The 72089-nt window shown below is 34.5% G+C and overlaps 1 pseudogene; it reads left to right on the top strand.

The window, feature by feature from the left end:
- The first annotated feature begins 997 nt into the window (after nucleotides 1-997).
- Nucleotides 998-1615, top strand: LOC141488094 (ras-related protein Rab-1A pseudogene; annotated as a pseudogene).
- Nucleotides 1616-72089: the final 70474 nt, after the last annotated feature.

Genomic DNA, 72089 nt, shown 5'->3' with positions numbered 1-72089 from the left:
CCTGTTTAAGTGCCCTACCAATCAAAATTCCAAAAAATTCCTTTAATGAGTTAGAAAAAATTCTAAGTAAATTCATATGGAGAGATAAAAAGTCAAGAATTTCCAGGAGTATAATGATAAAAAAAAACTGCAAAAGAAAGGGGCTTAGCCTTACCTGATCTAAAATTATATTATAAAGAATCAGTCATTGGGGTGGCTAGGTGGAGCAGTGGATAGAGCACTGGCCTTGGAGTCAGGAGTACCTGGGTTCAAATCCGGTCTCAGACATTAAATAATTACCTAGCCATGTGTCCTTGGGCAAGCCACTTAACCCCATTGCCATGAAAAAATCTAAAAAAAACAACAAAAAAAAAGAATCAGGCATCAAAACTGTTTGGTATAGGCTACGAAACAGAGTGGTGGACCAGTGAAATAGACTAGTTCCAAAAGCATGAACTGATTATAGTAATGTGCTATTTAATAAGCCCTAAGAGTTCAGCTATTGGGATAAAAACCCCCTCTTTGATAAAAACTGCTGGGAAAATTCAAAGTTAGTATGGAAGAAACTTAGATTAGACCAACACCTCACACCCTTTAGCAAGATAAGATCCAAATGATTACAGGATTTAGACCAAAAAAACCCAATATGATAAGCAAATTAGAAGACTAAGGCCTAGTTTACCTGTCAGATCTATGGAAAGGGGAGCACTTTATTACCAAAGAAGAGTTGGAGAACATCATCAAAAATCAACTAGATGATTTCAATTAAATTAAATTAAAAAGCTTTTGCACAGATAAAACCACAATAATCAAGATCAAAAGAAATGTAGTAGGAGAGGTGGTAGTGGCAGCTGCAGTGGATTGTCCTCACTGGGAGCAGAGCAGGGAAGACATTTTCTTTCTGGGATGGAATTTTTCCTTTCTTTTCCTAGGTTCCGGGCGCAGCAAATCAAGGCAGTGGTGGGAAAGTAGGGGCAGTTCCCAGGGTGGAGGTGGCAGCAGGGGCGGCTGTAGTGACATGTCCAGCATGAATCCAGAATATGATTATTTATTCAAGTTACTGCTGATTGGAGATTCTGGTGCTGGCAAATCTTGCCTTCTCCTTAGTTTTGTAGATGATACCTATACAGAAAGCTACATCAGCACAATTGGTGTGGATTTTAAAATAAGAACTATAGAGTTAGATGGAAAAACAATTAAACTCCAAATATGGGACACAGCATGCCAAGAGAGATTTCAAACAACCACTTCCAGTTATTTCAGAGGAGCCCATGGCATCATAGTAGTGTATGATGTGGCAGACCAGGAGTCCTTCAATAATGTAAAACAGTGGCTGCAGGAAATAGATCCTTATGCCAGTGAAAATGTCAACAAGTTATTGGTAGGGAACAAATGTGATCTGACCACAAAGAAAGTAGTAGACTACACAACAGCAAAGGAATTTGCAGATTCTCTTGGAATTTCATTTTTGTAAACCAGTGCAAAGAATGAAACAAAGGTAGAACAGTCTTTCATTACAATGGCAGCTGAGATTAAAAATCGAATGGGACCTCGAGCAACAGCTGGAGGTACAGAGAAATACAATGTTAAAATTCAGAGCACTCCAGTCAAGCAGTCTAGAGGAGGTTGCTGCTAAAATTTGCCTCCCTTCTTTTCTCACAACCATGAATTTGAAATCCGAACCCAAGTGCAAAAAATTCAAAAAAACAAAACAAAAAAAACCCAAAACAAAAAAAACAAAAACAAAATTGCCTGAATTGCAATGTATGTAGTTGTAGTACAACAGATTCTTACCGTTTCCACAAAGGTCAGAGATTGTAAATGGTCAACTGACTTTTTTTTAATTCCCTTGACTCAAGACAGCTAACTTAATTTTCATAAATGTTTAAACCTTTGTGTGCTGGTTTATAAAATAATGTGTGTAATCCTTGTTGCTTTCCTGATACCAGACTGTTTCCCGTGGTTGGTTAGAACATATTTTGTTTTGATGTTTATATTGGCATGTTTAGGTGTCCAGTTTGGTCTTCTGAAAATGAAGTTCAGTCATTTGTATCAAACAGCAGAAACAATATCTGTCACTTTCCATGCATAAAAGTTTAGTGAGATTTATATGTAAGATCTGATTTGCTAGTTCTTTCTTGTAGAGTTATAAATGGAAAGATTATACTATCTTGATTACTAGTTTCTTCATACTCCACATATAATTTGAGGCTGCAGAATATTGTAATTTGTTGCACAATATGTAACAAAAACTGAAGAAATGTTTAATAAATATTGTACTTATTGGAAGTAAAAAAAAAGAAATGTTGTAAATAGGGAAACAACTAATGATTCTGACAAAGGACTCATTTCTCAAATATGTAGAGATCCAAGTCATATATGTAAAACAAAAAGTCATTCCCAAATTGACAAATTATCAAAGGATATGCAAAGGCAATTGACAGATGAGGAGAGAGAACAAAGGAATCCATAGCCATATGAAAAATTGCTCTAAATCATCAATTATTACAGAAATTCAAATTAAAGCTTCTCTGAGGTACCACCTCACACCTCTCAAGGTGACCATTATGACCAAAAAGAATGATCATTGTTGGAAGACTTGTGGGAAATCTGGGACACTATTACACTGTTGGTGGAGCTGTGAACTCATCCAACCTTTCTGGAGAGAAATTTGGAACTACACCCAAAGGGCTCCAAAAATGAGCATACCCTTTGATACAGCAATACCACTACTGGGTCTATACCCTGAAGAGATGATTAAAAAAGGCTCAAAACATTACTTGTACAAAAATATGTATTTCAGCCCTGTTTGCGGTGGCAAAGAATTGGAAATCCAGTAAATGTCCTTCAATTGGGGAATGGCTTAGCAAATTGTGGTATATGTATGTCATGGAACACTAATTTTCCATTAGAAACCAGGAGGGATGGGATTTCAGGGAAGCCTGGAGGAATTTGCATGAACTGATGCTGAGTGAGATGAGCAGAATCAGAAAAATACTGTATACTCTAACAGCAATATGGGGGTGATGTTCAACCTTGAAGGAATTGCTCATTCCATCAGTGCAAGAATCCAGAACAATTTATGGCTGTCTGCAAAGGAGAGTGCCATCTGTATCCAGATAAAGAGCCTTGGAGTTTGAACAAATTTCAAGGACTATTCCTGTTAAATTAGAAAAAAAAGCAGATATCTTATTGTCTGATCTTGTTATCTCTTAGACTTTTTGTCTCTTCCTTAAGGATATGATTTCTCTCTCATCACAAACAATTTTATTCTGTTTTTTTCAGTATTATTTTTTTATTAAATATATTATTTGAGTTTTACAATTTTCTCCCAATCATGCTTCCCTCCCCTCACCCCCACCCTACAGATAGCACTCAGTCAGTCTTTATTTTGTTTCCATGTTGCACCTTGATCCAAATTGGGTGTGATGAGAGAGAAATCATATCCTTAAAGAGAACAGAATTCTTAGAGGTAACCAGATCAGACAATAAGATATCTGGTTTGTTTTTTCCCCAAATTAAAGGGAAAAGTCCTTGTACTTTGTTCAAACTGCACAGCTCCTTATCTGGATAAAGATGGTACTCTCCTTTGCAGACAGCCCCAAATTATTCCCAATTGTTGCACTGATGGAATGCACAAGTCCTTCAAGGTTGAACATCACTCCCATGTTGCTGTTAGGGTGTACAGTGTTTTTCTGGTTCTGCTCATCTCACTCGGCATCAGTTCATGCAAATCCCTCCAGGTTTCTCTGAAATCCCATCCCTCCTGGTTTCTAATAGAACAATAGTGTTCCATGATGTACATATACCACAGTTTGCTAAGCCATTCCCCAATTGAAGGACATTTACTGGATTTCCAATTCTTTGCCGCTACAAACAGGGCTGCTATAAATATTTTTGTGCAAATAATGTTTTTACCCTTTTTCCTCATCTCTTCAGGGTATAGAGCCAGTAGTGGTATTGCTGGGTCAAAGGGTATGTACATTTTTGTTGCCCTTTGGGCATAGTTCCAAATAGCTCTCCAGAAGGGTTGGATGAGTTCACAGCTCCACCAACAGTGTAATAGTGTTCCAGATTTCCCACATCCATTCCAACAATGATCATTATCCTTCCTGGTCATTCTGAACAATCTGAGAGGTGTGAGGTGGTACCTCAGAGAAGCTTTAATTTGCATTTCTCTAATAATTAATGATTTAGAGCATTTTTTATATGGCTATGGATTGCTTTGATCTCCTCATCTGTAAATTGCCTTTGCATATAAATTGACCATTTGTCAATTGGGGAATGGCTTTTTGTTTTAAAAATATGACTCAGTTCTCTTTATATTTTAGAAATGAGTCCTTTGTCAGAATCATTAATTGTAAAGATTGTTTCCCAATTTACTACTTTTCTTTTGTTCTTGATTACATTGGTTTTATCTGTGCAAAAGCTTTTTAATTTAATGTAATTGAAATCCTCTAATTGTTTTTTTAGTGATGTTCTCCAACTCTTCCTTAGTCATAAACTGTTCCCCTTTCCATAGATCTGACAGGTAGACTCCTCCTTGATCTTCTAATTTGCTTATAGTATTGTTTTTTTATGTCTATGTCCTATAGCCATTTGGATCTTATCTTGGTAATGGGTGTGAGGTGTTGGTCTAATCTAAGTTTTTTCCATACTAACTTCCAATTATCCCAGTAGTTTTTATCAAAGAGGGAGTTTTTATCCCAGTGGCCAGACTCTTTGGTTTTATCAAACAGCAGATTACTATACTCCTCTCCTGCTTTTACACCTAGTCTATTCCACTGGTCCACCACTCTATTTTTTTAGCCAATACCAAAAAGTTTTGATGACTGATGCTTTATAATATAATTTGAGATTGGATAGTGCTAAGCCACCTTTGTTTGCATTTTTTTTCATTAAGCTCCTGGCAATTCATGACTTTTTATTTCTCCATATCAATATACTTACAATTTTTCTAACTCATTAAAGTAATTTTTTTGGAATTTTGATTGGTAGGGCACTAAACAGATAATTTAGTTTTGGTAGAATTGTCATTTTTTTTATATTAACTCACCCAATCCATGAGCAGTTGAAATTTGCCCAGTTATTTAAATCTGATTTAAGTTATGTGAGAAGTGTTTTAGAATTGTTTTCAGAGTGTCTCTTGGCAAATAGACTCCCAAATATTTTATATTGTCTGAGGTTACTTTGAATGGGATTTCTCTTTCTTACTCTTCCTGCTGCTTCTTGCTAGATAGATATAGAAATGTTGAGGATTTATGGGGGTTTATTTTATAACCTGCAACTTTGAAAAAATTGCTAGTTGTTTGCAGTAGTTTTTTAGATGATTTCTTGGGATTCTCTAGGTAGACCATCATGTCATCTGCAAAGAGTGAGAGTTTTGTCTCTTCCTTCCCAATTCTAATTCCTTCAATTTCTTTTTCTTCTCTAATTGCTGCTGCTAACATTTCTAATACAATATTGAATAGTAGTGGTGATAATGGGCACCCTTGTTTAACCCCTGATCTTACTGGGAATGCCTCTAGGTTCTCCCCATTGAGTATAATGCTTGTTGATGGTTTCAGATAGATATTGCTAATTATTTTAAGGAACAGTCCATTTATTCCTACACTCTCTAGTGTTTTGAATAGGAATGGATGCTGTATTTTTTTCAAAAGCTTTTTCAGCATCTATTGATATGATCATATGATTTCTGATAGGTTTGTTGTTGATATAATTGAGTATACTAACAGTTTTCCTAATATTGAACCAACCCTGCATTCCTGGAATAAATCCTACTTGATCATAATGTATTATCCTAATAATGACTTTTAGTCATTTTGCTAAGATTTTATTCAGGATTTTTGCATCTATATTCATCAGGCAAATAGGTCTATAATTTTCTTTCTCTGTTTTAACTCTTCCTGGTTTAGGTAACAGTACCATATTGGTTTCATAGAAAGAGTTAGGTAGCGTTCCATCTGTCCCTATTTTCCCAAAGAGTTTACATAGGATTGGAACCAATTGTTCCTTAAATGTTTAGTAGAATTCACTTGTGAATCCATCCGGCCCTGGAGATTTCTTTTAGGGAGTTCAATAATGGCTTGTTGAATTTCTTTTTCTGAGATAGGGTTGTTTAGGTATTTAATCTCTTCTTCATTTAACGTGGGCAACTTATATTTTTGTAAATATTCATCCATTTCACTTAGATTATCAAAATTATTGGGATAGAGTTGGGGAAAATAATTTCAAATTATTACTTTAATTTCATCCTCATTGGTGGTGAGTTCACCTTTTTCATTTATAATACTAGCAATTTGATTTTGTTCTTTCTTTTTTTTAATCAAATTGACCAGAGGTTTATCAATTTTATTTGTTTTTTCATAATACCAACTTTTGGTTTTATCTATTAATTCAATAGGTTTTTTTTGCTTTTGCTTTGATTAATTTCTCCTTTAATTTTTTAAAATTTCTAATTTTGTATTTGGGGATTTTTGATTTGTTCTTTCTCTAATTTTTTAGTTGCATGTTTAGGTCATTTATTTACTCGTTCTACAATTTATTCATATAAACATTTAGAGCTATAATATATCCCAGGAGAGTTGCTTTGGATGAATCCCATAGGTTTTGGTATGTTGTTTCATTTTCCTCATTATCTAGGATAAAATGCTTAATTCTTTCTATAATTTGTTTTTTGGTCCACTCATTTTTTAAAATGAGGTTATTCAGTTTCCAATTTGCTCTGGGTCTATATCTCCTTGGCCCAGTATTGCATATGAGTTTCATTGCATTGTGATCTGAGAAAGATGTATTCACTATTTCTGGCTTTCTGCAGTTGATCATTAGGTTTTTATGTCCTAGTACATGGTCAATTTTTGTATAAGTTCCTTGTACTGCAGAGAAAAAGGTATATTCCTCTATCCCCATTCAGTTTCCTCCATAAGTCTACCATATCTAATTTTTCTAACAATCTATTTACCTCCCTAATTTCTTTCTTGTTTGTTTTATGATTTGATTTATCTAGATCTGATAGCGGGATGTTGAGTTCTCCTACTAGTAGAGTTTTGCTGTCTATGTCTTCCTGTAATTCTTTCAGCTTCTCCTCTAACAATTTGGGTGCTGTCCCACTGGGTGCATATACATTCAATATTGAAATGACTTTATTGTCTATGGTTCCTTTTAGGAGGATAAACTTTCCTTCCTTATCTCTTTTAATGCTATCTATTTTTGTTGCTGCTTTGTCTGAGATAAGGATTGCTACACCTGCTTTTTTTTATTTCAGCTGAAGCAAAATATATTTTGCTCCAACCTTTTACCTTTACTCTATATGCATCTCTCTGCTTCAATTGAGTTTCTTGTAAGCATCATATTATAGGATTCTGGTTTTTAATCCACTCTGCTATTTGCTTACATTTTAAGGGAGAGTTCATCCCATTCACATTCAAGGTTATGATTACTAATTCTTTATTGCCCTCTGTGCTATCTTCCCTCTGTTTTTATTTTTCCCCCTTTCCCCCCTTTTATTCATATTCCCCAGTATTTTGTTTTTGAATACCACCCCCTTCAGTATGTTTGCTCTCCTATATCACACCCTCCACTTTCTTTCCCCTTTCCCTTTTTTCCCTTTTCCCTTTGCTTCCTTTTGTTATTTCCCCTTATTTCCCCCACTCCCCTTCCTCTTCTCCATCCCCCCTCCCCTTGTCCCTTTTTAATACTTGAAAGGTTAGATGTTTTATAAGTTAACTGAGTATGTGTAGGTTGACTTTAAGCCAAGTCTGATGAGAAGAAGATTCAGGTGTTTCTCCCCTGCTCCCTTCTTCCCCTCTATTACCATAGGTTTTTCTGTACCTCTTAGAATAATGAGATTTGTCCTGTTCAATCCCCTCCCTCCTCCCATCTCTTTCCTGTCCCCTTTTTAGGGAGGTAGTATATTTTTTTAGATCATTCTATCTAGGTCATAGAAAATTCTGAGTGTCTGTCCCTTCTATTTCAGTATATTCTATTGGATAGAGTCAAAATTCCTGAGAGTTATTAGAGTCTTTCTCCCAAGTGGGGTTAAAGCCAGTTACATCCCATTAGATAGCAGTCTCATGGATACGTGCTGGATGTCCATAATTTCTGGCTAGGTGTATTCTCTCTGTTAGAGTTACATTTCTTAGGATTTATGAGAGTCCCCCCCCATGCTGGAATATAGCCAGTTTCAACTTACTGGATTGCATTTCTTTCCTTTTACTGCCCCCCCCCCTTTTTGTCCCTTTCATGTGTCTCTTGAACATCCTGTTTGATATCCAAATTTTCTTTAGCTCTGGTCTTTTTATCAGAAATTTTTGGAACTCTTCCATTTTGTTAAATGTCCATCTTTTTCCCTGGAAGAGAAGGCTCAGCTTTGCAGGAAAGTAGATTCCTGGCTGCATTCCCAGCTCCCGTGCTCTTAGAAATATCTCGTTCCAAGCGCTTCGATCCCTTTAAGTTGATGCAGCCAGGTCCTGCGTGATCCTTACAGTTGCTCCTTGATATTTAACTTGCTTCTTTCTGGCTGCTTGCAGGATTTTCTCTTTTATCTGGTAGTTCTGCAGTTTGGCCACAACATTACTTGGTGTTTTCATTTTAGGATCTTTTTCTGGTGAGGATTGATGTACTCTTTCAATAACTACTTTGCCCTCCGATTCCATGATATCAGGGCAGTTTTCCATCACTAGATCCTGTAATATTAAGTCCAGGCTTTTTTTTTTCTCTTCAATGTTTTCAGGAAGTCCTATAATTTTCAGGTTGCCCCTCCTCGATCTTTTCTCGAGGTCAGTAGTTTTGTTGATGAGGTATTTTACATTTGCTTCTATTTTTTCTATTTTTTGATTTTGTTTAACTGACTCTTGCTGTCTCATGGAGTCATTAGTTTCTGTAGACTCCATTCTTTTTTTGGAGGAGGAGTTTTCTTCATTAACCTTTTGCAACTCCTTTTCCAATTTGTCAATTCTACTTTTGAAAGAGCTTTCCATTTGACCAATTGAGGTTTTGAGAGAATTAATTTCTTTTTGCATTTGCTCATTTGAGGAACTGAGACTTTATTCTCCTATTGTGTTTGTCCAATTGTACTTTCTATGGTTTTCGTTTTCTTGTTTCAAGGTATTAATTATCTCTCCCAAATTTTTAAGCTCCTTCCTTATTTCTTCAAGGAAGTCTTTATGTGCTGGAGACCAGATTGTATTATCCTCAGAGGTTCCAGGTCTCTCTGAGTTGGGGTCTTTCCCTTCCAGGAATTTTTCTATGGATCCACCTTTCCACTGACCCTTCTTCATTATGCTAAGACCTTGAGTTGGGGGCTGGTTCACCTGGGCTTGGGATAGCTATAGGCTTTACTGATTGCAGTTTCTCTGGCTTGCCAGTAGGAGGTGCTGGTTGCCCTCTCTGGAGTGTCTGTGACCTTGGTTGGGAGGCCTTCTCCCTTTGCCCAAATGGAGGAGTTGGAAGTATTGAATTCTTTTGCCTTCAATTCATGGTGGGCTTTACCCTGGCCTGAGGTCATTCCTCAGCTTGGCTGGTTCTTCTGCTCACACACCTGGGCCTGAGGCAGAATTAGTTTGCATTTGTTTGGGAGGAAGCCTCTGTGCAATGGAGGTGTGGACTCAGAGTTTCTCAGACTTGCGGAGCCCAGGGATGTCTGCAGCTCTCCTGCACCAGACCTCTCCCTGCAGCCCCTTCCCCAAGCTCCAGGGGGGGCAGGACCAACACCAGTGCCTCTGCTTCCCCGCAGTCCCAAGGCCCCTTCGTACAGCCCTACCACTGATCCAGCAGGTCCGGCTCTCGGGCCCTCAGACTCCTGGTTTCAATTCAGATGTTCATTTGGCTGATCCCAGGCTGATCTTCCCTCGGAGCCCAGATTCACCTGCTGGTACTCAGCCAAGGCTGCTGTGGGAGACAAATCCTGAGGTAGATTTTCCTCTCCTGGCTTTTCTTCCTGGGTTTCCTGGTTTGGAATTCTTTTAAGAGCTTTGTTTCATGTGATAGATGGGGAAAAGATCAGGAGACTTTAGAACTGTGCCTGTCTTCTCTCCGCCATCTTGGCCAGAAAACACAAACAATTTTGATCAATGTACAACATGGAAACAAAGTAAAAGTTGACATATCGCTTTCTGTGGGTGGCATGGGGGAGTGAATTAAGATTGGTGGGAAAATTGTAAAACTCAAATAATATATTTAATTTAAAAAAAAGACCACATGGTCTTGAACATCTGAGAGCAATTAATAAAATATACAAATAAAATTTAAAAATTGGATGATGGGATACTTCTGGGGCAGAGCAAAGTTACCATTATGAAACTAACATGTTCCCAGAGCTTTTCCCTATAAAAATAAATGAAATTTTTATTCTGACATTCAAACTCCAAATCCCATCAATACAAAGAGAAGATTCAAAGAAGTTGTCAATTTTAGGCATTATGGAGGATCTTCAGTGAAGATTTGTCTCTTTGGGGTAATAGTGAAAGTAAAGTCAATTGGTCAGGATAGCAGGAAAGCCAGCAGAAGGCTTTTATCCATAGTGCAATGCAGGTTCTGACAGCTTAACAAAAGAAGAGGTCCTGGCAGCATCTGGATATTAAGCCTTCAGGGAAGATTGCACCCTCAAAAAATGTCTGAACACTGAGAACATCAGGGTAAAAGAAAGGACTGGGTCAGAAACAAACTACTGTTAAGTCAAAACCTGCATATAAAGGAGGGAAAAAACTCTGTAAAGGTAAGTCCTAGCTTGCAGAGGTATTATCTTGGATAATGGCAAACCAGGAATCAGAACCTAGCCCCAGCAAAAAAGCTAAAAGTGTGTTTATGAGAGAATCTGGTTTACAGACAAAGATGACAGCACTGTGATATCTGAAGAAGAAATCAGTGAAAAATCACTGGGGAAGTATCAAAACAGTCTATAAATTGGACTCAGAAATGAAAACTCATCAAAAAAGAATTTAAAATGAAAGGATAAAGGAAGATGGAAAATGGAAAAAAATAAATGAAAGTCCCACAGGATAATTATGAAGAACTGATCAAAAAAATCAATTCCATTATGAATAAAAATCCTAAAAATTAGAATTGAACAAATAGAAACCAATGAATCTACAAGACTACATGATTCCATCAAACAAAATCAAAAGACTGAAAAAATTGAAGAAAATATAAACTACCTTTTAGGGTAAACAAATAACCTGAAAAAATAGATCCAGAAGAGACAACCTGCAAATCATTGGACTACCAGAAAGCCTGGATCAGGAAAAGAACCTGAAAAACATGATGCAGGAAATTATAAGGGAAAACTTTCCAAACCTACTAGAACAATATACAAGATACAATATGCAATAATATACAACAATACAAGATAGTAATATAACTATTGAGAAATTCCAGGATAAAACCTCCAAGGACTATAATAACCAAATTCCAGAACTCTCAAATAAAGGAGAGTATATTGCAAGCAGCAAAAAACCCAACAATTCAAATATAAAGTAAATGGAATCAGACTCAAACAGGACCTATCAACCTCAGCACTGAAGGATTAAAAGACTTGGAATAGCATATTTCAGAAAACAAAGGACCTGGGATTACAACCCAAAATGCACTATCATGCAATATTGAGCATATACTATCAGCAGAAAAGATAGAGGACTTCCAGAATTTCCTGATACAAAGACCAGAACTGAATAGAGAATTCTGTGGCCAAATACACAACTCAAGAGCTGCATAAAACGGGTAAAGGAAAAAGGGAAGGAAAAAAACAAAACAAAAAAAAAATGTTGCTCAAGACTATCAAATTTGTATACAATCCTAAAAGGAAAATATGATACTTCTAATTCTTTAACATTTTACTTCTGAAAAGGACAATTAAAGGGTAGAATATTGTTGTAGAGAATGAACCTAAAGAATATGGGTATAATTGGGTTTTATCTCTCAATTGAAGAGATCCAAGATGATATCACTATGTTTGAGACAAAAAGTCCTGAAGAAAATCCAGGGTATTAACTTTAACCTTATGTGTGGTCTTATCCTTTGACTCATTTTAATAACAATGTGCTTAGCACCTTGCTTAAAGAAGGCATCATAAACTATTAGAATCTTAGCCAATGTCACTGTTATTTACAATCATTTTGTGAGGTTCTCAGGTGAGACCTCCAGCAGTTAGATACCTTTAAGATTCTTGTAGTTAATTAGATAAAGGTTTGACTTAAGGGGTATTTCATTTAATAAAGAGTTAAGTAGCCTAGGTGGGGAGGGGTGAAAAAGTGGGAGAAAGAATAGGTCTTACTTCACTTAAAGTGTTAAGTAACTTGGGTGGGGAGGAGGGGAAGTAAAGGGTGAAAGCAAATAGGTCTAGGGAGGAGGGGCACACATAGGTCAAGAAATGATATGTCTTTGGATGATACTTTGCCTCATGAGGATGATGGTGTGTACTTGAAAGATACTTTAAAAGGAGTTAAGGTAAATATGATTATAATTATAATTTGAAGCAATATGAGGCAATGCTGCTTATCACGCAATCAAATAATCAAACTGTGATTGGTAACACTGGTTAATAATATTAGTGTGATAATTAATCCCAAGGGAAGAGACACAACGATTTATAATTTTCCAGGGAAAGAAGAAAGAATGTGAATGCTGAATAAATTCTATTCAATAGATTTAGTCCAGTGAGGTAATAAAATACATTCCCATTTGGTTTTAAAAATCTAACTTAATTTACATGGAAGGGAGGACTGGGAAATGGAAATATAAGGGATGCTAATCTCAGCTAATGTAAAATTAAAAATCAATTTTATTAAAAGAGATTAAAAAAAGATACTACATCTTCTTAAAAGGCACCATTGCTAACGAAGCCATATCTTTACTAAACATGTATGAACCTAGTGGTATAGCATCCAAATTTTTAGATGAAAAGCTCCATGAATTACAAGAATACCCAAACATCAAAACTTTAAAAATGGGAAACCTCTATCTTCCTTTTTCAGAATTAGAGAAATCTAATATCAAAATAAGCAAGAAGGAATTTAAGAAAGTGAATGAAATCTTGGAACACCTAGATATGATAGATCTCTGAAGAAAATTTAATGGGGATAGAAAGTATTATAACTTTTTCTTGATTGTACATGATACCTTCACCATAATTGACCATGTATTAGGGCAAAAAACAAACAAAAAACCCTTATAATCAAATACAAAAAGACAGAAATAATAAATTCACCCTTCTCAAAACATGCTGCAATTCAAAACTACATGTAATAAAGGGTCAGAGAAAGATAAACAAAAAAAACTAAGTGGGAATTAAATAACTTTAACTTACATAAAATAAAACTAGACATCAAGTCAAAATTCATGGGATACAGCAAAGGTAGTTTTGAGAGGAAAACTTTATATCTTTAAATTCCTATATGAAGAAAATAGAAAGAGGAAATAATTGAATTAGGTATGCAACTTAAAAAGTTAGAAAAATACAAATTAAACACCCCCAAATATATACCAAATTACAAATTCTGAAATTCATAGGAGATACTAATGAAAATGAAAGCAAGAAAAACATTGATCTCATAGATAAGAGTTGGTTTTATGAAAAAGTCAATAAAATAGACAAAATTTTAGTTGATCTGCTTTAAAAAAATAGAAAAAAGATAGCCAAATAATCAGCATCAAAAAATGAAAAGGATTGAACTAACCACCAACAAAGAGGAAATTAAAGAGATAATTCAAGTTTCTTTGACAAATTGTATGCCAATAAATTGGATGACTTGAATGAAATAGATGAATATATACAAAAATACAAACTACCCATATTAACAGAAGAGTAAAAATTACTTAAGTAACCCCATTTCAGTAAAAGAAATTGAAGAAACCATAAATAAACTCCCTATGTAAAGCTCTCCAGGTCCGGATGGACTTACAAATAATGAATTCTACCAAACATTTAAGGAACAATTAATTCTCATTCTACTTAAACTATTTTAAAATATAGGAGAGGAAGGACTTCTGCCAAACTCTTTTTATGGCACCAACATGGTGCTGATACCTAAACCAGGAAAAACTAAAGAAGACAAAGAAAATTGTAGACAAATCTCCCTTTTGAATATTGATGCAAAAATCTTAAATAAAATTTTAGCAGTGAGACTAAAGCAAATTATTACCAGGATAATACAGCATGATCAGGTTGTATTTGTACCAGGCAGACAGTGATTGTTTCACATTTAGAAAATATTCATCCTAATTAAGCATATCAATATCAAAATCAACTGAAATAATATCATTATCTCAAAAAATGCTGGAAAAGCTTTTGAAAAAATAAACCATCCATTCCTATTAAAAATACTAGAAAGCTTAGGGATGAAGGGGGTTCTCCTTAAAATAATAAATAATATCTATATAAAACCAATAACAAATATTATATGTAATGGGAATAAACTCAGAGATTTTCCAATAAAATCAAGGTTGAATCAAAGATTCACATTATCACTATAGATATTCAATATGGCTAGATATACTAGCAGTAGCAATGAGAGAAGAAAAAGAAATTGAAGGAATCAAAATTTGCAATGAGGAAGAAAACTTTCATTCTTTGCAGATGATATGATGATATGCCTATAGAATCTGAGAAAATCATTTGATATACTCCTTTAAAAATTAACAAATTCCCCAAAGTTTCAGGATATAAAATAAACCCACATAACTGACCTAAATTTCTATATATGAACAACATCCAAAAACAAGACAAAGAGACATTCCATTTAAAATAACTGTATACAACATTAAATACATGGGAATCTGCCTCCCAAGACAAACACAGAAACTGCACAGTTACAAAGCATTCCTCACCCAAATAAAGTCAAATCTAGTTAACTGGAAAAATGCTAAATGCTCATAGTTAGAAGGAACTAATATAATAAAAATGACTATTTTACTCAAAATAAATTACTTATTCCATGCCAATAGAAAGAGATGGCAAAATATCTACTTTACTGAGCAGAAAAAATAGTAAATACATTCAACCTGAGCAACAAAAGGGCCAGAATATCAAAGGAACTGACTGGGGGGGGGGGTGGAATGTAAAGGAAGGAAGCCTAGCTCTACCAGATCTAAAATTATACCATAAAACAGTAGTCATCAAAAGTATCTGGTACTGTTTAATAAATAGGGTAACATTCTATTTACCTCCTTAACTTCCTTCTTGTTTATTAATGCTTTAACTTATCTGTCTGCTTGCCAGATTTTCTCTTTTATCTGATCATTCTGAAATTTGTCAACAATTTTCCTTGGTGTTTTCATTTTGTGATCACTTTTGGGGGGGGGGATTGATATTTTCTTTCAAAAACTATTTTTCCCTCTGGTTCCATGATATCAGGGTAATTTTCCATCACTAAATCCTATATTAAGTCCAGGCCTTTTTTTTTTTTATCCTCAATGCATTCAGGAAGCCTGATGATTCTTAAGTTGTCTCTTCTGGATCCAATATCTAGGTGAGTAGTTTTGTTGATGTGGTATTTCACAATTTCTGCTATTTTTTTTATTTTTTTGTTTTTTTTTTTAACAGATTCTTGTCACAGGATATAAAATCAAGTCATATAAATCTTCCACATTTCTGTATATTACTATCAAGATACAGCAGCAATAGCTGGAAAGAGAAATCCCATTCAATGTAATTTCAGACAATATAAAATACTGGGCAAACTAGCTGCCAAGGCAGACTCAGAAACTATAAACACAATTATAAAATACTCTTCAAATAAATAAAATCAGATTTAAATAACCGGCCAAATATCAAAGGCTCATGGATAGGCCAAGAGCTAATCTAATAAAAATGACAATTATAACTAAATTAATCTATTATTTAGTGCCTTACTAATCAAAATTCCAAAAACTTTCTTTATTGAGCTAGAAGAAATTGTACCTAAATTCATATGGAGAAAAAAAATGTCAAGAATATCCAGAGATTTAAGGTAAAAAATTCAGAAGATGATGGCTTAAACTTATCAGATCTAAAATTATACTATAAAGTATCAGTTCTCAAAACTGTCTGGTATTGGCTAAGAAGTAGACTGTTGGATCACTGGAATTGGGTAGGTGCAAAAGGACAGTAGGAAATGGTTATAGTAATCTTCTTAAAAAACTCAAAGATTCCAGTTCAAGGATAAGAATCTCTCTCTGTTAAAAAAACAAAAACTGTTCATGATAAATAGAAGTTAGTATGGGAAAAACAGAGATTCATCCAATATCTCATAACCTATACCAAGATAAGATCAAAATGGATACAGGATAGAGACATAAAAGACAGAATTATAAGCAAACTAGGAGATCAGGCATTAGTGAACTTGGAAGAACTATCTATGGATAGGGAAGCAGTTTATGACCAAGGAAGTGATGGAAAACATCATTAAAAATTTTGATTACATATATTTAAAAAACTTTTTCAGAAACAAAGTCATTGTAACCAAGATGAAAAGAAATCTAGTAAACTGGGAAACAATTTTTACAACGAGTATTTCTAGCAAAGGACTCATTTCTAAAATTTATAAAGAAGTGAGTCAAATTTATAAAGAACAAGCCATTTATCAATTGGCAAATGTTCAAAGACTATGTAGAGGGAATTTACAGATGAGGAAATCAAAGCTATATGTAATCATATGAAAAATTACTCTAAATAATTGCTTATTAGAGACATACAAATTAAAACAGTTCTGAGGTACCATTTCAAATTGGTCAATATGACCAGAAAGAACAATGTTCAATGTTGGAAGGGTTGTGGGAAATTTAGGACACTGATATATTGTTGATGGAGTTGTGAACTCATCCAAACTTTCTGGAGAACAATTTGCAGTTATGCCTAAAGGGCAACAAAATGTGTATATACTCTTTCATCCATTAATACCACTACTGGGCCTATTGCCTGAAGAGATCATGCAAAATTGGTAAAACCATCACTTGTACAATAATATTCATAGGAGCCCTGTTTGTGGTGGCAAAGAATTGGACAACAAGTGAATGGCTATGAATTTTGGAATGTCTGACGAATTTGTGGTAGATGTGTTATGAACCACTATTTTTCTATTAGAAAGCACAAGGGATGAGAATTCAGAGAAGTCTGGAAAGCCTTGCATGATGAGTGACATGAGCAGACCCAGACAAACATTGTACATCCTAAAGGCAACATGGAGTTGATGATCTATCTTACTGGATGTGCTCATTCCATTAATATAATAATTAGGGACAATTTTTGAGCACCTGCAACAGAGAATACCATTTGTAACCAGAGAAAGATTTGTACAATTTAAACAAAGACAAAAGCCTATTACTTCTAATTTTTAATAAAAATGTGTCTTTTGTACTACATAATTTTACTAGCTCTAATTTTTTATTTTCTCCTCAAGGATATGATTTCAATCCCAACACATGCAATTCTATTACTTTATAGCATGACAACAGTGTAAAGATTATCAGACTGCCTTCTGTGGGGGGATGGGAGAGGAAAGGAAGGATAGAGAAAGATCATAAAATTCAAAACCTAACAGAAAATGATGGGAGAAACTACTATTGTGTCTAATTAGAAAACAAAATATTAAGAAAAAATATGGAGTCTGAAAAAAAAGAAAAATAATAATGGATCAGTGGTTTAGGATAGGTTCAAAAGAAAATGCAGTAAATCACTACAGCAATCTACTATTCTACAAACCCAATGGTATAAGCTTCTAAGATAAGAAATCATTGTTTGACAATTTTGGCAAAACTGAAAAATAATATGGCAAGAACTAGGCATAGATGCATATCTTACATCCTATAACAAATTATGGTCAAAATGGGTACATAATTTAGACATAAAGCCTGATGCTATAGATAAATTAATAGATCAAAACATACTCATCTATCTGATCTATGGAAAAAGGAAAAATTTATGACTAAACAAGAATTAGAACACATTATAAAATGCAAAATGAATTATTTTGACTAAATCCTATTTAAAAGATTTTGTAATAATAAAATGAATGGTGTCAAAATTAAAAGGAAAGCAGAAAGCTGGGAAACAGTCTTCACAACCAGTTCTGATAAGTTATCATTGCTGAAATATACATATAGCGAAGTGCATCCATCAAATTTTAAGGTCACAATTCATTCCCCAATTGATAACTATTCAAAAGGTATGAATAGAGAGTTTTCAAATGAAGAAATTAAATACACACATATATATATATATATATATATATATATATATATATATATATATAAACATATAAAAACTCTTCCAAATAACTATATTTTTCAATTTTTAATTTTTTTCATTTATTTACATATTTACTAAAATATTCTTGTTGTAAAAATAAACATAATCCTCCCTCCCTCAACAAAAATATAAAATCTCTTGAGAAATAAAATAAAAGAAAGAAAAAAATGCATTTCATTCTTTTTCCTATAGCATCAGCTCTTTCTCTGGGATGGATCACATTATTTATCATGTCTAGCCAAGAACAGTTGCTGTTGCTGATTGTAATTTCCTCCATCTATGGTCCCCTATCATTTATTATATTTTCTCTTCTTTCCCTCTCTCCCTCTTCAATAGTGTGCTGTGGGGTTGCCAAGTGGAGCAGTAAACATAGCACTGGCCCTGGGGCCAGGAGGCCCCAAGCCTACATCCCACAAAAGAGACCCAGAAACCACCCAGTACCTTTGTCCCAGACAGGCCATCCAATTCCATCACCTTACAAAAAGTAACAAAGAAAATGCATTATATTTGAGTATCCTCTCTCATGATCTACACTTTTCCTCTGTCACTTACATACTCTCTTCCTTCCCCCTGTCTCCATTCTCTCCTGTTTCTTCTACATTTCTATACCCTATTAATTATGTATGATGTTTCCTCTCTGAGTCATTTCTGATGAGAATGAAGGCTCCCTCATTCCCCCTCACCTTTCCCCCTTCCATACTATGGGAAAAGCTATTTCTTGTCCCTTTTACATGAAATATCTTAGCCTATTCTGTCTCTCCTTTCTCTTTCTCTCAGTATATTTTCCTTTTGCCCATCGACTCATTTTTACAACAAATTATACCTTCAAATTCAGCTGTCTCTTCTGTGACTTGTCTACATATACTCCTTGTAAATGCTCTAACAAATGACAAGATTCATAAAAGTATTATCTTCCCATGCAGGAATACATGCAGTTCATCATGATTAAATCCCTCATTATTTATGCTTCTGGTCCACCATCTCTATGCTTCACCTGAGTCCTGTACCTGAAGATCAGAATTTCTGTTCAGCTCTGGATGTTTCAACAAGAATATTCGAAATTACCCTGTTCATTGAAATATCCATCTTTTCCCCTAAAATAGGATGTTCAGTTTTGCTGGGTGGTTGATTCTTGGTTGCAACTCAAGCTCTTCTTTCATCCAGAATATTATATTCCAAGCCCTACAAGCCCTTAATGTGGATGCTGATAAATCCTGTGTAATCCTGATTAAAGCACCATGATATTTTAATTGTTTCCTTCTAGCTGATGTAATATTTTCTCTCCTTCAATAGGGAGTTCTGGAACTTGGCTATTAGTGGTTATTTTTTTTATCTCTTTCAGGAGGAGATCATTGTATTTTCTGAATTTCTATTTGCGCCACCCCCCCCCCCCGCTTCTAGAATATCAGAATAATTTTCCTATAGAAATTCTTTAAAAAAGAAGTCAAGGTTCTTTTCCTAATCATGACTTTCAGATAGCCAAATAATTTTTAAATTATCCCTTTTGAATCTGTTTTCCAGATCAATTGTTTTTTTCAGTAAGTTATTTCATATTTTCTGACAATTCTGCCAAAACTAAACTACCTGTTTAGTGCCCTACCAATGAAAATTCCAAAAAAATTACTTTAATGAGTTAGAAAAACATTGCAAGGAAATTCATATGGAGAAATAAAAAGTTAAGAATTTCCAGGAATTTAATGAAAAAAATTGCAAAAAAAGGGGGTTTAGCCCTACCTGATCTAAAATTATATTATAAAGCATCAGTCAAAAAATTATTTGGTATTGGCTAAGAAGTACAGTGGTGAACCAGTGAAATTGACTAGGAGCAACAGCAGGAAATGATTATACTAATCTGCTGTTTGATAAACCCAGAGTCCAACTATTCAGCTAAAAACTCTCCCTTCAATAAAAACTATTGGGAAAATTAGAAGTTATTATAGAAGAAACTTAGATTAGACCAACACCTCACACCCTTTACAAAGATAAGAGCCAAATGGTTACAGGATTTAGACATGAAAAACAGTCCTATAAGCAAATTAGAAGATCAAAGACTAGTTCACCTGTCAGATCTATGGAAAGGGGAGCAGTTTACGAATAAAGAAGAGATGAAGAACATCACCAGAAACAAACTAGATGATTTTGATTACATTAAATTACAAAGCTTTTGCACAGATAAAACCAATATATCCAAGATCAAAAGCAATGTAGTAAATTGGGAAAAAATCATTACAAATAATGTTTCTGAGAAAGAACTCATTTCTAATATATACAGAGAACTGAGTCATATTTTTTAAAAAAAGCCATTCCCCAATTGGCAAATGGTCAATGGATATGCAAAGAAAAATTACAGATGAGGAGATCAAAGCAATCCATAGCCATATGAAAAATTGCAATAAACCATTAATTATTAGAGAAATGCAAATTAAAGCTTCTCTGAGGTATCACCTACCACCTCTCAGCTGACCAATATGACTAGAAAGGATAGTGATCATTGTTGGAAGGGTTGTGGGAAATCTGGGACACTATTACACTGTTGGTGGAGCTGTGAACTCATCCAACATTTCTGGAGGGAAATGTGGAACTACACCCAAAGGACAATAAAAATGAGCATACCCATTGATCCAGCAATACCATGACTAGGTCTATACCCTGAAGAGATGATGAAATAAGGTAAAAACATTTGTTGAAATATATTTATAGCAGTCCTGTTTGTAGTGGCAAAGAATTGGAAATCAAGTAAATGTCCTTCAATTGAGGAATGGCTTAGCAAACTGTGGTATATGTATGCCACTGAACACTATTGTTCTATTAGAAACTAGGAGGGATGGGATTCAGGGAAGCCTGGAGGGATTTGAATGAACTGATGCTGAGTGAGATGAGCAGAACCAGAAAAACACTGTACACCCTAACAGCAACATGGTGGGGGGAATGTTCAACTTTGATGGACTTGCTTGTTCCATCAGTGCAACAACCAGGTATAATTTTGGGCTGTCTGCAATGGAGAATACTATCTAAATCCAGATAAAGAGCCATGGAATTTGAACAAAGTTCAAAGAGTATTCCCTTTAATTAAGAAGAAAAACAGATATCTTATGCTCTGATCTTGTTATCTCTTATACTTTTTGTTTTTTCCTTAAGGATGTGATTTCACTCTCATCACATTCAATTTGGATCAATGCACAACATGGAAACAAAGTAAAGGCTGATGTATTGCTTTCTGTGGGTGGGTTGGGGGAGGGAAGTAAGATTGGGAGAACAATTATAAAACTCAAATAAAATCTTTAATAAAAATGATATTTCACATTTTCTTCTATTTTTATTATTTTGGTATTGGAGTGAAGCAAAGATCGTGGCAGGAAAATAGACTTTCCCAGGAGCTATCTCCAAAATATTAAAAAAAACCCTTAAAATTATGACTCTAACTAAATTTTCAAGAGACTGAACACACAGAAATAACCAATGAAGAAATTTTCATCCAAAAGTAACCTGGAAAATCATCTGAAGGCTCTGTTTCATGTGGTTAGAGGGGGTGCAAATAGGCTGGAGTGAAGGAGCTCCTGCTTTCTGGGAAAAACCCATGAGACACCTGGGTCCCTGGGAGCTCTGACTCTTGCCAGCAGAAGTACTTTCCTGACCTGTCAACCAAGGGAGCATCAAGCACAACATGGAATATCAGTGGGGATCTTTAGCCAGAGTGTGTGTGCAGAGCATGGAGCCCCCAGAGTGAATATCAATGTAGCCCAGATTCCAGGAAATGGAAGCAGGCCCACAGGGCCACCCCTCAGGGAACTGCCTGGCAATTGCTTCCAGAGCATTCAGGCAATGGACGTTAAGAGAGTGGGGTATGTCAGTAGGGGTCTCTCCTCTATGCTTGGGACAGAACTCTGAAGCTTTGTCTATATTCAGACCCTGTTCACTGCCTGGGCCCCCATACTGCATAGTGGAGCAGGGACCCTTGTCACAGTCTCAGGGCAGAGGAGTATGCTTGTGTTCATCCACCAACCAAAGCACAGGCCAGGTGAGAAGTCAGAGACTCTCAATACTTTGTAGCAACTGAGGTCCTTGTGGGGGTGTCCCAATAATACTCAAAAGTTCAGGAAGCACACCAAAACCAGGACACAGGGAGGGGAAATGTGCAAACAGAAAAAAAGAACCTGACCATAGATGATTACATTGGGCCCATGGAGGATGCAAATACACACTCAGAAGATGAAGAAGTCCAAACTTCTGCATCTAAAGCCTGCAAGAAATATAGCAATTGGTCTCAGGCTTTGAGAGCTCACAAAAGATTTTGAAATTCAAGTAAGGGAGGTAGAGAAAAAAATGGGAAAAGATATGAGAGAGATGCAAGGAATACATGGAAACAAGTCAACATCTTAGTTAAGAAGATCCAAAAAAATGCTGAAGAAAATTTCATGTTAAAAAAAACACAGTTTAGGTCAAATGGATAAAACAATCTAAAAAGTTAATGAAGGAAAAAATTAAAAAGCAAAATTGGCCAGATGGATAAGGAGATAAGAAAGCTCTCTTAGGAAAACAAAACTGACAAATGTACAATGGAGCTAAAGGAAGCTGATAACTTCACAAGGAATCAAGACACAATAATTCTATACCAGAAGAATGAAAAGCTAGAAGAAAATATTAAATATCTCCAAATCACTATTGATTTGAGAGATGCAAATTAAAACCACAATGTGGTATTTTCTGACAACTATTAGATTAGCTAAGATGAGAGAAGGGAAAGACAGTCAATGTTGGAGACAATGTAGGAGTATGGAAACATTGATGCATTCCTGGTGGAGTTGTGAATGGACCCAGCCTTTCTGGGAAACAATTTGGAACTATGCCCAAAGAGCAATAAAACTGTTCATACCCATTGACCCAGCAAGTACAATTCTAGGTCTATATCCTGAAGAAATTATAAAAATTGGGAGAAGCCCTTCATGTTCCAAAATATGCATAGCAGGTTTTTTTTTGTAGTGGCAAATTATTGGAAATTGAAGGCATGTCCAACAATTGGGAACTGGCTAAATAAGTTTTAGTACATTAATATTATGGAATTCTCTAGTTCTATAAGAAACCATCAATGGGCGGACTCTAGAGAATCACAGAATGACATCCTGGATCTGATGCTCACTGAAGGGAGTAGGACCAAGAGAACAATGTACACATCAACAATAATATGAAATGAACAGCCTTGGTGGATTCAGCTTTTCCTACAGTCCAGAGAGCTAGAACAACTATATTTGACTGCTTTTGGACTATATTATTCCAATCCAGAGGAAGAAAAACAACACAAACAGAAAAAAAGCAAAAAAACCCTTTCAAATCTGAGGACCACTTTATAAAAATTATCTCTTATGTATTTCTTTATCTTAATCCTAATTCCTCATGCTGAAGATTACTAACTTAATAACATGTTTATCAATATATGCATGTAAAGTGGTAACTTGACTGTTCCCTGTTGAAGCGATAGGTATGAGAAGGGAGGCTTCAGGGAAATTTTGCAATTTGGAAATATGTAAGTGTATATGTATGAAAATAAATAAGTAAAATTTAAAAATAAAAAAAATTGGATGGTATTTTCCTGGGCAGAACCATGATTGTGGGGAAAAGCTAGCAAATTCCTGGAGCTTTTCTTAAATCAACATTAAATAAAGTCTATAAAGTGATCCAAAATGACAGAGGACACAAAAAATAGATTGACACTTTTCAATTCAACATGTCTGCAAGGAATTTCATGAAAGTTTAGTCTCACATGAGTAAGGCAGCAGTGCAGACCAATGTAAGTGAGGACAATTGAAAGCAGAGGGGGACTGGGTTGGTTGACCTTAATGCATGGTGCAAGCCACAAGGAGCTGAAATTCCAGTGGTGCCAATAAAAAAATCAGGGACTAGACCTCCCCCACCTCACCCCCAAGCATGGAATACTTGGCATTTAACTCTCTGTGCCCCAGAGTAGATTTAAATTTTCAAAATAACAAAAAGCAGTGCTAACCTTAGAAAGCTAATATGGTGACAGGGAAAGGCACAATGCCATCACAGAATAAGAAACCAATGACAAAATGCTTCAATGTAAAGTCACAGAGGGCATTATGAAGTAGACTCAAATTTATTGAACCCTTTTAGAAAAACTCCAAAAAGATTTTTAAAAAGCAGAATAGAAAGGGGGAAAAGTTGATAAAAGAAATGTCATGCAAGAGTACTATTAAAAATTGTAACAAAAATTTACTGAAGAAAGCATTTTTAAAAGTAAAATTGGGCAAATGGAAATAGAAAATAAGTCTTTTAAAATAAAATAGATGAACTGGAAAAAAAGAAACACATAACCTAATGGAAAATTTAGAATTGTGTTAGTGGAAGCTAATGATTCTATACGATATCAAGATTCCATCAAACAAAATTAAAAGATTGAAAAATAGAAGAATATGTAACATACTTCTAGGACAAATAAACAACCTGGAAAAATATAGGAATGATAATTCATGAATTATTACTCTAATTGGAAGCCATGAAGAACAACAAGAGAACAGACAATATTGTTATGGAATTTATGAGGGAAAATTGCCCTAATATTCCAGAATAAGAAATTAACTACTGAAATAACTCATTGATCAATTCCAGAAAGAGATACCAAAATAAAACCTCCAAAGAATAGTGTAGACATATGTCAGGGACCCAGCTCTGCGTCTTGGCCATCTATGGGCTAGGAGATGCCTGGGGGTGTGAATCTGCCCACATGGGTGCTGGGAATGCCCCAGTAACAGGAATGGCTTCACCCATGAGGTAGGAACAGGGGAGGAGCTCAGGTGAAGAGCTCAGGACTACAAAAGGGATAGGGCTGGGGAAGAAGAGAGCCATTTTTCACTGCTATGTAAGCAATAAAGACCTGCTTGTTTGACTGCTACTGGGTGCTCTGTCCAGTTATTGCCCTCCATCCCCAAGGAGAGTCCATGACGTCCAAAGACCTGGGAAAGGTATGTATCCAGGTGAAGGCTCAGGATAAGTCCCCAAACAGACAAATTTTTAGAATACTCAGCTAGCAGAGAAAATATTGCAAAAAAGAAGCAATTTAAATACCAGTGAACCACAGACAGGATTGTGCAAGACTTGTAAGCTCCAGTATTAAAGGATCATAGTACTTGTAATATGTTATTCCTGAGAAAAAGAGCTTTGTTTGATTACAACTAAGAATCAATTACCTTGTAAAATTCAGTATATTCCTTAGGTGAAAAAGAAATGAAATAGAGGAGTTTCCACCTTACCTGATGAAAAGAACAGAACTGAATAGAAAATTTGATCTTCAAATGCAAAACTCAAGAGATGTGTAAAAAGATAAAGAGAAAGAAAAAAAAAGTTAGTTAAAAAAAAGCTAAGCCATTTACATCCCTACACAGGAAGACAAAACTGAACTTCTAAGACTTTTATCTCTAGTGAGATAGTAGAAAGAGCATATTTAGATAGAGGATGTGTATATTAGTGGAGAAAATAATGTGATGATACTTATAACACTTGAGAATTGTATTTCTATTGCCATAGTTTTAGGCAATGTTCTTGGATAGAGCATGTGGATGTAAATTGCCTTTGATGTGATGATGCATTTTTCTTTTAGTTTTGAATAATCTTTTTATTTTGCAAGATTTTCCTCCCTCACTACCCCTACTTAAATGAAGAAAACAATATAATGTAGATGAAATATGTATATAACATGCTAAAAATAGACATATATTAATCATGTTGTGAAAGAAGAACCAAATAAAAATTGAAAAATATCAGAGAGAGAAAAAAGGACATAATACATATGACATCTTTTATAAATGGAAAATAGCAAACTTTGGTCTGTATATGAACTCCACAATTCTGTCTCTGAATATGGATGTTATTTTCCATGTTATAACACTTTTAGCTCTTGAGGGTGGAATTTTTTATTAGAAAAGAGTGTACTTGAATGAATTGATCATGATGTAATGATGCTTATGTTCTTGAGAACTGTATTTCTACTGCAACAGTTGAAAGTAGTCTACTTAGTAAGAGGATGTGAGTAGAAATGGTCATGTTATAATGATATTTGATTGGTTGGCTAGTTTTTGCCCTTCATTATCGAAGAAGACCAAAATGGCATCACTACTTTTGAGACAAATTACAGTTTGTCCAACTGTGGTTGATCTTGAAAAACTCTACTTCAGGTTGGCCACAAATAATCTATGTCAATGCTTTGGAGTGGTCTGTGTTTCAAAATAATTGCCAATGTCTACCTCCTTGGAATGAACAATGCCAAGGTAAGTGAACTTGCCCATAGTACTCAAAATGTATTTCACATTTCCTTTAAAATGCTTCAATTCTGCCTTCCTCTCATAAAGCACAGCACCCTCACTGATGATGACATACCATGCTAGGTTGTCCTGTGCCAGGTTCTCCCATGCTGGACAATCAATTCTAAAGTTCTTTAATGAGGCTTTCAGGGTGTGATCCCCTTGTGAGTTCCTGCCCTCTGTGAATTCTCCATAAAATCAAATTTTTTGGCATATGTACATCTGGCCATTCCACTGTAGTTCCACTCAATGTAGTAATGTTGGAATGTTAGGAAGTTTAGCTCAAATAAATACCTCAATGTCTGGTATTGTCTCTTCCCTGGTGATCTTCTGAATCTTCCTAAGACAATTTAAATGGAAGAAATGTCAGTTTTCTGAAATGGTGCTGGTAGACTGTCCTGGTTTCATTGCATATATGAGATCATCACAATGGCTCTGTAGTTTGGCAGTCAAGCTAATCTCTACTCTCTCATACTTTCTGTTGGAGTCCCCTAAATACTGAGCTAACTCTGGCAATGTGTGTGTCAACCTCCTTATCAATGTATACTTCCTTGGAAAGGATACTGCCAAGGAAAGGGAACTTTTCCACAGTACTCAAAACTTCATCATTTGCTGTAATTGATGGTTCCACATATGGATGTGTCGTACTGGCAAAGGGATCACCTGAGTTTCCTTGGTGTTAATGGTTAGACCAGAAAGTCAATCTATACTTTCTTGCATCTGAGCTTTAGAGGCTGCATTGAGTGCAAAATCATCTGCAAAGAGAAGATCATGTACCAATGCTTCCTCCATTTTGGTCTTGACTTGTAGTCTTTTCAAGTTGAAGAATTTGCCATCAATGCATAATTGATCTTGAGGCCATACTTATCCTCAGTGAAGGTGTTTCATAACATGACTGAAAACATCACACTAAAAAGTATGGGAGCAAAGACATATCCTTGTTTCAATACATTGCTGCTCAGGAAATATTGAAGGTATAGTCCATCATGCAAAACCCAGGCATGCACTTTATAATGATGTTTATAAACCAAGAGAATTGTACTTCTATCATGACAGTTGAAGGAATATACCCCGATAGAGGCAAGATAGGTATAAACCAATGAAAACATGAATTAATGATACTACTGGGAGAATATAAAGGTCTTCGAAGATAATTAAAATCATTAAGTAGAGGCAGAAAGTATCTATTATAATAGAAGATAAGAAAGGAGTGTATAAATATTGAGTAAATCTTGCTCTCAACAGATTTGGATCAAAGAGTAAATATAGATTTCCAATGAGTTTAGACATTCATCATATCCCACAGGGAAGTTAAGGGGTAAGGGAAAAAAAGAGGAGGGAAAGATTGATAAAAATGGAGGGGAAAAATTTAAAACTAAGGCTAATTTAAAGTACAAGTAAAAATTTCTTTTAATGTAAAAAGGGAAAGAGAGAAGAAAAAGGGAAGAGAACTAAGAGAAGGCAGGGCAGATTGAGGATGGCAGCCCACAGAAGAATAAAAGGAAAGGTGAGAAAAGAATGTAAGTGGAATTCTTTTCTCTTAAAATGGAAGTGAAGTAAAAACCAGAATCACACTTGAAGCAGAGAGAGATACACAAAGTATAAAAGCAAAAGAATAAAACAGAACATAATATGGTTCAGTTGAAATACAAAAGGAGGGGGGAGGAATTCTGATCTCAGACCAAGCAAAAGCAAAAAGAGATCTCATTAAGAGGCATAAGAAAGGAAACTACATCTGCCTAAAGGTACCATAGACAACAAATTATTATCAGTACTTAGCATATATACCCCAAGTGTGACATCCAAATTCTTAAGAGAAGTTAAGGGACTTACAGGAAGAAAAATTACAGGAAGAAAACTATATTAGAGGAGGACTTCAAGCTCTCTCTCTCAAAAATTAGATGAGTCTAAACACAAAATAAACAGAAAGTAAAATAAGAAGGTTAATATATTTTAGACAAGTTAAATATGATAACCTGGGAAAAAAATGAATGAGGATGGAAAGGAATAGGTTTTTTTCTTCACTACATGGCATCTACACAAAAACTGACTTTATTAGGTTTAAGGAAAGCTCACAATAAAATTCAGAAAAGTTAATTTGCATGTATCCTTTTCAGATCATGATGCAATTAAAATTAAATTAATATGGAGCCATAGAAATATGAACAAAAAAGCAGAAATTAAATAAATTAATTTTAAACATAGTGAATCAATAACCTTTACCTACTTAGTGCAATAATCAGAGACAATTTTAGGGGATCTGTAATGGAGAATGCCATCTATATATCCAGAGAAGGAACTGAGGAGTTTAAATAAAAACCAAAGCTTATTATCTTTAACTAAAAAAAGTCTTATATATTATATAATTTTACTATCTTTTTTATGTTTTCTTTCTTCCTTTTAGTTCTGTTTCTTAACTCACAACACATTCAGTTTTGATATATACCTATCATGGACGCAAGTGCAATGACTTTGTCAGATTGACTTCTGTTGGGGAGGAGGGAGGGAAGGGAGGGAGGAAGAAAAAATGTAAAACACAAAAAGAGCTGCTATGAATATTTTGGAACATGTAGAATTTTTCCCATTTTTACATGCTGGGTATGGTTCTAAAATTGGAATTGCTGGGTCAAAGGGTATGAACAGTTTTGTTGCTCTTTGGGCATAGTTCCATATTGCTTTCCATTCACAATTCCACCAGTAATGCATCAATGACCCAATCCTCCCACAACTTCTCCAGCATTGATCATCTTCCATTTTTCTCATCTTAGCTAATCTAATATAGGTGTGAGATGATAAATGATTGTTGTTTTAATTTGTATGTTTCTAATCAATGATGATTTGGAACATTTTTCAAAAGATTATATATTGTTTTAATTTCTTCAATTGAAAGCTCTTTATTCATATCTTTTGACCATTTATCAACTGGGAAATGACTTGTAACTATAAAAATTTAATGCATTTCTCTATATATTTTAGAAAGGAGACCTTTATCAGAAGTCCCAGTTGTGAAGATGGTTTACCAGGTTTCTGCTTTCCTTCTAATCTTGACAGCATTGATTTTATTGGTGCAAAAGATTCTTAATTTAATAGTCGAAATCATTTTGCAATTTATAATATACAATCTTTCTTATGTGGCCATAATTTTCCCCTTACCATGGATCTGATAGAATATTTCTTGATCTATTATTATATTAACTCAACTTAGCAATGAGCATCTGACATTTTTCTAATTGTTTAGATCTGACTTTATTTAGGTGAGAAGTGCTTTGTAATTGTAGTCATACAGTTTCTTGACTTACCTTGGGAGGTAGATTCTCAAATATTTAATGTTGTCTACAGTTACGTTAAATGGAAATTTTGTATTTCTTGTTCTTAGGTTTTGTTGTTCATATATAGAAATGTTGATGATTTATGTGGAAAATTTGTTAATTGTTTCAAGTAGTTTTTTAGATGATTATCTGTGGTTCTCTATTAATGCCATCATATAAACTGAAAAGAGTGAAAGCTTTGTTTCCTCATTTTCAATTCTGATTCATTGATTTTTTTTCTCTTATTGCTAAAAGTCAACTTTATAATACTATATTTGATAGTATTGTAAATGCTCCTAAATTTAACACCATTACATGTAATATTTGTTGATGGTTTTAGATAGATACTACTTATTATTTTAAGGAAAATTCAATTTATTCCTTTACTTTCCAGTGTTTTTAATAGAAATGTATGCTGGATTTTATTAAAGGATTTTTTCAACATCTATAGAGATAATTGTATGATTTCTGTTGGTTTTGCTATTGATAATTTCAATGAGGTTGAGCTTTTTTTCCTTAATATTGATGCATCCCTGCCTATCCAGTATAAATTCTATCTGATCAAGGTGTATTATCCTTATAATAACTTGCTGTAATCTCTTTGCTAAAGTTTTATATAATATTTTTTGCATCAGTGTTCATTAGCAAAATCATTCTATAATTTTCTTTGTCTGTTTTGGTTCTTCCTGATTTAGGTATCAACACCATGTTGGTATCAGAAAAAAAGAATTTGGAGGAATTTCATCTTCTCCTAATTTTTCAAATAGTTTATCTAGGACAGGACACAATTATTCCTCAAATGTTTGACAGAATTCACTTGTAAATCCATCTGGACCTAGAGACATTTTTCTTAGGGAGTTTATTATTGGATTCTTCAATTTCCTTTTCTGAAATTGTGATTCAAGTATTTTATTTCCTCTTCTATTAATCTGGACAATTCATGTTTATATATATATATATATATATATATATATATATTTCAGTTATGTTATCAAATATATTGACATACAATTTTACAAAGTAGCTCCAAATTATCTCTTTAACTTCCTTCTCTTTGAAGGTTAGTTCACCTTTTCACTTTTGACACTGGTAATTTGGTTAATATATTTCTTTTTTATTAAATCTGATTAACCAAGGGTTTATCTATTTTATTGACTTTTTCATAAACCAACTTTTAGTTTTATTTATTAGATCAATGCTTTTTATTTCTTTCAATTTTATTAATCTCTCTTGATTTTTAAAATTTATAATTGCATATTTAATTGGACAGCTTTAATTTGTTCATTTTCTAGCTTTTTTAGTTGCATACCAAATTCATTGAGCTCCTCTTTCTCTACTTTATTCATATAAACATTTAGAGATGTAAAGTTTCCCCTCAAAAATTCCTTGGCTGCATTCCATAAATTTTAGTATGATGTCTCAATGGTCTCATTTTCTTGACTACAATTATAATATCTATGATTTACCTGTTTGATCCATTCATTACTTAAAATTAAGTTATTTAATTTCCAATCAATTTTTGGTTTATCTTTCTCTGACCTTTCATTACATAAAATTTTAGTGGTTTTATGATCTGAGAAGTATGAATTTATTATTTCAGTCATTCTGAATTTTATTATAAGGTTTTTATGCCCTTGAACTCGATAAGTTTTGGTATAGGTGCTATGTACTGCAGAGAAATAGGTATATTCTATTCTATCCCTATTGTTTTCTCCAGAGATCTATCATATATAAGTTTTCTAAGATTAATTCACCTTCTTAGCTTCCATCTTGTTTATTTTGTCATTTGATTTATCCAGTTCTGAGAGAAAGAAATGCAAAAATTTTAAATGAAATACCAGTCAAGAGATTTCATCAAATTTTTCTAGGGTACTGCATTTCTATCAATTAGGTTTTATATTAGGTATGTTAGCATGATTCAATATCCACAAAATTATTTGTGTAATTGATAATAATAATAAAAATTCTATGCATTTATATGATTATCTCAATAGATGATGAAATACCTTTGAGAAAATGCAACATCTATTCCTATTAATGTACCACAGTATGTTGCAATAAATGAAGTCCTCATTATGATGCAATCAGCATTACATTTTATGTAATGGGGATAAGCAAGAAGTTTTCCGATAAGATCAGGGTGAAACAAGATGGCCAACTAATACTACTTTTATTCATTATTGTCCTTGAAATGTTAACTTTAACAATAAGATGAAAATTAAATTGAAGGAACAAGAATAAGTGAAGAGGAAACAAAATTCTCACAATTTGAAAATGATATGATGATATACTTGGAGAAACCAAGAAAAACAAATTAAAAATCTACTTGAAACAAAAGACTTTAGAAAAGTTACAAGATAAAGCCATATCAGCATTTCTATATCTTATCAACAATGGACAAGAGCAACAGATAAAGAGAAATTCCACTTAAAAGAATTGTAGATAACATAAAATATTTGGAAATCTACCTCTCATGAAAAACCAAGAAACCATATGGACACAATTTCAAAGCCTTTTTCACACAACTAAAGTCACATTTAAACAAATGGAAAAAAGGGCAATTGCTCATGGGTTAGGCTGAGCTACTATAATAAAAATTACAATTATGCCAAAATTTAGTTACTTATTCAGTCAATTAATTTATCAAAAATATTTTTCAGAGTTTGAAAAATAACTAGAAAATTAATTTAGAGGAAGAAATCATCAAGAATATCTCAGGAATTAATTTACAAAATTACAAACAAATGTGACCTACCCTTACCAGAACTACATTTAAATTATAAAGCAACAGTAATCAAAAGAGTATGATTGACTAAGAAATAGAGACATGGATTAGTAGGTTAGATAAGGTGCAAAAAAATAGTAATATATTATTTGATAAATCCAAAGATTGCAACTACTATGACAAGAATCCAATATTTTTTGAAATCTGCTGGGAAAATTGGAAAATAGTATGATAGAAACTTGGCGTAAACCAACATCTCCATACCCTTGTATCATGAAAAGGTTGAGATGGGGACAGAAAGGTGACACACTAGAGAAATTTAGAGAACAAGAATTACTCTTTCTGTCAGATTTATGGAGAAAGAAGTTTATGACCAAACAAGAGTACATAACATTATAAATTGCATAAAAGATAATGTTAGCTTCTTTAAATTAAATTAAATTTCACAAATCAAACCAATACAATGAAGATTGGGAGTTATGGATAAAACTGGAAAACAAATTTCAGGGCTAATATTTCTGGTTAAGGACTGTTCCTAAAATAAATAGGGAACTGAATTACATTCATAATAATACAAGTCATTGCCCATTGGATAAATTATAAGATATGAACAGGGTATTTTTCAGACACAGAAAGTAAGTTATCTATAGTCATATGAATAATGAACTAAATCATTATTGATTAGAGAAATGCAAATTAATTACAACTCTGAGGTACTACCTCACATCTATCAGATTGGATAAAATGAAAAAAAAAGGAAAATGATCAGTGTTGCAGAGGATGTGTGAAAACTGGTATACTAATTCACTGTGGGTTGAGTTGTTAACTGATGCAACCATTTTGGAGAGCAATTTGGTTTTATATCCAAAGGTCAATAAAACTGTTTATATCTATTGATCCAGCAATACCACTAATAGTTTTTTGTTCTTTAAAGAGTTCATAAAAAGGTTAAAAAATGAACATGTTCAAAAATATTTATAGCAGCCCCTTTCTAATGGAAAAGAATTGGAAGCTGAGAGGATACCCAACAATTAGGGAATAGCTAGATAAATTATAGTATATGAATGCTTAGGAAGGACTAGTGTTCTGTAAGAAATCATGAGCAGTACATGAATTAATAGATCAACAAATAATATATCAGATCTATGGAAAGGGCCAAATTTGTTACCAAACAAGAATTAGAGCACATTATAAACTGCAAAATGAATGATTTTAACTATATTAAATTGAAAAGGTTTTGCACTTATAAAATGAATGCCACCAAAATTAGAAGGAAAGCAGAAATCTGGGCAACAATCTTCACAACTAGAAGTTCGAATAAAGGTTTCATTTCTAATATATATAGAGAATTATAACATTACAAGTCATTCTCCATTTGATAAATGGGAAAAGAATATGGATAGACAGTTTTCAAATGAAGAAATCAAAACTATATATAGTCATATGAAAAACTGCTCCAAATAATTATTGATTAGAGAAATGCAAATTAAAACAACTATGAGGTATCATCTCATACCTACTAGATTTCCCAAAATAAGGAAAAGGGAAATGATCGATGGTGGAGTGGTTGTGGGAGGATTGGGAATTTAATGCATTGATGTTGGAATTCCAACCATTCTGGAGAGCATTATGGAACTATGCCCAAAGGGCAATAAAACTGTTCATTCTCTTTGACCCAGAAATTCCAATTCTAGGCCTTTATCCAGAAGAAATCATAAAAAATGGAAATAGTCTCACAACCTCCAAAATATTCATAGAAGCTTTTTTGATAGTGGTAAAGAATTGGAAACTCAGGGGATGCCCATCAGTTGGAGATTGGTTAAACAAGTTATTGTAGATAAATATTATGGAATTATATTGTTCTATAAGAAACAATGAATGGTTGGACTCTAGCGAAGCATGGAAGGAATTTCAGGTTGTGATGTTGAGATTAGGCAGCTATGTACCCATAAGAGAACAATGTGCCCATTAACAACAACATTGTGAGATGATCAACCATGATGAATGCAATAGCAGCATTGTGAGAGGATTAACTATGATGAACTCAGCTTCTTTCAGCATTTCAGTGATCATGGATAATCATGAAACACTTTTCAGGAAAATTGCCATTCAAATGCAGAGAAAAAAAAAAACTAAGGACTCTGAATAGATTAAAGGATACTAATATGTTCACTTTTCCACACTTGTTTTTTTTGCTTTTAAATTTTTCCCTGTAGCCCTAATTCTTCTTTTACAACATGACTAATATGGAAATATGTTATACCTGATTATAGATGTGCAACCTAAATCAGATTGCTAACTTCCATATGGAGGGAAAAGGAAATTGTAGAAATTTATGAAACTCCAAAGCTTACAAAAAAGATGAATGTTTAAGAAAACTTTGCATATAACTGTAAAAAAATATAACAGTGAAAAAAGAATAATTATATGAAGGAATCTGAGGAAAACATAAATAAATTAAACTCTCACAAAGAGGCTGGAAACATATTTAAATTGGCATGATGCAGCAATATTTCAAAACAATTAGTATAAATGATTATAAAACCCAAAGTAATACTTTTCAAAATATGTACAAAAAAGGTTATAAAATAGAATTGGTATTTATATAAAATTTCTCAACACTCCTAAGTACAGGGAAAAAAAAACTTTTTTGACATAGTCAAACAGCTTATTTAAATTCAAGAATCAGCATTTTTAAATGTAGCAATGTTTGAAACTTTTCTAGTATTGATAGAGTCAAAGCAAAATGATAATTTTCCTTTGTGATTTGATTTATTTTCAGAAATGCTAATGATAGTAATAGGAAAGGAAAAGACAAGTATTTATGAATGAACAAAGAAATAATATCTACTGTTATTTACTATATTGCATTCTACATAATAATAAAACCTATAAAAAGTAATAACAAAACTCAGAAAATGTAAAAAAATTATTTTTAAATGAAATAAAATACATTAAATATCTCAGGAAGTGCCACATTACAAGCAAAATTTGCCAAAAAATACAACTACAAAACAGTCTTTTAGAAATCAGGGTTGGGGGGCGGAGCCAAGATGGTGACAAGAAGGGATCCAGTCTTAGGTGCGCTCTCTGATAAAAGTTGAAACTAAGGACTCTAACTAAACTTTCGAGAGACAGAACCCACAGAGGGACCCAGTGAGGCAGTTCTCCTACTCAAGGTAACCTGGACAAGAGCAGAAAGGCTCTGCTCCCTGGGGTCGGAGAGGCAGCCTGCCAGAGGGGTGGCCCCCCCAGCGAAAGAACTTCAGCCTCCTGGGGGCAGCCCCAGGGCACTGGGAGCCATGGCTCACAGGAGCCGGAGAGTCTCCTGAGCTGCACCCCGGGGAGCACCAGGCACAAAGTGGGGGAACAGCGGGGACCTCTGCCAGAGTGAGCACATGCAGCCCATCCCTCAGGGCACACAGCAAGCAGCTTGGTCTTTCTGCAGCCCAGATCGGGAAGCAGAAGCAGGCAGAGCTGGTAAGCAGGAGCCCCCAGGGCATGAGCCCATTGAGCTCAGGGAGGGGAGTATGGAGAGACTGCAGAGCTCTGTCCTCTGCCCCTGGAAGAGGACTCTGGGGCTCTGACCACATTCAGATACTGATAGCAGTCTAGGTGCCTCCATAGAACAGCAGGGCCCCCCCTCCACCTCAGGCCCGTGGCAGAGCAGGGAGCTTATGTTCATTCACAGACCAGGAGGGAGGACAGAACCTCACACACTGAGACCCTTGTGGAAGTGGCCCAAAAGCTCAGGAAGCACCCCAAAACCAAGCCCAGGCTGGGAAAATGAGCAAGCAAAGAAACAAGAGGAAGACCATTGAGAAATATTTTGCAAATGAGCCCAAGAACGATCAAAATACTCAGTCTGAAGATGAGGAAGAACAAGCTCCTGCATCTAAAGACTCCAAGAAAAAACAGAAATTGGCCTCAGGCTATGACACAAAGCAAAAAAGTCTTTGAAAATCAAATGAGGGAGTTGGAAGAAAAAACTGGGAAAAGAAAGGAGAGAGATACAGGAAAAACATGAAAATGAACTCAGCAGCTTAGTTAAGGAAATCCAAAAAAATGCTGAAGAAAATAGCATGCTAAAAACCAGCTTAGGTCAAATGGATAAAACAGTTTAAAAAGTTATTGAGGAGAAGAATGCCTTAAAAAGCAAAATTGGCCAGATGGAAAAAGAGATAAGAATATTCTCTGAGGAGAACAAATCCTTCAGACAAAGAATAGAATTCAGGGAGATTGATGAATTTACCAGAAATCAGGAATCAATACTTCAAAACCAAAAAAATGAAAAATTAGAAGAAAATATGAAATATCTCATTGAAAAAACAACTGATATGGAAAACAGACTTAGGAAAGATAATTTAAATACCTGAAAGTCATGATCAGGAAAAGAGCCTTGACATCATTTTTGAAGAATTACTACAGGAAAATTGCCCTGATATTCTAGAAGCAGAGGGCAAAATAGAAATGGAGAGAATCCACTGTTCCCCCTGAGAAAGAGATCCCTAAAAACCAACCCCTAGGAATATTATAGCCAAGTTCCAGAACTCCCAAGTCAAAGAGAAAATGTTACAAGCAGCCAGAAGGACACAGTTCAGATATCTTGGAGCTGCAGTCATGATCACACAGGACTTAGCAGCAGCTACATTGGAAGCTCATAGGGCTTGGAATATAATATACCAGAAGGCAAAAGAGCTTAGAATGCAGCCAATAATGAAGTACCCAGCAAGGCTGAATGTCCTCTTCCAGGGAAAAAGATTGTCTTTCAATGAACCAAGGGAATTTCAAATGGTCCTTTTGGAATGGCCAGAGCTGAACAGAAGGTTTGATCTTCAGATACAGGACTCAGGTGAAGCATGGAGATTGGAGGAGAGGGGGAAAATATGAGGGACTTAATGATGATGAACTGCATGTATTCCTGTATAGAAAAATGACACTGATAATACTCATATGAACCTTCTCAGTTAATAGAGCAGGTAGAGGGAGCCTTTATAGTTGAAGTACAGGAGAAAGCTGAATTCGAAGATAAAATATGGTGTAAAAAATGGAGTCAATAGGAAAAAAAAAGGGAAATGTAATGGGAGAAAGAAAAAGGAGAGGGGGAATAGGCCAAGATATTTCATATAATAAGTTTTTTTCTTTATTACAATGAGCTATTGCAATGTTATAGAAGAGGGGAGGCAAGGGGGAATGAGGCAACCTTTGATTCATCAGAGGTGGCTAGGAGAGGAAACAGCATATATACTCAATGGGGTATAGACATCTGGAGTAAGAAGGAGGGGGGAGCAGGGGGAAGGGGTGGAGATGTGAATAAAGGAGGAGAGGATGGACCATGGGAGGAGAGTGGTCAGATATAACACATTTTCTTTTTTAGTTCTTGCAAGGGGCTGGGATTGGAAGGCCTGTCCGGGACCATAGGGCCAGGTGGATTCTGGGCCTAAGGGGTGATATAGAGGCTCAGGGCTTCTTGGCCCCAGGACCAGGGATCTGTCTGCTGCACCACTCAGTGACCCTACAGCAGAGTCAGAGTGAAAGGAGAGAGAAAATATAGTACATGGTAGTGGAGAAATAAGAAAGGAGGGAGTTGCGATCAGCAATGGCAATAGTGGAAAAATATGGAAGCAACTTTTGCGATGAACTTACCATAAAGAATGGGGTCCACCGGCGACAGAGTTGTTGGTGTTGGAACAAAGACTCAAGCACATTTTTTATTATTATTATTTGGGGAAGAGTGCAGGGCAAATGGGGCTGGGTGGCCTGCCTGGGGCCACATAGCAGGGTGATCTCTGGGTGTCTGAAGCCGGATTTTGACCCGGGTGCTCCTGGCTCAAGGGCCAATGCTCTGTCTGCCACCCAGCCATCCCTACTATGATTACTATTTTATTTTATTTTGGGTCTTTTGTTTTCCTTCTTTTTGGTTTTTGCAGGGCAGTAGGGATAGGGTGGCTTGCATGTCACACAGCTGGGTGATTGTTGGGTCTATGGGGCTGGATGTGGGCTCGGGTGCTCCTAGCTCCAGGGCTGGTGCTTTGTCCATTGCACCACCTGGCCAGACATACAATTATTACTACATTTTTTTTTAATTTTAATTTTTTCTCTCCCCTTTACTTTATCGCCCAAGCAAGTCTATATTTAGGGAGGGGAGGGGTATTTTGTTTACTCTTAAACAAGAATATTTTATTAATGTAAAACAATTTGTACAAAATGAGAATTAAAAAATAAAATAAAATAAAAAAGGTGACAAATCTTAGACTTAAAACCTGGATAAACAATGGAATGGATCATTCATCATAGACCCTGACACCATGCCCCATATTTTAATTCAATTTTTAATTCAATAATTTAGAAATAAAAAGGGTCATCAAGATAGCATATAAAAAAGAAATAAGGGTTGGCTTATATGATTGGAGATGTAATTACTCCTCATGAACATACCATTAATTAAAACACCATGCTATCTAAATCAATTCAAATAATCAAAAAACTCTAAGACAAATTTTTACAACATATGATAAAATTTGCATCAGAATTATATTTGGAACAGAATATCTAAGCTTTTTTGAAAAGAATGAGAGATGGGGCATCTAGATGGTGTAGTGGATAAAGCACTGGCCCTGGAGTCAGGAGTACCTGGGTTCAAATCCAGTCTCAGACACATAATAATTACCTAGCTGTGTGGCCTTGGGCAAGTCACTTAACCCTGTTTTCCTTGAAAAAAAACCTAAAAAAATGAAAAGAATGATAGATAATTTTGACTACAAGGAGACATATATGAAATTATTAGATTTAAACTATATTGTAATAAGTAGTCATCAAATTATCTTGAAACTAGGAAAAATAAAAAGCAGACCTATGAAATGAAAGTAAGCAAAAATGTTAAAGTAGTATTTAATGGAACAAATATAATAATTACTGGTCACAATTGAGCTTAGAAAAGAACAGCTTAGAATACTACACCAGTTTGGCAAATACTTGATTTAGGCTAATATCTTATCCCCCAAATATGGTAATTCAAAATGATCATGCGGCTAGCTTTTTCACACACTGCTCAAAGCACAGAGCTAGAGACAGGAAGACTGGAGTTCAATTCCAGCCTTAGTCTCCCAGATGTGTAAAATTTGGCAAGTTACTCAATGTATTGGAGAAAATAATTGGTAAACCTTTGCACCATATTTTCTAAGAAAACTATAAGGAGCATCAATTGTTAGAAATCAAAGAAAATAAAGAACATTGACTGAATTGGCAGTCACCATACACAGAGTCACAAAGAGTTGGGTACAAAAAACCTACAAATTAATAAAGAATTATCCCTCAGATATAATTAACTCAAAATAAATAAGTAACCTGAAAATTTCTTTTCTTGCCTTAAACCTATTGGTGAAACACTTCAATACTACTCTGATTTCCTATTTCCAGTCCCTTGAAACTTTATTATGTCAATATTGCATTGCCAAGGATCAGCCCAGATCTGGAATAAACATATTGGTAATGAGTTTGACAAAGACATTGTCAGAGATAGTTCAGTGTTTGGCAGGCTCCAAAGTAGAATGTGGGAGAGAGGAAAGGTATGAGAATAATTACCAGACTGAAGGTCCACAATGTGATCTAACTTTGGCTTACCTATGGGTTTGCCTATGCAACAGTTTGTTCCCTATGTTAAGGTCATCCAGTACAGTCCTATCTGCTATGCTAGCTCTCCAAGGGATCAAAAGTATTCTTCTGAGTTCACGTAGGAACCCTCATTGCTGATCTGATCTACAGCTGGCTTGTTGAGCATGGACTTGAACTGTACTGTAGCTAAGAACTTCCCACTGTCTTTCCAACTCTCCCACCTATGCTGGAATATACTCCCCTTTTACCCATGTGATACAGACTATTGGTAAAGTTCCTCCACACTATTTTGAGTGGAGAACTTGCTTCACTCTGTTTTTTATGGATTCTGTCACTTTAGGATTTGTTTAGAGGTTTCATTTAAAGTTGTTTTCAGGAATTAACACAATTCTGAAGTATCATCTCACAACTAACAGATTGACCAAGGGATGGGAGGGGAAGAGAAAGGAAGATGATCAATGTTAAAGAGGTTGTGGGAGGATTGGGACATTGATGCGTTGTTGGTGGAATTATGAATGGATCCAACCTTTCTGGAGAACAATATGGAACTATGCCCAAAGAGCAATAAAATTGTTCATACCCTTTTTCCCAGCAATTATGCATTTATTTCTATATAGAGAAGGAAGCACAAAAAAGAGAAAAGTCCCAAATGTTCCCAAATATTCATTGCAGCTCATTTTGCAGTGGCAAAAATAAATGGAAATTGATGGGATCACCAATTGGGGAATGATTAAAAAAGTCTATAGTATATGAATATTATAGAATATCATTGTTTTATAATAAACCATATATGATCATTTTCTAGAAAAGCATGAAATGAGTTACAGGATCTGATGGTGAGTAAAGTGACCAGAACCAAAAGAACAATGTACACATTAACAGCAACATTGTGAGATGATCAGCCTTAATAGAAGCAGCTCCTCTCAGCAGTTTGGAGAACTTGGATAACCATATTAATATTTGCTGTGGATGGTGTTATCCCTATCCAGAGGAAGAAAAATAAAACAAGAAAAAAAACCCAAAAAACAAAAAAAAACCCTTCAGAATTGATGGAACACTTTATAAAAATTATCTCTCATGTATCTCTTTCCCTTAATCTTAATCCTCATACCAAAAATGACTAATCTTTAAATATGTTTATCATATATATATTATATATATGTATAATATATACATACATACATATATATATATATATATATATATATATATATATATATATATATACATGCATGCTAACTTGCCTGTTTGCTGCTGAGGTGAGAGGTATGGGAAGGGAGGGTGGAAGGAAGGAAATTTTGTACTTAAAAATATCCATGTGCAAGCATATGGATAAAAAAATAAAAATAAAAAATATAGTTATTTCAGAAAAATCTCCAGGGGCTTCCTAGATACACTATATTAACTTCACCCCAGGAAATATGTCCCTACATTTTAAAATATTTGATTCCATCAAATCGAATGAGGACCAATTTAAGTTTAAAATGAATAAATGTCTGTAAGTAGATTAAATTACTTGAAGGGTTAGTGGGTTTTACTTCATTTTTGATCTCCACATACTTTCCAGGGCTGATATTGAGGAAATTTCTCCTCTAATATGTATTGTACTAGATAGATTCTGAGTTACCTTTTAACTCAGAGCATCTGTTTCTCTATAAGTCTCTTGTTTCTGAATTCTGAGAGAAGTTCCTGATAAAATAACTAAACTTAGTATTTATGCTTTATAAGGTGTTTCTTTTCCTCCCTCACCTTTTTTTTTTTTGAGGGAGGAGATTAAAGGCTGAAGAGGAGTTCTTTCAAACAAAGATTTTTATATTTGCACAAATACTCTCCCTATCTGTCTTTCTTTGTTTAATATATATTATTGGTATCAAATCCTAATAAGTCTCCTTTATGATGCATCTATTTTTTTGAGTTGATCAGTTTTTTATTTAATATTTATTCTCATTTTGTACAAATAATTTTTTACATTAATAAAATATTCTTGTTTAAGAGTAAACGAAATACCCCCTCCCCCCATAAATATAGGCTTGCTTAAGCGATAAAGTAAAGGGGAGAGAAAAAAATTAAAATTAAAAAAATAATAGTAATAATTGTAGGTATGGCCAGGTGGCGCAATGGATGGAGCACCAGCCCTGGAGCCACGAGCACCCGAGACCACATCCGGCCCCATACACCCAACAATCACCTAGCCATGTGACATGTAAGCCACCTGAACCCCACTACCCTGCAAAAACCAAAAAAAAAAAAAAAAAGGAAAAAAGACCCAAAATAAAATAAAATAGTAATAATAGTAGGGGAGGCTAGGTGGCAGACAGAGCATTGTCCCTTGAGCCAGGAGCACCTGGGTCCAAAACCGGCCTCAGACACCCAACAATCACCCTGCTATGCAGCCCCAGGCAGGCCACCCAGCCCCATTTTCCTTGCAACCCCCCCAAAATAATAATAATAAATGTGCTTGAGTCTTTGTTCCAACACCAACAACTCTGTCACGGGTGGATCACATTCTTTATGATAAGTCCATGGCAAAAGTTCCATATTTTTCCACTGTTGCCATTGCTGATTGCAACTCCCTCCTTTTTTATTTCTCCACTACCACGTACTATATTTTCTCTCTCCTTTCACTCTGACTCTGCTGTAGGGTCAGTGAGTGGTGCAGCAGACAGATCCCTGGTCCTGGGGCCAAGAGGCCCTGAGCCCCCCTACCACCCCTTAGGCCCAGCATCCACCTGGCCCTATGTTCCAGGACAGGCCATCCAATCCCAGCCCCTTGCAAGAAGTAAAAAAGAAAATGTGTTATATCTGAACACTCTACCCCCATGGTCCATCCTCTCCTCCATTACTCACATTACCCCCCTTCCCCCTGCCCCCCTCCTTCTTACTCCAGATGTCTATACTCCATTGAGTATATATGCTGTTTCCTCTCCTAGCCACCTCTGATGAGAGCAAAGTTTCCCTCATTTCCCCTTGCCTTCCCCTCTTCCATATCATTGCAATAGCTCATTGTAATTATATGAAATATCTTGGCCTATTCTCCCTCTCCTTTTTCTTTCTCCCATTACATTTCCCTTTTTTTCTATTGACTCCATTTTTACATATGATGCATCTATTAACTAAGATTTTAGTGAGCCTTTACTGTACTAATAAAACCTTTACCTCTTTGAGTCTATAATTCTTGAAACCAGGGCATGTATCTGCTGAAATTTAATTTTTCTGTGTCTATGTTAACTGTTGAATTTACTAAATACAGATGCATTCCATGAAAAAACTACAGGCTCAAGTGAGTATGAGAACATGGTGTGCTTATATGTGTGGACATAATACATATGGTGTTACTTTGATTATGAACTCAGAAATAAGGCCCCTAATAAGGACTTAGATTCTATCAATTTCATACTGTTATAATTTTTCCCTCTTGAGAACTATACAAAAACCATCGGAGTCCATATGTAAGGAAAAGAACACGAATATCCTAAAATGGTAATTTAAAACATTTTTAGATAAATATCTTGTTTGAATTTTTTCAAAAGGGATTATCTTCTGAGCCTCTATGCCAGGATGATTGTATCTGTAAGAAATACTTTGGCATTTACAATGCCAAAATAAACTTAGTTTTTGGAATTTGTACATCATTCTTCAAGCATAGGATTAACAAAATTGTTTTAAAACTTTTCAGCTGCTATATGTCAGGATTTTCCTTTAAATAATTAGAGGAAAAAGGCTCAAGGTATCATAATTTTTAAGAGAGGAGTAAAATACTTTATTTATAGATCAGTTGCTTTAGTCTGTTTTAAATTAATTTAATGCTATCTTTTTGATGGCTGTTTGTGGAAGCATGTTGGTGGTCTGGTTCCAGTTTCATAGAAACAGGTATAAATGCCTTAAGTGCAGGAGACGGAACTTCTTGATTCAATTCAAGCTCTCCCTTGAATCTCCCTTGGGAGACATGATGCCTTAGGAGACAGAGAACAAGATTTAAAACAGATGACCTGGTTTCAAATTTACTTCTTTTAATGATTCTGGAAATACACATCGAGTTTCTTGGCCAAATATTAAGTCTTTAAATTACAGAAAAATTACTAATTTTGAACAGGGGAGTCAATTTCTATCATAGAATTAATCTACACTGATGAGATAAGAGATCCAGATGGGAGTGGAGAGGGGAGAGATAAGTTATCCTTGCCACATTAATCAAATTTAATCAGAGGTAGCAACTTCTATTAATAATTTCTCTTCGACTCCCCAAAATAATTTTAATTTTATCAGTTTTTAAATATAACTATGACTCAGACTTGTCACTTTCCCAAGGTCTCAACTAATCTGTGGAATTGTTTGGAGTTCGTTTAGTACATGTCAAGAGTTTTAGTTATATTTTAGTTTCTCTATAAAGTTAGTCTCACTCCTCATTCTAATCTGGCCTTATACCCTGATAATTGAACTTTTAACTAGATGCTTGTGATCACAAGGATAATGATACTTTTTTGAAGTAAATCCAACTAACTGGGCGGGGGGGTCTTCTTTTCCTCCTAGGCAGCTAGGTGATATAGTGGATAGAGAGTTAGTCCTAGGGTGAGGAAGATCTGATTTCAGATTCAGTCTCAAATACTTACTAACTTTGTGAACCCAGGCAAGCAACAACTCTGAGCTCTTCACCTATAAAATGAACTGGAGAAATAAATAACAAACAATTCTAGTATCTTTGACTAGAAAACAAAAATGGGGTCAGAAAGAGTCAGACATGTCTGAAATGACCAAACAAAAAATCCCATTCCTGAATACCTGAGTTTTTCCTGTGACACTTTATTCACTTCAGCTTTTGCAACATGGAACTATGACCAAATAGCAATAAAACTGATCATACCTTTTGACACAACAATACCAAAATTACAACCATATCCAGAAGAAATCTTAAAAATTGGGAAAAGTCCCACTTGTTCCAAAATATTCATAGCACCTCTTTTTGTGGTGGCAAATAATTAGAAATTGAGAGGGTGCCCTTCAATTGAGAAATGACTGAACAAATTATAGCATATGAATGTTATGGTATACTATTGTTGTATAAGAAATCATGAAAGATCAGACTCTAGAGAAGCATGGAAATAATTACAGGAAGTGATGCTGAGTAAAGGGAGCAGAACCAAAAGAACATTGTACATATTAATTACAACACTGTGAGCTAATGAACTTTGATGAATGCAGCTATGGACAATGCCATCCACATCCACAAAACAATACAAAACAAAAAAACTACAGAATCTGAATGAACACTATGTTAACATGTAAAATTTCTTTTATATTTTTCTTCCTATTACAAAGTTTTCTTTCTTTTCTCTTAGTCCTAATTCCTTATACAGAAAATGACATATATGTAAAACATGTTAAACACTAATGTACATGTGCAATATTCACTAAAATGTTTCCCATTGAGGGGAGGGTGGGGAAGGGGATTGGAAGAAAATTTTGTAACCTGTAAATTTACATGTGGATGAATGTTGAAAAACTTTTGTGACACTTAATTAGAAAATAAAATTGAACACTTATCTAAATCTAACTTAGCAACTTAAGATTTATCTTTTAAATTTCTAATTACCCTGTGTTCTTGCTACTTCTGCCAGGATTATCTACATCTTTCTTCCTCTTCTTCTGGAAACACACATCAAAAAAAAAATAAATGTTTATATTTCCATCTTGCTAGAGCATTTAGTTTTTGTGAACAGTTAGATACCCATTAATAAACCATTAATTTATATCTTTCTGATACTCAACTATAATCAAAGCCATGAAGGTGCCAGGATTTCCTTCTTGTACCCACAGCTAGACCCTTCACAGTTTACATTTCCTGAAGTAGCATCTAAATTCCAGACTCAGAAGACCTCATATAGCATGTTCTACCAATAACATTTTTTCCTGTCCTGATACCCAAGGATAAAGGGGTTAGTGATCAGTGAGCATGGATGGGTCCCAAGCCAACCTGTTGTAATCAATCTATGCACATTGAATTGTCTATCTAGAAGACTCATCATGATAGCTTAGGGTGAGGTTACTAAGTGCCAGTAAGAAAAAAAAAACAGGGGAAAAAATAAAGGGAGAGAGGGAAGTTGGGAGGAGAAAGTAAAGGAGAAAAGAATTTAAATTATATCCATATATAATTTTATAGATTTAAGCAAGATAAAGGCATTTGGAGGTAAAAGTTGTGTAGAGCATATTTTTTTCTCCAGATTGAGAGTCTGAAATAATTAAGAAATATTTAAGAAAGTTCAGAAAGATAAATCCTACAGATCTTTAAGTCTTAAGTTAAATTTTAAAGGAAAATCCAGGGAGAACAAGTTATCTCTACTCAAGAATTGACATTTATGAATAAGAGACATTGACCTTGTTCATTGCTATGGAAAGTAGAACTAAGAAATGGGAGTCAAATTTCCAAAAATTCGTACTGAATGAATGTAAAGCAAAAGTAAAATAAAAAATAAAATGCAACACAAAAAATAAGAGGTTTCTGAAGAAAAAAGTCTTGCTCTTTTTTCCTACTCATTGAAAATTTTCAAATAAAAACTGTCATCATTGTCTCTATATGTGTATAGTATAACATTACAAGTTATGACTTTTAATCATCTACTAGAATTTTATAAAAAATACTTCACTATGGAAAAGAGCAATATTTAAATTTTCAACCACTGTGCTAATAAGGAGCAATCTAATTTTTTACCAGACTGGAAGGTGAGTACAAGGGTGGTGGTAGTTTTCCAAATTTAAGTAGAGAACGAGAAAAAGTGAGAAACAGGGAGAGAGGAGGGGGTAAGAGAGGGAAAGAGAGAGACAAATATATAGAGAGAAGATGAGGAAGGGAATAGAAAGAAGGAGGAAGGGGAGAATATTAGATTAGCTAGCAATGGATATTTTTGTTTTTAGTTTATGTCAGTAATTCATGAAATTATTAATTGAGATATGAAGGCATTATATATAGTTTCATCTGGTTATTTTGAATATGTTTGTGTATATATATATATATATATATATATATATATATATATACCACATTTATATTTATTTGTATATCTAAAGAGGCATAAAACAAATTACTGAGTGCTAAAACATTTTTTGTCCGTGAGAAAGCTTTATAATTGATTGTTTAACTAGAATTGGGGAAGTTCCAAAAAAATCTTAGGTAGCCTCTAACATTTTCTTCATTGCCTGGCTTTTCGGTTGGACTCAGTTGTTGTTAGTGACCACAAGTTCTGTCCAGTAAGAGTGAATGCAGTAAGAAGAGAGACTGAATTCTGAATCCTGAATTCTGAGTCCTTTGAAGGACTCAGGTCTTGTTTCTTTTCCTCTGTGTTTGTTCTTTTCTGTACTAGGCAGAGGGATTAGACCCCCTACTTTGTTTATCTGGAAAAATTAAGTAAGTAGGCAATCTAGAAGCAGTAGTTCTTGGAGGTAAATATCTATTATAGGCAAAATTTTTATGATTCAGAAATATATCTCAGGGAGAGTGGCAGGAGATGGAAATGGAAAATGAGGGAAAAAATCTAAAGATTTTGACTTGCGGAGGATGGATCATGAATAGACTATTCTCCTAATTTCTAGACTTCTCTATATATCTTATCCAGCCTGCCTAACTGAATAAAAAAATTATATCTGAGGAAACTTGGGTATATTTCAAAAGTTGGGCAGTAGCCTCTTGGAAACGAGATATAAAGAAGCTAACCACAATCACTTTATTATCACATAATTTTTTAAAAATTAGAATGACTATTTTAACTTGTAAGAATTCAAAATACTAGTAAATAAAGACTACCAGCACCTAATAAACAGTGAATGTATTAAATAGGTAGAAAAGCACATTTTTTTTCCATAAAAGGGGTACTAACACTTGATTTAAAAGCAGACTTCAACTGTACAAATTTGTAAATAATATTATTTAAGGAGTAATAAATTATTTTTTGAAATGTTAATTAGCTCAATTGCAGAAGAAAGTCAATCTCAATGAAATGGGAAAATCATCATGTAAAAACAAAACTTAAAGATTCAAATAGCAAAATATTTAAATAAATCTCTTATCTAAACAATAAAGATATTGAATAGTAAAATAATGAAATAATAAAATGATATGGGTGATGCCATTCAATTTGCAATTAATTTGTTTTTAATTGAAACAGAGTTGCACTAAAACATCAGTCTTACTCTCTTTTCCAGCATCATCAAAGTCTACTGGAAAGACAAATATCAACACTACTTAGATGTGATATAAGAACTTGGTAACTTCAATGAATGACCAAGCTTTAAATGATTTTATAGTCAGTCTATCCTCTAAGGTTGAGATAAAACAATGGTTCTATTCATTATTACTTTTGAAAATTTTGGTTTAATAACTAAGACCTAGAAAACAGATGTTCTCCAACTTCAAGTACTACATCATCCATATGTAGAACAACTGGTTACAGCAAATGAAGAAATTTTGAATGTTGTGGCTAAATTCACTTTCCTTGGCATTTTATTTTCCAGGGATATACACAAAGCAGATGAACTTGTTGCACACATTTCTAGACTGAGCTGAGCATGTGAGAGGCTCAGAAAAAAATGTTCAGGAGACAAGAATTATTAGTCTGCTTACCAAGCAGAAGGTATAAAGAATCATTGCACTGACCTTATTGTTTTATGCCTGTGAAACCTGAGCAGTCTACCAGTGTCATACCAGAAAAATAAACTTTTTCCACTTGCATTGTTTCAGGAAGATCACCTGGAAAAATAAGGTGACCCACTGCATCACTATAGTGATGTGTACCTCTTTGTAAAGGACATTGTCAAGGTAAGTGAACTTGTCCACAGTAATCAAAACTTCTCCAGCTGAATTGTCAAATATTCAAATTCAACTGCAGAGAGCACAGTTTTGATGGGTTAGTAACATTCAAATGCCCAACATTGATTAATCTAAAAAACTAATTTGCTAAAAGTTTTTTGGTTTGGAGGAAGGGGTTTGTCTAAAAGGGTAAGATGTCTTGCCTAAAAGTTCCCTAAAAGAGAACATACACAAGGCAATTATTCATATGGAGACCAGAAGAAATAACACAAAAACATATTCACTGTCTCTCTGAAGAATTTTGGAATCAGTTATTATTTGGTAGACACTGGCATAGGATTGTCCTGCTTGGGCAGCTTACAAAAAGAAAGGTGCCATTCACTATGAACAAAGAATTTCCATAGATCTTAAGAATTCACAAGATGCATAAAATCTCCCTCCCAAATGATCATATAAACTATTTGACCCTGACTCTGTTAGTCTTTTGAGTTTTTAGTGTTATGATCATGTACAATTGGACACACTCTATGTACACTGACCTTGATGCTATGATGCCATTTTTGTGGTGCTTTCTCTTATTTTTCTTTTAGTCATTTTCTTTTAAAATTGATTGCTTAATTACATGATAATTGTCTGGGAGGGAGAAATAAAAAATGTAGGGCAAAACATAAGTGATATAAAATAAATGAAATTTTATAAATGCATATGAAATATTAGCAAAACATATAGCAATATATGAAAGTGTATGTTCATATGTGTATATATATATGTGTATTTACTATGAATAATTTGAATTTTCTAGGAATTCAAGGATAATTTATCCAAAAAATCAAACATGATGATATAAGTAAAAGGAAAAAGTCTTTGAGAAAATACAGCATGAATTTATCTTTTAAAGTCTTCACAAAAAAAGAAGAAAAAAGTCTTCACAGGAGGCACTGAAGATTATGCAAATACCATATTTTAGTGATGTAACTTATAACAAGATAAATTCACAAAATAAATATTTCAATATTGCAATTACAAAATTTAACAGGAAAAAATATAAATGAATTGCCAATTAAAGTAATTGCAAAATGCACAAAATATACTAATGTCAATAAGTAGAGCACACTATGAATCAAATTTAGTATATGCTCTTCAAATTATAGTCTTAAAATAACCTTAAACCCTGAACTTTTAATTGAATTGTCCAGAATCAGCACAGTCTATGTCAAGAGTTACTACTCAATCCTGTATGTCCTGATTAAAAGGTCAGCTCTTTGACTGGCACAATCTCACAATCAATGGAGAATTTGACTCAGAACCAAGAAACAATAATGATCAAATATTTTTCAATTACACTAAATGTAATAAATATATGTCATTGACTCTTGTTAAAATATTTTATTTATTCATTTGTTTCCAATTACAGGCAAAGATAATTTTCAACATTCATCCATTTTCAAGTTTTTGAGTTTCAGATTTATCTACCGTCTTCCTTTCCTTCTCACCTTCCCCTTGGAAGCAAACAATTTGATAGAGGATGTACATGTATAATCATTTTTTTCCTTTTCATTTTTTCCCCCAAGGTAATGGGGTCAAGTGACTTACTCAAGATCACACAGCTAAGTAAGTATTAAGTGTCAGAGGTTGGACTTGAACTTAGGTTCTCCTGAATCTCCTGAACACTGCTTTATCCAATGTGCCACCTAACTACCCCATGAACAGTTGATTTTATTATATTTCCATATTAGTTATGTTATGCTAGAAGAACTATAACTAAGGAGAAAATACAATAAGAATGAAAAAGATAAATGAAGTTTTAAAAAGCGAACATAATATGCTTTGCTCAGCATTCAGAATTCATATTTTCTTCCCTGAACACAGATGGAAATTTCCTTAACATGTCTTGCCCTTCAAAATTTTTCTTGATGGGTTTGTTATGTTCAATGTCCTTCTGTATCCAAGAAGAGCAAAATGACAACACTGTGTCTGAGACAAATTACAGTGTGTCCCACTGTGGCTGATCAGAGTATACAAGTTCAGAATGCAGGTTCAGCACAAATAGTGCATGTGAACACCTGGAGTGCTTACCCTAAAATTACCATTCCTTTGAACGGCTTCAATTTTTGCTTTCTTTATAGATTGTAGCACTCTCTCTGATGAAGGCATGTCATACTGGGCAGTCTTGTGTCAGTGTCTCCCATGTTATATAACCAATTATGAAGTTCTGATGAGAGACTTTCAGAGCCTTTAGGTTTCTCTTCTCCTTATCCCCTTGTGATGGTTTGCCCTGTGTAAACTCTCTATAAAATAGTCTTTTTGACAAATATACTTCTGGCATTTTAAAAACATGATCAGCCTAACATAGTTGCATGCGCTGTAGTAACGTTTCATTGTTTAAATTTTAGTTCAAGAAAGAACTCCAGTGTCTGGTATCTTCTCCTCTTAGGTGATCTTCAGAATCTTCCTAACTTAACGTGGCAGTGGTAGACTGTTGGAGTTTACAGGAATACAACAATGAGATCAGCACAACTCTATAGATCTTCAATTTGGCAGTTAGTTAAGTACCTCTTATCTGCCATACTTTTCTTTCAGATTCTCCCAAATACTGAGCTAGCTCTAGCAATGCAAGTGTCAACCTCATTATCAATGTATATCACTTTGGAAAGGACATTGTCAAGGTAAGTGAACTTTTCCACAGTACTCAAAACTTCTCCATTTTCTGTAATCGAGGGTTCCAAATATAGATGGTATGGTTCTGGCTAATAACACCTGTGCTTCCTTAGTGATAATTGTTAGACCACAATTAGTACAAGTAGCAGAGAATACATCCATACTTTGTGGCATCTTATTTTCAGAGGCTGCATTGAGTTCACAATCATCTGCAAACAGAAGATCATGCACCACACCCTCCAATTTAGTCTTGGTTTGTAGCCTTTTTGAGTTGAAGAATTTTTCATTAATGTGGTGTTTGACCTTGATGTTTTGTTCCTTTTCATTGAAGACACTTGATAGTGTGTCTTAAAACTTCATGTTAAAAAGCTTGGTAGCTAGGACATAGCCTTGTTGTACACCATTGTGATTAGGAAATCTTGAGAGCATCATCCATTATCTAGAACCTGGACATGCATGCCATCATAGGACTGATGTACAATACTGATGAACTGTTGATAGAAACTCACTATAAGTGGTCATCTCACAAGAGTACTGTTAATGTGTATAATGTTCTCCTTCTGCTCATTATTTCTTATAGAAGAATAGTACTCCATAACATTTAAATGCCATTCCATATAATAGTGAAGACAGCTAGGTGGTACAGTGATAGAGCTCTGCCCTCAAAGTTAGGCAGACCAGCGTTCTAATTTCTCAGGCACTTGACACTTACTAGCTTTGTGACCTTGGGCAAGTCATTTAACTCGGACTACCTTACATCCAGTACCATCTCCAATCATCCTGATTCATATCTGGCCACTGGACCCAGATGATTCTGTAGGAGAAAGTGAGGCTGGTGACTTAACACAGCATTCCCTTACTCAAACCCAATCTATGAACTTGTCATGGTTTCACCCCTCCGTTGTCATGGTGTTCATTGAGAATTAACAAAAAACACCATCATCATACCATAGCTTGTCAAGCCGTTTGATGGACATTGTAAGGAGTATGTTAGAAAATTTCACAAATACATTCATTAGTTAGCCGTAGCTTTACAATATCTTTCTCCTTCCATATTACTTTTAATTAGATCATTTTTGCTTTGCTTTATCTGAAATCAGATTGCTGCACCTGCTTTTTTTTAACTTTACCTGAAAGTTAATATATTCTGCTCTAGCCTTTTCCCTATGTATATCTCTCTGCTTCAAGTCTGTTTCTTGTAAACAACATATTTTGTTTCTTTCAAACAACAAAAACAAAAACCCTGTAGATTCTGCTTTTTATTCCACTGTGCTTTCTATGTCAATTTTATGGGAAAGTTCATTCCATTCTCATTCATAGTTAAGATTTCTAATTCTATATTTCCTTCCATTTTTTCCTCTCCCTCTTGTACTTTTCTCTCTCCTTTCTCCTTATACCTTCTCACAAATGTTCTGCTTCTAACTTTTATATCTCTAATTCTGCCCTCCTTTTCGCCACCCCTCTTCCCTTTTCTTCTCCCTTTCGCATTTACTTTACTTTTTCTTTAACTTTACTTCTACCTTTACTTTACCTTTTATCAGTCTCACTTTTTCCTTTCCCTCCCCCCCTCTACTGCCCTATAAAATAGGATAAATTCCTTAACACATTTGGAAATGTATGCTATTCCCTCTTTGAGTCATATCTGTAGAGAGTAAGCTTAATTCAGTCCTCAAACCCTTCTGTCTTTCATTTTACTATACTATGTCTTTTATACCTCATAATTTAAATTTCATTTATCCTCTGATTTCTACTTCTCCTGGTATAATCCACTTTTTGACATCTTAATTATTGTATGCCTGTCTTGCACCAAAACCCTATGTCAGAGTCCACTTCTTTTATCTGTATGGACAGAAGAACCATAAGCATCATTGCATCATAATCAATTTAAACCCATACTACTTTTGCAAGAACAATTCCTTCAACTGTGCCAATATAAATACAACCCTAAAGAGCTAAGAATTTTATATCATAGCAAATTTAAAACCACATTCACTTTTCAAGTCCTCCCTTCCACTGATCCAATAGAAACACAACCCGTAAGAGCTAAAAGTGTGATCATAGTACAATCAAATTATGCCTACACTATCTAAATATGTTCCTTTCAATTATTGTAAGAGATATAAAGTTCTCAAAAATTACAAGTATTATCTTCCTCTATTGAGAAGCTGACAGTTTAGTCTTATTAATTAATATTTCTTCCCCTTCTACTACTTTTTATGCATATTTTGAGTTCTATATATATGAAGGTAAACATTTCTGTTCAGTTTAGATATTTTTATTGGATAAGTTTGAAAATCCTCTATTTGTTTTAAACCCATCTTTTCCCCCCAAAAGAATATGCTTAATTTTGCAGGATAGTTGATTCTAGTTTGTGGTTCAAGTTCCACTGGCATCTAAATCATCATATTACTGTGATCCTTTAATGTTAAAACTGCTAAGTTCTGTGGAATTCTGACTATGGCTCCCTGGTTTTTAAATTGTTTGTTTTTTGGCTGCTTGCAGTATTTCTCCTTTAGCTGAGAATTCTTAAATTTGACTTCAATATTCCTTGGAATTTTTTTAAATTTTATGATCTCTTTCTGTGGATGATTGATGGATTCTTTAAGGGATTCTTTTATCTTTGAGTTCTAGATTATTAGGGCAATTTCCATGATAATTTCCAGCATGATATTGTCCAGCCTCTTTGTCTGATTGTGGTTTTTTGATAGACAAATAATTCATAAATTATCTCTCCTTGATCTATTTTCCAGGTCAGTCATTTTTCCTAAAAGGTACTTTACAATCTTTTCTATTTTTCAACCTTTTGATTTTGTTTGATGACATCTTGGTGTTTCACAGTAATTCATTGTCATATGTCCAATTCTAGTTTTAAAGATTTAATTTTCTATATATTAGCTTTTCCATTTCTTTTTCCAATTATTTTGCAGCTTGTCAATTTTACTTTTAAAATTGCTTTCTTCTGTCAATTTTACAAAATTCTCCTATGTGACACATTTCTTTTCTCCATTTTCTTCTTCTTTCTTCTTTGATTTTTAAAATTATTTTTGAACTTTTCCAAGAGTTCTCTTTGAAATTGCTAGCTATTCAACAGATGTTGAGAGGATTCTCCTACTTCTTTTTTTTTGTTTTTTTTTACAAGGCAATGGGGTTAAGTGACTTGCCCAAGGTCACACAACTAGGCAATTATTAAATGTCTGAGGCCAGATTTTAACTCAGGTACTCCTGACTCCAGGACTGGTGCTCTATCCACTGTGCCACCTAGAGACACCCCATGAGAATTCTCTAAAGTTTCTTTCCTCTTATGAGATGGTATTTTTATTGTTCCTATCTGAATACTAACTGTGAATTGGTTAGTATTTCCTTTTGGATGTTTTTAGCTATTTGTCAAGTGAACTCTGTTCCAGTGGCATAGGTTTATACTCCAAGGTTTTGGTTTGTTTGTTTGTTTGTTTGTTTTGTTTTTGCTTTTTTTCTGGGGTCCAGGATTTTCCACTCTGGCATTTTCGTGTTTCCAGTTTGTGCCCTTTGCAAGGGTATCCCAATGCTTCATCAGCTTCCCAGAGTTCAAAACCTGGCTCTCAGATGGCTTGCCATTCTTTCTTCAGTTCATTTAAAAGATGAAGCAAATAGGATTAAATGACTTGCACAGGGTCATGCAGCTATTATGTGAGTGAGACTAGACTTGAATTCAGGAAGAGAAGTTTGTCTGATTTCAGGCCTAGTACTCCATCCATTGTACCACCAAGCTGCCATTCTTGTTTACATTTGATAATTCTCAAAATGTAGTGGCAAATTCCATAAAGACTTACCCTTTATTCTGAAAACATTTATATATTATTCCTATACTTTTATACACTCATAGAGAGTTGGTTTCACCCAGATTATACGATTATACTCCATCTCTGCCATTTCCAGCAATGGCTTTACTTCCTCTCATATAACACTATATATATACCCTTCCGAAGAAGTGAAGAAGTTTTACTTGCTCTCTAATGCCACATTCAGATAATCTTTCTTTATTTGAATTATTTTTATGACTTTTTCTCTTTTGAAGTTCACTTAATAAAAATTGCTTCCCCTACAAAGATCTTGATGGTAGTATGTGAACAGTGACATTATTGTTCCTCTTTTCTCAGTTTTATCACTTAGTTTACTCTTCTCTCCTCCTCAAATCTGCCCCTTATATTACAGAATTTCAAGTCACTCCACAACTCCTTCAACATTAACAAGCAGTTATTATAATCCAAGTATATATCAAGAACTGTGGTAAGCCTAAAGCCTTTATCTTCCCATTTTAAGTATTTCCTCAAATACCATGACCCAGTCATCCTCTCCACTTCAGCACATCCTTTTGAAACTCTGCATCTCATTAGGCACAATTCTTTTCACTTTTTCAATCAAAAACCCTAGTATTATCTGACCATAGCATACAGGCCTTGTTTGCTATGCCTCAGCCCTACTAAATCAATTCTTCATCATTATTTAATTTCTCTATCTATTGATTCTCCTCTGACTTTTGTTATCCTTTCTTATTTATTTAGAATTCCAGATTCCCTCCTATGAAAACTGTTTCTTCTTTTTTGTTTATCTTTTATAAATTAAGCTTCCCCCCCACTCCCTTATCCAAAAGTCAAGTGCTAGCCTGATGAAGATTTTTCATAGATCTCCAGATTTGAAACTTATCCACTCCTTGCATTTCACACAGCTCTAGAGTGGAGTCACTTCACTTTTTCTATGCTAATTCCATTTATTGGATTCAAGTTGGCAAAGCACTACTGCCTTTTCTATGTCATAGAGATTCTAAGATGTAACTAACACCATAAGTGATTGATAAAATTTCACATTAAATTAACTCATTTAATACAATTCATTCGAAATTTTTTCTGACAGTAGTATTCAACAAATCTTGGGCTCTGTGTAGAGAATATTCAAATTGTTTCTAAATGTACTCATTTCTTATTCCTTAGATATATTGTTCTATTAAATGAAATATAAGAAAAATAATGTCTTTTTTGGTCTAAAAACATTTGTTTACTACTAAGGTCTTCTCTCTGACTGTATCTGTCTCTTCCTCTCTGTGACTCTATGTGTCTCTATCTCTTCAATTCACTATCTCTCTTTCTCTCTGTCTCCTCTCTTTGTCTCTCTGTTTGTCTCTCTCTGCCTCTGTCTTTCTATCTGTCTATCTCTGTCTGTCTCTGTCTCTCTTCTGGTGTCTCTAGCAGCCTCTCTGTCTTTGTGTCTCTCTGTCTCTGTCTCTCTCTGAGTTTCTCCTCCGACAATGTCTCTGCTCTCTGTCTGCCTATCTGCCACTGTTGCTGTTTCTCTGTCTTTATCTCTCTGTCTCTATGACTGTCTCTTTGTGATTCTTTTTCTGTGTCTCTGACTTTTTATGTCTCTGTCTGTTTCTCTCTGATTGTCTCCTCTCTCTCTGTCTGTCTCTGTATCTCCATACCTCTCTGATATTTTTTCTATATATCTCTCTGACTCATTATTTCTTTTGCTTCACTGTTTCTGTCTCTGTGTCTCTTTCTGTCTCTGTCTCTCCTCTCTCTGTTCCTTAAATAAATGGATAGATTGTATTTGCTTTGTCTTTGTCTTTGTAAGTCTTTGGCTTTGTGAGTAATCTTCAGTTTCCATTGCCAGTTCTCTCCCTTTGATGTCACCACTTACAGCCCTGGTATGTTAATAGACAGTATGACCTGAGAAAATATTTTTAAGGACTAAAAAGACTTTGCTTTAAAAATGAATATAAATTATATATATGACTTTCTAAAAACAAAAATGATGAAATATTTTATTATTTATTTTTCTGAATGAGACAAGCAAAGTGGAGGTCATTTGAATAAATCATTTTTTGCTTCATATCCTAGATGAGAAAAGTGATCATAGGTGGAGAGAACTTTGCAAAATTTTTATGAAATTTTACAGCTCCTAAGGCAAGAAGTGGAGAAATCCTGGAAACAAGTTTATTGGAAGAATTTTTGTCTTGGGACAGCAGTAGGAAAGCTTTTGGTGTCAAGGCTTTTGAAGCACTCTTTTGGAAGTTAGGAAGCAAATTTTATAGCTGACAAAAAAGTAAGATGTTTCAGAACCACTTAGATCCAATAAAGATTTTCAGAACTATAAGAAGCATATGTTCTGTGCAAGACATTCTGAGAGGCCTTTATAAACAAAGATCAGCACATATTTTATGCAATAGAACAATGAAACATTTGGTAAGCACATATTGATGTCAAATGCTACATTAACTCTTAGGGATATGACAAAACATACAACTCACTATGTCATCAAAAGTGTGTAGTCTAAGATAATTAAAAATAAAAAAAAGATCAATATTTTAGAGGCTGGGACATTAATGCATTGCTGTGAATTTGTGAACTGATCCAACCATTCTGGAGAACATTAAGAACCATTCCCAAAGAACAATAAAACTGCTCATATCCATCTAAAAGAATTTTTTTAAAAATGGGAAAAGTTGCAAATGATCAAAAATATTTATAGTAACTCTATTTGTAGTGTCAAAGAATTGGAATTGTAGGGGCTGCCTATCAATTGGGGAAATGGCTGAACAAGTTGTGTTATGTGAATGTTATGGAGCGTTATTACTCTATAAGAATCTAAGAATAGACTTCCATTCAAAATGTCAGAGAGAATAAAAGTACTAAGTTCTCCTGGTTTCCCCTCACAAATAAGCTGAAAGAAACCTCTTAACAGAAATTTGATCTACAAAACTCAGAAAGATAAGCTAGGAGAACAACTACATGTACAAGGGGAATGCAGTTGAACAAGGAACAGAGATCAGAGAGCCATCCCAGGGCAAGTGACAGGGTGAAGCCAGAGGACTGTACTTAGCCATAGAGTCTTTGGCTGTGGGAGTGGCAGTCTGGGGAGCCCCATGGGGACTGGAGGGCAAGGTCCAACACAGAGAATTTCAGAGAGTAGCTGGATATTGATCCACTTGGCTCAGCATTCTGAGCTCCATTCTTTCTGCAGAGCCCTCTTCCAGAACAAATGCAATTACAGCCTTCCCACACCATACCCCCAGACTCAGGTGGGCAGCAGAGCTGCCTCACCTGAATGAGGCCCCAGGGCACAGCCCACATTAAGGATAATCCAGAACCTGCTGCACCAATGCCTACTGACTGGCCCATTTGGCATTACTAAACCTAGTGAGTAAAGCATGTATCATCCCTTACTGGTCAGTCCACTTAGAGTTACTAAACTCAGTGAACAAAGGCACTAGGGATTTCAAAACCAAACCTCTGTGAGGTAGAACCTCCCCCAACACAAGATCCTAGGAAAAGAAAGAAAGGCCAGTGAAAAGGTGGCCCATTGCAAGGTACTTTGAAGACAGAGATGCTAACTGAGAGAGATCTAAAACTTCTGAGGAGAATATGAATTGGTCTTCAGCCCACAAAGACCTCCTAGAAGAAATCAGGAAGGAGCTTAAAAATGAATTGGGAAAAGAAACTCAAGAGAAAATTGGCACCTTGCAAGAGAAAATTAATGTCTTCCAAAAAAAACAAATCCTTGGAAAAATACAATTGGACAAATGCAAAAAGAAAATAATTCCCTCAAAACTACATTTGGATAAATGGAACACTCTTTCAGAAATGTAACTGACTAATTGCAAAAGGAGTTTCAAAAGGTAAATGAAGAAAATTCTTCTCTAACAAAAACAATGGAATCTGTGGAAACTAATGACTTCATGTGACAACAAGAATCTGTTAAAAAAAAAAACATCGAGAACGTGGAAGAAAATGTAAAATACCTAATTTTCAAAATCACTGATTTAAGTAATAGATCCAGATGAATCAACCTAAGAATCATTGGGCTTCCTGACAACATTGAAGAAAAAATAGGCCTGGACTGAATATTACAGGATTTAGTGATGGAAAACTGTACTGATATGGAACCAGAGGGCAAAATAGTTATTGAAAGTATACATTGATCCTCTTAGGAAAGGGATCCCAAAATGAAAACACCAAGGATATTGTGTTCAAATTCCAGGACTATCAGATAAAAGAGATAATCTTGTAAGCAGGCAGAAGCAAACAATTTAGTTACCAAGGAGACACAATAAGGATTATACAGGACTTGGCTGCATCCACATTAAGGGAATTAAGGAACTGAAATGAAATATTCCAAAGAGTAAGGGAGCTTGGAATGCAGTGAAGAATCGACTGCTTGGCTAAACTGAAGCTTCTCCCCCTGGGAAAAGATAGAAATTTAACAAAATAGGAGACTTCCAGCTTTTCCTGATGAAAAGTCCAGAGCTAAATAGAAAATTTGGACTTCAAACAGGAGATTCAAGATACATATGAAAATGTAAAAAAAAATAAAGGAAAAAAACTGCTATTCAATAAGATTAAACTGGTTATATCTCAACTTGGGAGATAGATTTTTATAACTCTCAAGAACTATAACTGTGATAGAGAGAATATATTTACCCATAAGTGATGGATAATCATGACATATCAGTGACTCTGATAGAATGATTTAAAAGCAATATCTCCTTAATAAGGGGGTACAGTAAAGAGGCAGGGGGACAGAGAAGACTGAATGGGGTGAATCATATTACATAAAGAGGTACAAATGACCTCTTACAATAGAGGGGAAGAAAGAAGGAGGTGAGAACCTACTGATTCTTACCCTCATTAGATTAGGCCTAAATTTCACATATGCACACTCAGTTAAGTTGAGAAACTTGTCTTACCTTTCAAGTATTAAAAGGTGAAAGGGGGGATCAGGGAGGAAAAGAGGAATAAACAGAAGAAAGAAAGGGCAAAGGGAAAGGGGAAAGAAAGGGGAAGCAGTTTGGAGACTATTAAGAATCAGAATCATACAAAATGCTGCTTGCAAGAACTTCATTGAAGCAGAGATACATATAGAGTAAAAACATTATTAAGGAGAAAAATATCTTTTGTTTCAACTGAAGTGAAAAAAGTAGGGATAGTAATCCTTATCTCAGCTGCAAAATTAGATATCATTAAAATAAATAAGGAAGGAAAGCATATCCTCCTAAAAGTTACCATAGACAATGAAGCAATTTCAATAGTAAATATGTATGCACCAAGTGGTATGGTATCCAAATTTTTGGAGGAGAAGTTGAATGAGTTACAGTAAGAAATAGACAGCAAAACTTTACTGGTGTGAGACCTCAACCTCCCACATGCATATTTAAATAAATCTAACTAAAAAATGAATAAGAATGAATTTAGAGAGGCAAATAGAATGTTAGAAAACCTAGACCAGATGAATCTCTGGAGAAAGCTGAATGAGAAAGGAATATATGTTTTTTTTTTATAGTACATGGCAATTACACAAAGATAGACCAAGTACTGTGGCATAATAACCTAATTATCAAATGCAGAAGGGCAGAAAGAGTGAATATATTCTTCTCCAGATCACAATGCAATAAAAATCACATACAATACTGGCTCAGGGCAAGATAGACCAAAATCAAATTGAAAATTAAATGACCTCATTTTAAAGAATGAGTGGATCGAACAACAAATTAAAGAAAGAATAAATGATTTCATCCTAGATGATGACAATAAAGAAACATCACACCAGAACTTATGAGATACAGCCAAGGTAGTTGTCAGGGGATATATTATATTGTTAAATGCTTAAATGAATAAATTGGAGAAAGAGAAAATAAAGGAACTAAAATTGCAACTAAAAAAACAGAGAAAGAACAAATTAAGAATCCGCCAATTAAATACCAAATGAGAAATTCTAAAAATAAAAGAAATTAATAAAATCAAAAAGCAAGAAAATTATTGAACTAAAAAATACCACCAATAGTTGTTTATTTCAAAAATCAATAAAATTGATAAATTCCCAGTAAATTTTATTAAAAAAAGAAAGTAGAAAACCAAATTACTAGTATCATAAATGAAAAATATGAACTCCCCACCAATGAGGAGGAAATTTAAGTAACAATACAGAATTATTTTTCCAAACTGTATGCTAAAAATTTTTATAATCTAAGTGAAGTAGGTGAATATTTACAAAAAATATAAGTTGCCCAGGTTAAATGAAGAGGAAATTAAATACTTAAACAATGTTCTCTCAGAAAAGAAATTCAACAAACCATTATTGAACTACATAAGAAAAAATCTCCAAGGCCAGAGGGAATGACAAGTGAATTCTATCAAACATTAAAGAACAGGGTCTGGCTAGGTGGTGCAGTGAATAGAGCATCGGTCCTGGAGTCAGGAGTACCTCAGTTCAAATCCAACTTCAGATACTTAAAAATTACCTTGCTGTGTGGCCTTGGCAAGCCACTTAACCCTATTGCCTTGCAAAAACAAAAACAAAACATTAAGGAACAATTGGTTCCAATTCTATATAAACTCTTTGGCAAAGCAGGTGAGAACAGAACTCTGCCTAACTCTTTCAATGACAGCAATACAGTGCTGATACCTAAATCAGAAAGAGTTAAAACAGAGAAAGAAAATTATAGACCTACCTGTCTGATGAATATAGATGCAAAAATCTTAAAGAAAATCCTAGCAAAGCACCTATGCAAGTTATCACTACACTGTGACAAAGTAGGATTTATCCCACAAATGCAGGATTGGTTAAATATTAGGAAAACTGCTAGTATAATTAACTATATCAATAAGAAACCTATCAGTAAACATATGATTATATCAATAGATACTGGAAAATCCTATGGTAAAATACAGCACCTATTCCTACTAAAAACGCTAGAGAGCATAGGAACAAAGGGATTGTTCCTTATAATTATAAGCAGTATCTATTTGAAGCATTATCATTCAAGAAGCATTATTTGCAATGGGGATAAGCTAGAAGAATTCCCAATAACATCAGGGTTGGAGCAAAGATGCCCATTGTCACCACTACTATTCAATATTTTATTAAAAATGTTAGCTTCAGCAATTAGAGAAGAGAAAGAAATTGAAACAATTAGAATTTTAAAGGAAGAAACTAAACTCTCACTCTTTGCAGATGATTTAATGGTATACCCAGAGAATCCTAAAAAATCATTTCAAAAACTACTAAAAAAGGTTAGTAACTTTAGCGAAGTAGCAGGATATAAAATAAACTCTCATTGGTTGTCAACATTTCCATTGTAGGATTAGAAAGATGCAGGAGAAAGAGCTAGAAAGGAAAATCCCATTCAAAGTAACCTCAGACACTAGAATACTTGGGAGTCTACTTGCCAATGCAGACTCAGAAACTCTGAAAACAAGTCCAAAACACTTCTCTCACAAAGAAAATCAGATTTAAAAAATCTAGGAAAATATCAAATGCTCATGGATAGGTTGAACTAATAAAATAAAAATGAAAATTATACCCAAATTAAACTACTTAGTACCTTATTCAAAATTCCAAAGAAAAATGCTTTAATGAGTTAGAAAAATTCAAGTAAATTTATATGGAGAAACAAAAAGTCAACAATTTCACCAGACTTAAAAAAAAGTGCAAAAGAAGGTGGCTTAGCCTTACCAGATCTGAAATTGTATTATAAAGCATCAATCATCAAAACCGTCTGGAATTGGCTAAGATATAGAGTAATAGTCCACTGGAATAGAATAGGTATAAAAGCAGGAAATGATTATAATAATCTGCTGCTTGAGTCCAAAGAGTCCAGCTTCTGGGATAAAAAACTCTCTATGATAAACATGATTGGGAAAATTGGAAGTTAGTATGGCAGAAACTTGGATTAAACCAACATCTCACACCCTACACACCAAGATAAGATCAAAATGGGTACAGGATTTAGACATAAAAAAACAATATTATAAGCAAAATAGGAGATCAAGAATAGTTTGCCTGTCAGAGCTATGGAAAGTGAAGTAATTTATGACCAAGGAAGAGATGGAGAACATTATTAAAATTCAAACTAGATAACTTTGATCATTCTAAATTAAAAAGCTTTTGCACAGACAAAACCACTGTAACCAAGAGCAAAAAAAAATATAGTAAATGGGGAAACAATTTTTACAAGTAGTATTTCTGACAGGGGACTGATTTCTATTTTTTATTTTTTTTAGGTTATTTGCAAGGCAAATGGGGTTAAATGGCTTTCCCAAGGCCACACAGATAGGTAATTATTAAGTGTCTGAGGCTGGATTTGATCCCAGGTATTCCTGACTCCAGGGCCAGTGCTCTCTCCACCGTGCCACCTAGCCGCCCCCATCATTTCCAAAAAACATATAGAACTGAGTCAAATTTATAAAAATAAAAATCCCTAATTGTAAAATGGTTAAATGATTTGCACAGGCTATGTACAGCTGAGGAAATCAAAGGAATCCATAGTCATATGAAAAAATGTTCTAAACCATTACTGATATGAGAAATGCAAATTAAAGTATCTCTGACTGGCCATTTTGATGAGAAAGGACAATGATTAGTGTTGGAAGGGATGTGGTAAATTTGAGACAGTAATGCATTATTAGTGGAGCTGTGAACTCATCCAGCCTTTCTGGGGAGTATTTTGGAATTATGCCCAAAGGGCAATAAAAATGTGCATACCCTTTAATCCAGCAATACCACTATTGGATCTACACCCTGCAGAGATCATGAAAAAGGGTAAAAACATCACTTGCACAAAAGCATTCATAGCAGCCCTCTTTGTGGTGGCAAAGAATTGGAAATTGAATGAATGTCAATAAATTGGGGAATGGCTGAACAAATTGTTGTATATGTATGTGATGGATCACTATCATTCTACCAGAAACTAGGAGGCATGAGAATTAAGAGAAGCCTGGAAGGATTTGCATGAAATGATCCTCAGTGAGATGAGCAGAACCTGAAGAATCTTGGATACCCTAACCACTACATGGGGCTGATGATCAACCTTAATGTACTTCCTCTAACCATGTAATTTAGAGTAATTTAGAACTATTCTGAGTTAAAGTTAAATTACTCTTCAGAATGGGTGAAGTATTTCACAACTCTTCACCAACAATAAAACATTGCACTGATTTCCTAAGTAACTCCAACAATTATGATTTTTATTATCTTTCAGTCTTTCCCAATTGATATAGAGTGGAATCATAGAGTTATTTCAATTTACATGTTCTAATTATCCATGATATGGAGCTCTTTTGCTCCAGAAGACACAGGCTTTCAATGAGATGCTCACAATTAATTTTTACTGAACCATGGATCTAAACCATTAGCATAAGGATGTCCCAGAGAAGCTGGGGGTAAAAAAAATAAAAATTAAACAAAACAAACTAAAACTCTCCATGATAACCAGAGTGATATGAGAGGGTCATCTAAAACACATAAAAAGCTCATCCCCTAATCAGGGCAGAATTATAGGAGGCAGGGATAGAACTGTGCAATGATTTATTTTTCCCACTTTAAATTTTTCTCCTAATTTCACTTCCCTCCCCCAGCTCAAACAAAAGACAGTCTGTTATTCTTTACATTATTTACATGGTAAACATTAATCTAATTTGAATGTGATGAGAGAGAAATTATATCTTAAATGGAAAAATGAAAAATGAGTGATAGCAAAATTACATAATGATATAACTTTTTTAAAATTAAAAATAACTGTCTTTGATCTTTGTTCAAACTCCACAATTCTTTTTCTGGATAGAGACGGTATTCTCCATTACAGATATCCCAAAATTGTGCCAGATTATTGTACTGATGGAATGAGCAGGTCCATTAAAGTTGATCACCCGCTTCCGGTCAAGATGGTGGAGAGAAGACAGACACAGTTCTAAAGTCTCCTGATCTCTTCCCCATCTATCACAGGAAACAAACCTCTTAAAAGAAATCTGATCCAGAAAACTCAGAAAGAAAAGCCAGGAGAAAGAACATCTACCTTGGGATTTGTCTCCCCCGGCAGCCTTGGATGAATGCAGGCAGGTGAGTCTGGGCTTTATCCTCCAAAAAGGTACCACACACAATAAAGTCATTTCAATATTGAATATATATGCACACCCAGTGGGACAACACCCCAATTAAGTACCAAATTAGAAATTCTAAAAATTAAAGGAGAAATTAATAAAATTGAAAGCAAAAAATATTGAATTTATACATAAAACCGAAAGTTGGTATTATGAAAAAACCAATAAAATTGATAAACCTCTGGTCAATTTGATTAAAAAAAAGAAAGAAGAAAACCAAATTGCTATTATCATAAATGAATAAGGTGAAATCACCACCAATGTGGAGGAAATTAAAGTAATAATTCAAAATTATTTTGCCCAAATCTATGCCAATAAATTTGATAATCTAAGTGAAATGGATGAATATTTACAAAAATATAAGTTGCCCACGTTAAATGAAAAAGAGATTAAATATCTAAACAACCCTATCTCAGAAAAAGAAATTCAACAAGCCATTATTGAACTCCCTAAAACAAAATCTCCAGGGCCTGATGGATTCACAAGTGAATTCTACCAAACATTTAAGGAACAATTGGTTCCAATCCTATATAAACTCTTTGGAAAAATAGGGTAAGATGGAACTCTGCCTAACTGTTTCTAGGAAACCAATATGGTACTGTTACCTAAACCAGGAAGTGTTAAAACAGAGAAAGTAAATTATAGACCTATCTCCCTGATAAATATAGATGCAAAAATGATTACAACAAGTCATCACTAGGATAATACATTATGATCAAGTAGGATTTATTCCCGGAATGCAGGGTTGGTTCAATATTAGGAAAACTGTTAGGATACTCAATTATATCAACAACAAATCCATCAGAAATCATATGATCATATCAATAGGTGCTGAAAAAGCTTTTGACAAAATACAGCATCCATCCCTATTAAAAACACTAGAGAGTGTAGGAATAAATGGACTGTTCCTTAAAATAATTAGCAGTATCTATCTGAAACCATCATCAAGCATTATATTCAATGGGGAGAGGCTAGAGGCATTTCCAATAAGATCGGGGTGAACCAAGGGTGCCCATTATCACCACTACTACTCAATATGGTATTAGAAATGTTAGCAGCAGCAATTAGAGAAGAAAAAGAAATTGAAGGAATTAGAATTGGGAAAGAAGAGACAAAACTCTCACTCTTTGCAGATGACATGATGTTCTACCTAGAGAATCCCAAGAAATCATCTAAAAAACTACTGCAAACAACTAGCAATTTTTTCAAAGTTGCAGGTTATAAAATAAACCCTCATAAATCCTCAACTTTTCTATATATGTCTAGCAAGAAACAGCAGGAAGAGCTAGAAAGAGAAATCCCATTCAAAGTAACCTCAGACAATATAAAATAATTGGGAGTCTATTTGCCAAGACAGACTCAGAATCTTTTTGAAAACAATCATAAAACACTTCTCACACAAATTAAATTAGATTTCAATACCTGGGAAAATATCAACTGCTCATGGATAGGTAGAGCTAATATAATAAAAATGACAATTCTACCAAAACTAAACTATCTGTTTAGTGGCCTACTAATCAAAATTCCAAAAAAATTACTTTAATGAGTTAGAAAAAATTGTAAGTAAAATCATATGGAGAAATAAAAAGTCAAGAATTCCCCGTAGCTTAATGAAAAAAAGTGCAAAAGAAGGTGGCTTAGCCCTACCCATTCTAAAATTATATTATAAAGCATCAGTCATCAAAAATGTTTGGTATTGGCTAAGAAATAGAGTGGTGGACCAGTGGAATAGACTAGGTGTAAAAGCAGGAGATGATTATAGTAATCTGCTGTTTGATAAACCCAAAGAGTCTGGCCATTGGGATAAAAACTCCCTCTGATAAAAATTGCTGGCATAATTGGAAGTTAGTATGGAAGAAACTTAGATTAGACCAACACCTCACACCCATTACCAAGATAAGATCCAAATAGTTATAGGACATAGACATAAAAAAACAATACTATAAGCAAATTAGAGGATCAAGGACTAGTCTACCTGTCAGATCTATGGAAAGGGGAACAGTTTATGACAAAGGAAGGGTTGGAGAACATCACCAAAAACCAATTAGATGATTTTGATTACATTAAATTAAAAAGGTTTTGCACAGATAAAACCAATGTAATGAAGATCAAAAGAAATGTAGTAAATTGGGAATCAATCTTTACAACTAATGATTCTGACAAAGGACTCATTTCTAAAATATACAGAAAACTGAGTCATATTTTTAAAACAAAATGCCATTCCCCAGTTGACAAATGGTCAAAGGATATGCAAAGGCAATTTACAGATGAGGAGATCAAAGTAATCTATAGCCATATGATAAAATGGTCTAAATAATTAATTATTAGAAAAATGCAAATTAAAGCTTCTCTGAGGTATCACCTCACAACTCTCAGATTGGCCAGTATGACCAGGAAGGCTAATGTTCATTGTTGGAAGGGATGTGGGAAATCTGGGACACTATTACACTGTTGGTGGAACTGTGAATTCATCCATCCCTTCTGGAGAACTATTTGGAACTATGCCCAAAGGGTAACAAAAATGTGCATACTCTTTGACACAGCAATACCACTACTCGGCCTATACCTTGAAGAGATTAGGAAAAAGGGTAAAAACATTACTTGCACAAAAATATTTATAGCAGCCCTGTTTGTGGTGGCAAAGAATTGGAAATCCAGTAAATGTCCTTCAATTGGGGAATGGCTTAGCAAACTGTGGTATATGTATGTCATGGAACACTAATTTTCTATTAGAAACCAGGAGGGAGTGGATTTCAGGGAAACCTGGAGGGATTTGCATGAACTGATGCTGAGTGAAATGAGCAGAACCAAAAATAACACTGTACACCCTAACGGCAACATGGGAGTGATGTTCAACCTTGAAAGACTTGCTCATTTCATCAGTGCAACAATCAGGAACAATTTTGGGCTGTCTGCATCCAGATAAGGAGCTGTGGAGTTTGAACAAAGTGTAAGGACTATTCCCTTTAATTTAGAAAAAAACAGGTAACTTATTGCCTGATCTTGTTACCACTTAGACTTCTCTTCTCTTTAAGGATATGATTTCTCTCTCATCACACCCAATTTGGATCAAGGTACGACATGGAAACAAAGTAAAGACTGACAGAGTGCTTTCTGTCGGGGGGGAGGGGGTAGGGAAGCAAAATTGGTGAAAAAATGTAAAACTCAAATAATATCTTAAATAAAAATAAATTTAAATTTAAAAAAGTTGATCATCCACTCCCATTCTAGTGGTTAGGGTGTACAATGTTCTTCTGGTTCTGTTCATCTTGCTCAGCATCAGTTCATGCAAATACTTCCAGAGTTCCCTGAATTCCCATGCCTCTTGCTTTCTAATAGAACAATACTGTTCCATCACACACACACACACACACACACACACACACACACACACACACACACACACATATATATACACCACAGTTTATTAAGCCATTCCTCAATTGATGAACATTCACTCAATTTTCAATTCTTTGCCAACACAAAGAGGGCTGCTATGAATATTTTTGTACAAGTGATGTTTTTACCCTTTTTCATAATCTCTTCAGGGTATAGACCCAGTAGTGGTATTGCTGCAACAAAGGGTATGCACATTTTTGTTGTCCTTTGGGCATACTTCCAAAATGCTCTCCAGAAAGGTTGGATGAGTTCACGGCTCCACCAACAATGTATTAGTGTTCCAGACTTCCCATATCCCTTCCAACATTCATCTTTGTCCTTTCTGGTCATATTGGCCAGTCTGAGAGGTCTGAGGTCATATCTCACAGATGTTTTAATTTGTATTTCTCTAATAAGTAGTAATTTAGTGCAATTTTCATATGAATATAGATCACTTTGATTTCCTTATCTGTAAATTGCCTTTGCACATCCCTTAACCATTTGTCAATTGAGGAATCACTTGTTTTTTTTTTTTTTAATTGACCTTACTTCTCTGTATATTTTAGAAATGAGTCCTTTGTCAGAAGTACCAGTTTTTCTTTTTAGATTTTTTTTGGAAAGCAGATGGGGTTAAGCGGCTTGCCCAAAGCCACACAGCTAGGTAATTATTAAGTGTTTGAGACTGGATTTGAACCCAGGTACTCCTGACTCCAGGGCCGGTGCTTTATCCACTTCACCACCTAGCCACCCCAGAAGTACCGGTTTTAAAAATTGTTTCCCAATTTACTACATTTCTTTTTATCTTGGTTACATTGGTTTTGTCTGTGCAAAAGCTTTTTAATTTAATGTAAATGAAATTTTCTATTTTATTTTAATAGTGTTTTCTATGTCTTCCTTGGTCATAAACTGCTTCCCTTTTCATAGGCATGACAGATAAAGTATTCTTGATCTCCTAGTTTGGTTATAATATTGATTTTTATGTCTAAATCCTGTACCCATTTTGGTTTTATCTTGGCATACAGTGGAAGATATCAGTCTAATCCAAGTTTTTACAATAGTAACTTACAATTTTCTCAACAGTTTTTTTTTATCAAAGAGAGTTTTTATCCCCAAAGCTGGACTCTTTGGGTTTATCAAACAGCAGATTACTATAATCTTTTCCTGCTATTGCTCCTAGTCTGTTCCACAGATCTGCTGCACTGTTTCTTAGCCAATACTATATAGTTTTGATGACTGATGCTTTATAATATAATTTTAGATCCAGTAGGGCTAAGCCACCTTCTTTTGCACCTTTTTTTTTACATTAAATCTCTGGAAATTCTTGACTTTTTATTTCTCCATATGAATTTACTTAAAATTTTTAAAAAATTCTTTAAAGTAATTTTGGGGGATTTTGATTGGTAAGGAACTAAATAAGTAGTTTAATTTTGGCAGAATTGTCATTTTTATTATATTAGCTTGACCTTTCCATGAACAGTTACCCACTTTTTTAAATCTGATTTTATTTGTTTGAGAACTGTTTTATAATTGTTTTCAAAAAATTTCTGAATCTGCATTGGCAGGTGGACAGCCAAATATTTTGTAGTGTCTGAGGTTACTTTGAATGGGATTTTTATTTCTAGCTATTTCTGCATATCTTGCAAGTCATATATAGAAATGTTGAGGATTTTTGAAGGTTTATTTTATATCATGCAACTTGGCTAAATTGCTAATTATTTTTAGAAATTATATAGATTATTTCTGGGGATTCTCTATGTATACCATCATTTTCAAAGAGGGAGAGTTTTGTGACTTCCTTCCTAATTCTAATTCCTTCAATTTATTTTTTCTTCGCTTATGCTGAAGCTAGCATTTCTATTAAAATATTGAGTAGTAGCGGTGATAATGGGCATCCTTGTTTCACTCTTCATCTTATTGGGAATGCCTCTAGCCCATGCCAATTGCATATAACGCTCATTGATTGTTTCACATAGATACTTATTATTCTAAGGAACAATTCATTTATTCCTGCTCTATCTAGTATTTTTAGTAGGATTGAGTGCTGTATTGTGTCAAATGCTTTTTTCAGCATCTGTTGATATAATAATATGATTTCTGATAGTTTTGTTATTGATGTAAGTAATTATACTAGCAATTTTCCTGATATTCAACCATCCCCATATTGATCCTAGTGTATTATCTTAGTAATAACTTGTTGTAATCATTTGTATGATTTTATTTAAGATTTTTTGCATCTATATTCATCAGGGAGATGAGTCTATAGTTTTTCTGTGTTAACTCTTCATGGATTTGGTATCAGCACCATATTGGTGTCTTAGCATTAGGCAGAGTTCTCTCTTCATCTATTTTCCCAAAGAATTTATATAGAATTGGAAGCAATTTTCCTTGAATATTTTATAGAATTCACTTGTGAATCCATCTGGGCCTGGATGTAATATTCATGTGATTGTCACCTCCTCCCTTCTTCCCCCTATTGCAATAGGGCCTTTGTACCTCTTAATGTGATGAGATTTACCCCCTTTCAATCACCTCCATCCTCCTATCTCTTTATTGCCCCCCCTTTTTAAGGAGGTATTGTTTGTAAATCATTCTATCTGAGTCACAAAAACTTCATGAGTGTCCATCAGTTCTGCCTAAGTATATTATTCTAATAGAGTTACAATTCTCTAGAGGTATTACAGTCTTTCTCTCAGGTAGGGATATAGCCAGTTTCATCTTATTGGACAGCAGGTTAGTTTTCTTTATCCTTTTTTTTAATCTTTTTTATGTGTCTCTTGGGTCTCCTGCTTGAAGTTCAAATTTTCTATTAAGTTCTGTTGTTTTCATCAGGAAAAGTTGGAAATTTCCTATTTCATTAAATGTCCATCTTTTCCTCTGGTAGAGAAGGCTCAGTTTTGTCAGATGGTGAATTCTTTGTTGCATTCCAAGCTCCCTTGCTTTTCAGAATATTTCATTCCAGACCCTTCATTCCCTTAATGTTGATGTAGCCGGGTCCTATGTAATCCTTACTGTGAATTCTTGGTAGCTAAATTGTTTGTTTCTGGCTGCTCAAAGGATTTTCTCTTTTATCTGGTAGTTCTGCAATTTGGCTACAATATTCATTGGCATTTTCATTTTGGGATCCCTTTCCAGAGGGGGATCTATATATTCTTTCAATAAGTATTTTTCCCTCGGGTTCCATGATGTCAGGGCAA

Source organism: Macrotis lagotis, chromosome 1, assembly GCF_037893015.1.
Source record: "Macrotis lagotis isolate mMagLag1 chromosome 1, bilby.v1.9.chrom.fasta, whole genome shotgun sequence".
Lineage (NCBI taxonomy): Eukaryota > Metazoa > Chordata > Mammalia > Peramelemorphia > Peramelidae > Macrotis > Macrotis lagotis.
Note: the sequence above shows the minus strand (reverse complement) of the source record. Positions and strands in the feature narration are given on the sequence as shown.